Source organism: Cupressus sempervirens, chromosome 10, assembly GCF_028749045.1.
Source record: "Cupressus sempervirens isolate cs-2001-9-10 chromosome 10, ASM2874904v1, whole genome shotgun sequence".
Taxonomy (NCBI): Eukaryota; Viridiplantae; Streptophyta; class Pinopsida; order Cupressales; family Cupressaceae; genus Cupressus; species Cupressus sempervirens.
The window spans coordinates 894,847,434-894,919,522 of NC_143127.1; the positions used below are offsets into that span (position 1 = coordinate 894,847,434).

The 72,089-nt window shown below is 33.8% G+C and overlaps 1 protein-coding gene and 1 pseudogene across 2 annotated transcripts in view; both read right to left on the minus strand.

The window, feature by feature from the left end:
• Positions 1-41,231: 41,231 nt before the first annotated feature.
• On the minus strand, positions 41,232-50,651 carry LOC149536880 (cytochrome P450 CYP72A616-like; annotated as a pseudogene).
• A 19,415-nt stretch (positions 50,652-70,066) lies between these two features.
• Positions 70,067-72,089, minus strand: part of LOC149536881 (cytochrome P450 734A1-like) — a 2,979-nt gene continuing 956 nt past the window's right edge. For both annotated transcript variants that reach the window (XM_089805427.1, XM_089805426.1), the window contains exons 3-5: positions 71,401-71,642; positions 70,751-71,144; positions 70,067-70,579 (exon numbers count right to left, since the gene is read on the minus strand). In XM_089805427.1, the coding sequence (XP_089661553.1) occupies positions 70,175-70,579; positions 70,751-71,144; positions 71,401-71,642 (1,041 nt within the window). In that variant the 3' untranslated portion in view covers positions 70,067-70,174. The remainder of the gene's footprint in view (positions 70,580-70,750; positions 71,145-71,400; positions 71,643-72,089) is intronic.

A 72,089-nucleotide genomic window follows, 5' to 3' on the forward strand; every position in this document is an offset into this window, starting at 1 on the left:
AGTATCTCAACATCTCTTTCATGTGTACTAATCTTAGAATAAAAATGTGCATCTTCTTCATTCTATAATTTGGTATCTGGATTCAACTTAGTTCCTAAATGCAACTTGGTGTTCACAGGATGTGACTTGGCAGTCATTGAAACTTGATGTTGATTTATAACTTGATTTGCAACATCTTCCTCAACAAGCATTTCTTCATAAAATAATACAATTTTTTTGTATTTTTCTGGCTTTTTCATAGGTTCAGCCTCATGTATCTCTATATATTCATCAAAATTCACATTTGCACATTGCACAATTTTGTTAGTGTTAGTATTCAAACACTTGTAAGATTTGCTTCTTGTGGAGTATCCTAGGAATATACCTTCTTCATTTTTGCATCAGCTTTTCATTTCTAACATCTTTAAGAATGTAACATTTAGTTCCAAATACCTTAAAGTATTTTACATTGGATGGTTATCCATACCATAATTCAAAAGGTGTTGAATGTGTACCTTTCTTGATTTTCACACGATTCAAGGTATATCCAAAAATACTTATAGCTTCTCTCTAGTATTTTAGAGCAACATTCTTCTCCATCATGAGTGTTCTAGCATAGTCCATAATAAACTTGTTTCTCCTTTTAGTAATCCCATTTTGTGGAGGGGTCCTAGGGGTAGATGCTTGTATTTTAATTCTTCTGTCATTACAGAACATCTCAAATTCATTTGATGTGAATTCTCCTTCTCTATCAGATCTCAAGCATTTTAGACTTTTACCTATTTCTTTCTCAACTCTTGCTAAGTACCACTTAAACATTTGAAAGGTACCAAATTTCTATTTAAAAAACATAATCATCATCATCCTAGAGTAATAATCAACAAATAGCATTATGTACTTATCTCCCTTGTAGATTTGCACCTCAATTGGTCCACTCAAGTTAGTATGAACAATCTCTAATATTTCTTTAGAGGCATAAGTTTTACTCTTAAAGCTTGACTATGTCATTTTGCCTAGCTGACATTATTTGCACACTATATTATTAGGCTTCTTCAACTTAGTAAAACCTCTAACTTTCTTCATATTACTGATGCTAACCAAGTTATCAAAGTTAACATGACATAATCTCTTGTGCCAAAGCCATACATCATCAAATTTTGCAACAAGACAAGTAGAATCCTCTATATCAAGATGGAATTGATTACTTCTAGTTTGATCACCTTTTCCAATCAGCTTCCCATATGTGTCATTTATCTTAGCAGTCTTGTTTATTCCTTCAAGCCTTGCATCCCAAATTATTCAATTATGACACATTCAACAAGTCATAGTTTATTCCTTCAACATAGTAAGCATTGTCACATGAAATCTTATCTATGAGTTTGATAGAATCTTTTCCTTTTATCAAACATGGTGCATCATTACCATATATTACATTATTTCCATCATAAAAATTTAGGGTAATGAACTTACTTTTGTCTCCAGTCATTTGATGTGAGCATCCACTGTCAATGATCCATCTATCATTTTTGTTCACACAAGTCACAAATATAGTTGCCTCATCTCCATTAGATTTGTCCTTCAAAAAAAATACACCACTTCATCATCATGTTCATCAAAATCATCCCTGGTTTCTTCTTTAGCAATGTATCATGACTTCTTGCCTCTGTCTTTGTAATCTTTACTGTCATATTCTCTTTTGATCTTGTACTTGTCACCTCCTTTGTAGTTCTTCTTCTATGTACATCTTGCAGCAATATGACCAACCTCATTGCAATTGAAACAAATGATGGGTAACTTTCCTTTGAACTTGCCTTTACCTCTGTGAAATTTTTTTTCCAGTAGTGCTTCCAATTGTTCAACATCCTCCTCATCTGTATCATTATCACTAGATACATATTTTATCTTTCTCTTCTTCTTCTTCTACTTCACCTCATCAGAGTCCTTCAATAACAACTTAGCTTTGAAGGCAGATTCAAGACTCTCAGGTTTGTAATTATCAAATTTAGATACCTCACAAGCAATGAGTCTACCTACCAAACCTTCAAGGGTTACATTAGTTCCATGAATACATCTCAATTCTTGAATTGTAGAAAATCTAATAGCATAAATAGGCAGTAGTGATCTTAGGACTTTACTTAACACAATATCATCATCTATATGACCAGTAGCTCCTCTTATTGCACTAACAACTTCTTTTATTCTAACAACATATTGGGCAATATTTTCACCTTCCATTCTCATATCATCAAAATTACCTCTAAGACTTTCAGATTTGGCTCTTTGAACATTTTTTTCTCCTCCATAGATGGTGACTAGGGCAGCCCACATTTTCTTTACAATATCAAGACCTTTGATATCATCAAATTCAGCGTAGCTTAGGGCAAAGACAATCTCCAACATCACCTGATTGTGTTCTTTCTTCTTCTTCATATCTTCAGTAGTTAGGGCTCCAACTAGATCAACATGTTCCACAAAGATGAAAGATTGTGCATGATCTCCAAGTCCTCCAATGTGTAGCTTCATCAAACTTTGCCATGCAGGAAAGTTATCTCTATTGAGCTTGGGTGACTCTCTTTTAGACATCTCGATCTTTATGCTTCTAGTACCTTGAAACTAATCTTCTTAATCAGATGGCTTTGATACCAATTATTGGAATACTTTAGAATAAGTTGGGGGTGGGGGGAGAGGTGAATTAGTTATCCAAGGTCTAGATGTATAAATAAAACTTTTCATAGCTTAGTGAACCCATAAAACATTCATATACATGCCTGCATCCATTATGCAATCACTAAAACTTGTATGTTACTGTCTAATCAACTTGCAAAAATGTAAAGCATAAAACACAACAGATTCATCAACATACTTGACACAATGATTTACATAGAAACCCAATTTGGGAAAAACCACTTGTAACTTTTCACTCTTTTGAAGTGATCCTTGTGAAAGGCCAGCCCTATTAAAGGTTACAATACACATTATTAAATGTGACCCAGTCAAGGGATTTCAATCACCCTGTTAAAGGTGAGCCTTGTTAGAGGACTTTAGGCCATTCACTTGGAATTCCACCCAGTTAAAGGATTTACAAATGATTGTTAGTTCAACCTTAATCCAAAGGATTTACCCAAACTGATACAATTGTTAGAGAGTAACGGTAGAGCTTTGATCTGATACAACTGACAACTTCTCTTGCAAATTATAGATCTCTATTCAGTCCTCAATTCTTCTTGGCCTTCATACTTTGTAGCTCTGATAGTTTGTTCACCCTTCAAGCATTCATCTCCTTAAGCCTAATTGCTTAAGATGCCATTGCAAATTCTCCTCTTAGGTCACTTGATGAAGCAAAACCCTTAACTCCTTCTCTTCCTTAGGTTCTCATGCATGGAATCTTTTGCTTATGACCAGACATTCATATATAGAAAATAAGGATATTTTCTTGCTCATTTTCATTGTCAAAATTAGGGTTTGGATGGATTAGGTAGGGTACAATGTATCTACCCCATATCTTGTATCTCTTCTAGAGACTTCTCCTAGAGTCCATTTGAATTCGCTCCAAAAACAATTTACATCAAGTTCTATGCCACTAGCTCATCAACCTTATCTTCCTCCTAGTTCACAAGTTTCAAGAAAACAAACTTGTTAGCTTAGATTCGGTGAATCTTTGATCTTTAACATAATGCAATTGCTCGACATTAATAACCTTCTAATGCTCGACACATACTGTGTTGCTTGGCATCAATTGTAAAATCACTCAATACTAACTAAAGTTTATTAATACTTGGCATCAACGAAAATTTACTCAACATCAACTATCTTGCTCAGCATCCACTGGAATTTTTTCTTACTTGGCGCTAGCTGGCTTTCTGCTCGGCACCTACTATCCACTCAGTCAAGCTTGGCAGACAAACTTGTGTAACTTATTCTTTTGAAATTTCTTAGTAGAACCAATAGTTGTAACCTTAAGTAGATTATCGATACATCATGTCATCATTGTCTTAACTCATCCTTGTACTTCATTACATAATCATAACTCAACATTTCTTCTAGAAGCTTTTGTTACATCTTATTGATCAAATCCTCTTCAACAATCAACCAAGTGATAGTACCTAAATCTTATAATGATTGAAACACATAGTCTTCTTCAACAATCTCCCTCTTTCAATAATCTCTCTTAATAATGATGTTTTCAATTAGATTTCAACACAAAGATGGGCTCTCTATGAACCATCAAAATTTTTGGTGGTCTCTTTTGTTTGTTGTTCAAGGCATTCTACTAGCTAAAATTCAAGGAGATATCGTACTATGCTTATTTAGAAGGGGATTCAAGACACCTAAAGATATATTTTCCAAGGTTACTATGAACCTTCACTCATGGGAGGACCTATAGGTGCAGTTCAAGCTTATCTGTCCAAATTGACATACTATTGATCTTATAGTTTCTGTAGTGCCTCCCCATATTTTGCACAAGCTTGGTATTCATTCATCTTTCTCATGGTAAAAAGATTAGAAGTGGTATCCTGCCACTCCTTTAACCACTTATAAACCCAAGTGGGTCTATTGGTGGTTTGTTTCCCATCTTTTGATGGTTGAAACTCTTAACTAGCATTGGCATTTGCAGTCCTCTCATAGGACTTGGATTCTTAGGTTTTCCACAGTTTGGAAAACTATCATGGAGCCCAAAATTTCTCACTTTTCCTAGTGTCTCCTTTTTCCAAGGGTTCCCATTGGTTCCTTAGCTCCAACATCTAGGTGTCCTGGACCCTAGATGTCCTTTTTGTGGCCAATTAGAAAGCTTCCTACATTTTTTGGGTTTTGCAGGTGAGCCCATAATTATTTGCTCTGGATTCATGATTTTTTAAAGCCTTTCTAATTAGAGGCCTTTACTTGGCATATGGTTGTGCTAGGAGATTTGACTAGACTTCCTTTTAAGTACTCTTAGATATGGCATGCTTTCAGAATGGATATTTTATTTACTATCTGGAAAGACTGCAATGCTATTTTATTCTCTAACAACTTTCTTGATATACATGTTTCTATCACTACTACATTTAACCTCATTTTTCGACCAAAATTTTTGACCATCAACTAAATAAATTTAGGGTGGTCAAAATGTAAAGGAAAATTTATTTATTTTTACATATAAGACCCGTGTTGGTTGAAATTTTGACCAACACAGGGCTTATACATCCATAAAGGAAAAAAAAATTTGTCGTTTTAGGTCTTTCTTGTGCCCGGTTTCATTTCAGGTTTTCTCTAAATTTTTGCATGGCTTTTGTAGAGGGTAGGGTTTCTCTTCAAAGTGAATCTGCCCCCTGCTACAACTACAAGAAAACGTGGGCTCTCTTTCCTATCTACTCAATCCTCATCATGAAGTTTATGGCTTTTGAGGAGGGTCAGTACACTATTTTCCAGGTATTCCATTATCTTCATACCCATAGTTAGAATATAGAATATACAGTTGCACATTCTTTCCCTTTCTATAGAATTGCACTTAATTGGAGATTTAATTGCAGTGTTTTTCTAAGATCAAGTTTTTAAGTCAATTGTATCTTAAAAATATGAGAGCTTTTTTAAACAGTTCGTAACAATTTGTTCATATTATTTCTATAATAGTAGATCTGTTCACTGCCGGATACACATGATATTTCAATTTTATGTTCTCAAGTTTTGGCTATTTTTTAACTTTTAAGACATGATGGAAGTTTGTGAAGGATTTTCCATGAATTAATACTCTACATTTTACTCTCTTAACGTTACCAAAATTGATTGTTTTGCACTTGATTAATGTGCATTCTTTTGATTCGTGATTACCACGATACAATTTATAACAGCTTTCTGCTCATGTATCATTTTCAACCTTGTGTAGGCCAATTTTATCTTTTTCTACACAATTTTTTTTCTTGCTAGTTTGAATCCATTCATAGAGAACATAGAAAGGACAAAAACTAGATCATCATATTGAGAAAAGTAGTAGTTAAAGCTTCTTTGGATGCATAGAAAATATTTTTAATGACATTTGTTAAGGTAGATTACTAAGGTTTCAGTTCAAATATGTCGGGATGCAATCTTTCATTACATTGAAAATAATATAGTTTGAAAGACAAAGAGTTGTATTTTTCTAATTCTCATTCTTAAAATTAGTCTTAACACCTTGTTTTTTCATAAAGGGAAGTCTTTATTTAATCACAAGAAAAAGTTATAAAAATATAATAGACGTTGACAAAGAAATTACACCAAGGATGGTCTAGTAGAGCCAGTGAAGTGCCTAGGGACAATAAGGTTTGACAGCTACCAGCTTTGAAAATGTCTTATGCAGGCTGATTTCATTGGCCTTTCTATCAACAAGAGTTAATTTTTTGGAGGAATAAAATGCTAGCTAATCTGATCAAAATTCTGAATAATCTTAAAATCAGATTAAACACAAGATGAAACTGTACAAATTTGACTACATATTTGCCCAAAAGACATTGGATTACCAACTTAGAATCTCCATAAATGTTAAAGATTCTTTAACTTTTTTAATTTCAAAAGGAAGGCCAAACTTCCAAATTATAAATTCAGCAATGTTGTTGGATGCTTGCTCAAACTTTATGTTGAATTCTGATAGCTTTAAAGGAGGTTCGGACCAAAGCACACAATTAGTAGCACAAATATTAAGTTTGGCTTTCAAGGCACCACTAAAAAAAGAAAGAAGGATATTTGAAATGAATTTTTAGACAAAGGAAACCTACCGATGAGTAGCTGATGAATTTCATAAGGTTTCATTCTTTGAGAAAATGAATTTCCACATTAGATAGCTCAATCAGAGTTCATTTTTTCTTGAGATAAGCTTTGACATTTTTCATCATAGCCTGTTGAATATTTTGCATCAAGGTGTTCTTCAAGGTAGACATGTCTATAAAAATTATTTGGTTCTTGTCAGTCCAAATGGACCAAAAGACAGGTAAGGGAGAGTACAAAAGCTTAATAAGGGACTTGCTACATACAAAATTAAATTTTAATGCCGAGTGCAAAATTCTAATTTCAGTTTTGTTTGAAAATAGACACCAAAATTGAGAGAGAGAAATCTATCTGGAAAACACTTTCTTTTTGTCAAAGAGAAGGTGAGGTTGAGTTTCATAGGTGTTGTAGCATTTGAAGCAAATATTAGGTCCCAAAATGCCCATTTTTCATTGGTGAGAACTTTGTTCTGCTTGACAAGCCACTGAGACATGCAACTTTAGAGGTAATGCTGAAACATTTTAAAGTTTTTGACTTAGAGGACTATTAAGAGGTTACCCTTCTTGGAGAAGATGAAAACCACATCAACTGAATACATACTTGTAGAACTAATTTTTCTCCAAGTTAAAATGTCAACCCTATATGAATTTGTAGGAATAATGCCCCTAAATCTCTTCCTAATCAACACCCATTCATTTTGAAGTTCCTTAGAAAGCCCATTAATACCAGAACACTTTGAAAAAATCTTTTCCAATCGAATGTAGTATTCAAGCTTTTGCCACAAGTTGTTTCATGGACAAAAAAGGGCCACTCAAAGAGCTTAAGCATTCATTACTGAGAGTTGGACCATCTAAGAAGTAAGATATGATTCTATGGCTATCTTTAGGATGTTTAATTTTATCAGCAGCTCTAATAGCTAGAGTCCATATTTTAGAGGTGCCTTTCTTTTGAAGGATGGAATTTAGTGAGCACATGCATTTTTTGCCATCACCATATTTGACGGAATAAAACAAAGAATCAATGGAGTATATAAGAATGTCCAAACAAGCTTAGTCCTTGGGGTAGTACTCATTGTGAGTGAGATCTAATTCCCAAACCACCTTGCAACTTTTCTTTAGTAATTTTATCTTCAGCTAACAAAATGAAATTTCTTCTCATAGATCTAATTACACTCTTTCCATAAAATGTTATTTTTTATCTGAAAACTGAAGAATTAGAATGGCAACACAATATGACACGAGTTGATGGAGAAAGGCTAGAGATGAATGATTTTATCAAACCATTCTACCTGTGAGATTTAGCTTCCCATTGTTGAAGCTTTGAATGTGCATGCCAAATTTTTTCCAAGAGTTAAGTCAGTAGTTAGAGCTTTACAAATTGAAGTTAATAGGAACACTCAACTATTAAAAGAGATTAACATCATTTTGCATGAATTGAGGAATTTGGAAAAGCTTTGTTATTAGCAGAAGAGGCGTTTATACTGATAGTGTAAAATTTGCATTTTTCAGCATCAATGGCATCATTCAAAGTGAAAGTAGAAACTGTCAAGACAACTCTTTAGCTAGCTAACATTGAAGTTATTGACTTTCTTACAAAATGGTGTTATTAGCGAAGTGAGCATCACTAATCTTTCTGATCTCATTGATAACCTTGATTCCAATACCAATTGAAGCTCTCGTTGAAGGTAATAGGGACATACAGAAAGCTTCTTCTAAAATGATATATAGGTAGGGAATGACTAACCAACCTTGACCTAAACTTTCAGTGTCCTTAAGAAATTGAGCTGGAGATTTGTTGATAATTAGACCCACCCAAGGGCCAATGATGCGTCAAAGATTCATTTCATGATTAAAAAAGGGTGCCCAAAATCTTGCAAGACTTGCTTCAAGAAGTTAAGATCAATTCTGTCAAAGGTATTTGCCATGTCAAGTTCAATGGAAATCCTTTTCTTAGTCACCTTGTTGTTGGTATCCAATGCGACAATAACAATATCTTCATACATTTACTTACCTAGAATGAATCATCCTTGCTCCTCAAGGATGTTAAAACTTAAATCCTTTTTATTTTTTTGGCTAAGATTTTAGTTATGAATTTGTCAGATGAATTGCAAAGAGAAACGGGCATGAACCTATTGAAGGCGAGAGTGTTCTCTTCTTTAGGTACCAATGCCAAGGTGGAATTGATGGCTTCAATGAGCATACCACTTTGTGAACATCTTCAACCAGTTGGAGGTCAGCCACAATGAGTTCAAAAAAATAATGGCTGAAAGAGTTTGAGATCTCATCAAGTTCAGGTGTCTTGTCTTATAGCCATGTTCAAAACGAAATCCTTGAGCTCCTTCGTAGTGACCATTTAACAATATAATATTTTTAATTTATTTAGTGATGATATTAGGAATGTTGTTAAAGGAGAGAAGCTTGAACAACAGGGCCTCGTTTGACTTGTGATAAAGATCTTTATAGTGTTCCTAAGTGGCGAGAGTGTTCTCTTCTTTAGGTACCAATGCTAAGGTGGAATTGATGGCTTCAATGAGCATACCACTTTGTGAACATCTTCAACCAGTTGGAGGTCAGCCACAATAAGTTCAAAAAACTAATGGCTGAAAGAGTCTGAGATTTCATCAAGTTCAGGTGTCTTGTCTTATAGCCATGTTCAAAACAAAATCCCTGAGCTCCTTCATGGTGACCATTTGACAATATAATATTTTTAATTTCTTTAGTAATGATATTAGGAATGTCATTAAAGGAGAGAAGCTTGAACAATAGGGTCTTGTTTGACTTGTGATAAAGATATTTTTAATTCCTTTTCGTTAAAAATCATATTGCCATTGCCTAACACAATTTTTCTGATCGTGTTCCTTTCACACCTTTGATATGCTTTGAGGTGAAAAAAATATTTTATTAGCATCTCCTTCATAGTGTCAAGTTTATGTAGAATTTGACCCTCAAATGCTCTTCCTGCCTGACTATTTTATGCAACTGGGCAACGAAAAAAAATCTCTTTGATTTAAGAGCTTTAGTGAGGGGCAGTATTTCAGATAGTTCTTCATTTTTTCTCAAGCTGGAGCAACAAGGATTTCTTAGGCACATCAAAGATAAAATAATTTTTAATCCATTTTCTCAAATGAAATTATAATTTGGAGATATTGAACTTACAGATGTCTTGAGCATTGCTGGAAGGGCATCAAGAATTCCATCTGCACTCAACCTTTTAGGGGAAATGGATTAGGTGAATTCAGTCAGCATTGTATTTAAAGGGATTGCGGCCCCTATTTTTATTGCTACTAACTATCCAAAAGAATTGGTTTATGGTCAAAAATCATGCACTGGATAATCTTGCTAGTGAAAATGAGGAAGAGGTTAAGAATATCTTCTTGAATTAGCAACCTGTCAAATCTAGTAGCAATGATGTTGTCTCCAGCTCTCCTATTTAGCCAAAGTGTACTTCCATCTAGAGAGCTTGATATCTTGAAGTTCACCTAGGGAATTAATGTCTTGAACATGCTTTCTACAAGGATCTCTATTTTTGTGTTACCTCCTCTTTCTGATGGGAAGAGAAACACCACATAGACTTTGATCTTGCTCCTTGGCTTGCATCAAGTTGCCACTATCTTTAAAGAATTGAATAGCCTCATTATTAATTGCCTCTTTGTCCATTAATATGTTTCCTTCTAAATTTGTGTATCATCTAAATCCCGAGCTAGAGCAAGAAGCACTAGAATGAGAGTTGGAACCAGAGCTAGAATGGGAGATCGAGCAAGAGCCTGAGCCTGAGCAGAAGTAGGAAGAGGAAGAGTTGGAGCTAGAAGTGGAAGTGGAATCTGGGAACATCCTCTTCCCAGCAACTGCAAGCATTGCAGTGGAGCACAACAGGAGTAGAACTAGTTTTCCTTGATCCAACATCTTTCTCATTGTAAGCGATAACCCCTACACAACAATGAATACGAATAACTACCCCTAGCCTCTCTTTTATACTGTATGGAAGCTGGGTGTCAGCAATGGGGAGTGTGAGAATTAGCACTAGGTGAATCATAATATCGAATTTAGTGGCATTGTATTCCTTCCATAGAAAATTAGGTGTATATAAAACTACAAGTTTAATAACATATTAATTTATTAGTAATTTAACATCGTGATGATACTTAAATAATAAAATTCATAATACTTACTATCTATTTTTTATTTGAAAATGTTTTTTTATTAGAAGAGGGACATTGGTTATTGGTTTACCATTAGCATGGATTGTCTAGTTTCATCATTTTCATCCACCTTTCTTCCCTTTAGTTGCGGCTTGTTACACTATTGTCAACTATTTCTAACAATATGTTGGGGTCACATATTACCTAGGTGCTTCTATCTTGTGGGAATTTACATATCTATAAATTATATTTTGTATGATACACTAGAAACTACAAATTTTCAAGAAAAAATATAGTATAAGATGTAATTTGTGCCTAATTATTGTCATTGGTGTTGGATATCCATGCTCTTGATTCAGTTCGAACTGGAGCAGCAACATTGCGAATAGGAAGGAGTCATGGATTGAAAAATATCTCAGATCAGATCACTAGGGTTTATACCTGTACCTTACTGGCACTTCTCAAACCGCTTTTATGCAGAGTTGTTCTAGGGAGGAGATATTATTGAAAAGACAGCTAATCAATCTTGTCCTAAGCTGCATCAACGATTCTAGCTGAGAAATCTATATCTAGGCCATCTCAAATAGGTAATAAATTTCTCATTTTAATTAGGGCATCTAATAAAAAAATACTATTTGCATAAATAGATTCTGGGTCACAATACTGGATCTATATTTCTTAAAACACCCTAGATATTTTAAGTTTTGTATAGTCTATCACACCCTATAATAGTTTAAAACAAATATTAAAATAGGAGAATTTTTCTTGAAATGTGAGGATGGATTCGAAAATTCCTGCCTCAAAGGTTGATTGTGGAATCCCTGTTTTGCAGAGGCAGAGTGCACTAGCGCCATGCATGAGTGAATGTTTGTGGTTAGGCAAACATGAATGATACACAAAATGTTAGGAAGGACAATCCTTAGAACCCTATTACACATAAATGATACACATGAACATACTTTAGCAAAGCCTATTGGACAAATTTAATGTAGATCTTGTTCTTTTATTTAATCCTTGGGTTCTCTGGTCAAATTTTGTTGGCTAAAGATCAATGGATATAATAATTTCATCTTCATTCCAATACAAAGGTGTTAGTATTATTGAAGAAATTTAATAGATTTTTCTTGCCCATTTTAGCTTAGTAATGTTTCTTTTAATTTATATCGAAGTAATTGTTCTAGAAATTGTTAATAGGATTTGTAATCTCTTCATCTACTAGATTTCTTTTAGCTTTCATTTAAATAATTATGATCTTATGATCTCAATTGACTGGGATAATATTACTCTTCTTATTTTCATAGTTATGATCTTATGATCTTAACTGACTGGAATAATATTACTTTTAGTTTAGAAATCTTATGATCTTAAGTGAAATCCTCCCACCTGCTCTCAAGATTTGCCGTTTAATCTGCAATTAAATCAAAGCCCATTTTTAGATATTCACTGTGAAACCCTCCCACCTGCTCTCAAGATTTGCCGCTCAATCTGCTAGAATTCTTTTAGCTTTCATTTAAATAGTTATGATCTTATGATCTTAACTAACTGGGATAATATTACTCTTCTTATGATCTTAACTGACTGGGATAATATTACTCTGCTAGATTTCTAAACTAAAAGTATTATATAGTGTAAATTAACTCTTCTTTTTTCAAGCTCAATGTATTATTTGAAATGAACAGCATAGGAGCACAGAGAGTTAAGAACGTATGCATCATATTTGGTGCCTTCTGTCAAGAACAAAAGAGAATTGGGTACACCATTTCTTCTTCAGTCCTTCTAAATGCTTTCAATAGAAAAAAATTCTCAAGTGATTTATATCAGATATTTGATAAAATTTATCTTGTGTAAAATGTGTTGATTGTTTGCTTTAAACAAAGTAGGTGTTTGCAGAGTCTGCAACAAGTAAAGCAGGAGTATTATCTTTTCAAGGACAAGCTCGAAGATCTGCTTTAGGCAATTATGACTTTAACTCTATAAAGACTTCTCATAAACTCTAAAAAGATCCAAAATGGTAGTCAAAAGCCACATTTAATGTTGTTGTTATTTGGCAGTGAATATCTAAAAATGGGCTCTGGTTTAATTGCAGATTGAGCGGCAAATCTTGAGAGCAGGTGGGAGAATAGGTTGCAGACATTTAAATAGTTATGATCTTATGATCTTGATTTCGTTACTTGTAAGATGTTAATTTAAGATGTTAGTTTTGATCAAAATTATTATAGTTGAATAAAATATATATCTGAGATTAAAAAATGTCATTTCATGTCATACTTATGTAGACATACCCATTGCACATTCTTTTACAAGAACTAGTGTAAATGTAACAGTCAAACTACATGTCTAAGTTTGGTCTCAAGCATAGAAAATTTTTGGCCCACAAATGACCTCAATCCATATACAAATGAGATAAATGCAGTAGACTCGTGTTTAGCAGCCTTACTTATCCCATTACTGAACCTCTCAAAGGACCTGGATGCCTTTAGGATTGCAATTCCTCCTAATGTTGTATCCTAAATATAGTCCACAACACAGAATTCAATTAGAAAAATGCTAATGTAGTGGAAGTAATGTAGTTTAGGTTACAAATATCTATTTCAATTCTTACAGTTTTTAGTTAGTTTGATGTCTCAGATTTTGTATGGGAATTTCCACAGACGACTTGTATTTCTGAGTGTGCTTTCTCTTGCCATTCAGGATGCATCACCAGGAGAACAATGACAAATGTTAAGTAATTACTTGTAGTCTCTTGCTGGCCAACGAAAAATGTTTTGCATTCAGCTATGATTTCCTTTGTTGTGAGGCCTTCGTAGCTTTCAGATCTCCTCATCTCTTTAATTGTGTTCATCATGGAGCCAGCAAATCATTACCATAGTATTGAGTAGTGTTTGCACCAGCTTTTTCTCGCTTCATAATAAGATCTTTCAAAGCACTCTCAATTTCTTTGTTGAGCCTCCAACGTACTTCTCTATTTCTTTTGAAAGGCAAATATTTGAAGAAGAAACATAACTTTCAAATAACTGAATCTCACCTATGGCAAGGAACCTGCATTAATTTTGCACAATCCTGACAGGCCAAGGACATTTGCTGTGCCAGCAAGTGAAAACATTCTCCTTGGAGATAGCTGCTGCCAAATGCTGTGCAGGCAATAACGTCTGAACTTAGACCCTTGAATTCCTCAGCCACACTTACTTCTTTCTCACCATTTTTTACAACTTTCTCCCACTTCTGCAGCATATTCACAGTGCTCTCCACCATGTAAATAACTATATCCTGCTTCAGTAATCGATCTAAAACATAAATAAACAATCTTCTATAATTTCATTCAAAATTTTCTCATCATATAAAAAGTTTAACCGTTTTTATAGGATCCAATTATTTGAATAAAGAGGAATCCAGTTGAAAAAACCTTGAGCTTGTCAGTATGGAAAGATGGATTTATTGTCCACCGGTGATGTGCCCATTTGTGACCATCAATCAGTTGCAAGTCCATCCAAAAGAGTAACAATACACTTATCTCATCCAAGCACTCAGAAATCAGATATATTACGTGGAAAATTGATTGTTTTGCCTTCATCACTGGAGGAACTATTGCAAATAGCAGGTAGATTCTAGCAATTTGGCATTATATTTCGATCGCTTAGATGTGTTCGTTTAATTTTGAGAAAATTCAAAGTTCTTTTTCAAAATATTATCTCTTCAACAATATGCCTCGTGTACTTGATAGCAGGGCAAACATTCGGATGAAGAGCAGCCATTGTACTGAACCCAGATGGTGCAGAGATCGATGATATCAATGTAATTAGGGACAATGAGCCTTTATATCTTTGTTAATTAAATTTTATAAGACACGTTTCAATCAGCAGGATTAAAAAGATCAGATAATCTTCTTGTTCTGACCTTATAGAAAAGATCAGGAGTTCATCATGTATCACTGTAGGAGTACTAATGTTAAGTGCAAGAATGCCAATTTGGGAAAGTCCAGGGCACCTAGACTAGACAATCCTACAAGGCAACAGATTCTGCATACGATGTCTGATAATATTTTTAGCCGAGTAGGTATGAAATGATGTAAGCAAGTGAATCTGCACCTTTTTAACAAACTCATCGCAGATGCGTTTGATGAAAGCAATGTGAAGAGTATTGTATATTGATTGTATTTTCATTGTGTATTGATATTTGTTGAGTCACTGAATTACGAAGGCAAACTTTGAAATATCTGAATACTTTGTTAAGCAATTATGTAATATAGATGTTTATGTATGTATGTATGGAAGTATTTATGCACATGTATACACAGACAGAAGCACACACATACATATATATCAATATATATAAAGAATTTTCTTTGTTTATATCCATTTTCTTGAACCACGTATCCGTAAATGGCCTTTTACCAGAATCAACAATTTAGATCCTCAGATCACACAGTCAACTCAAATTTTTTTCGCTTGCTGCTATCAGGGCAACAAGGAAGGCTACTAAATGTCTTGCATTGTGTGCCTGCATGTATCCATATAAGTAAAAACACTTGAAATATTTATGTGGTTAAAATACTAGAGGAATTAGTTTACTAACCTTCTTTTAATGTTATTTATTCTGTTGCTATGATATCGCTTTAAGGGCTTGTCCTCTAAATATCTCTACAATGTATTAACAAAACTAAAATATCTCTAGTTGCAAGTACACAACTTACTTGAATCCTAAAATTATAGGCTATTCTGGCAGAAAAAACTAATATGTTGCACATCTGATTGCCTATCCAAACTAACAAATCCACCTTATATTTTGGGTTTCAGTAGAATTCAACCAAGACCTTCAATCTTCCTTCACATTTATACATTAACACTTGTACCCATTGTACAAAACACCATTTTTTTGATAATGAACATGCAGTTTAGAAACTGGGTCCAAAAGATTGCTAAATCACAGAGATTTTCTGTATTATACAAGTCTGAAAACACTTCAACAAAATGTTGTAACAACAATGGATGCAATGGTATCAATTTTTAATGAGGTTACATTGAACTTGCAATGCCAAACATGGTAAGGTTGGGTTCACAAAATGAATAAAACATTGGAGTCAGCTGTTAAAATAAGGGAGTCTGTGTAAAAATTAGATTACATTGCTTCAATAGCTATTACAAATTGAAAGTCAAATTCTTACAATCATGGTTATTGTGATAGTACATTAATGCAAAATCGATAAACGTAAGATCTATGACCCCAAAGTTCAAACAAAAATTACAAATGAGCTTTTCTTTTGGCCAAAGGGATTTTCTCTTCTATTTTACATGATCGAGGAAGGTTTTTACTTTGTGATTCTTAATAAACAATTGCTCAGAATTGGGTTTTCTATATAGAAGATAGCATAATAATCCTTCTATTTTAATTCTGAATTTTTGATTTCAAATGGTTGAATTTTGAAAAGATGGGGAATTTTGTTTATAAAATATTGATGGATAATTCTATTTATAAAATTTGAATGGGTATATTGAATAATTTTTTTCAATGCAATCTGAGTCAACTCTTTGATAATTGTAGTGAATTCCAGCTTATACATAAATTGTGTCTCTATGTATTATCGGCATCACAACGTCCTGAACTCATAAGGGCAACTCTAGTCACTCTTCATGCATTTTTATCATGGATTCATCTTGGTTATATATTTGAATCTCCCTTGGCTTGTTTCTCATCCAGCATATATCATCTTATCTAAATGTCATTTGCTCCTTGATTATTTTATTATCACATATTGCTTTAAATAAGAATGTTGAATGCTTTAAATTACTAAAACATAGTGATGTCTATCTTTATTTGTGTCAAAGAGTCCTAGTTTGTAGTGTTGCTAACCATTTGTTTTTCTTTGATACTTACAGCTCGATACTTTGCTAAATCTTTTTCTTGTGCCTGCTTGCAGAAATTTGGCTTTGCAATGCTTAACTGAGGTATCCATCCTTGCATTTATATAGTATATTCTCTCTACTCGTTCATTTAATTGTATTGTGAGTAACTTTACTGTAGCAGTAAGGTTCTTTTTTATTTGTTCTCCTTGCATGCCTAATTGATAGTTTGTATTCAGGTTGTAGTACTCAATTTTGGGGACTTCTACGATGCACAATTTGTGAAGCTTTATACAATCTTCATGGTGCAATTGCAGGTAGTGTGAATGAAATTTTTATAGTTTTTGATTTTAGGTGGGTTTTATTTATCTTCTTGCAAATACAAGAAAATTGCAACACATTCATGTCTGAAAGGAGTGAGTAAAATCACAGTTGTGTCAGTTAACTGGTCTTGATAAAAAAACTATTTTTTTGGTTTTTTCTTTACACATCTTTTACTTTGTACATATCTAAAAATATATTCTAATATTCATTATGTTAGGCTATTCTTCCACCTGGAACGAAAATCCCAGAGGCCTATGCAAATGCATCAACTGAAGAACAAGTATGTTTCATTAATGATAATTAATGTTGCTATGTTGTATAGCATGTCAGTTTTTAATGGCGTTCCACAGTACAATAACCATATGCATTATTTAAGAACTAAATTTGAACTGTTAGATTCAGTATGCCATAGTACTAATTATACTACCTTTAACAGGCATTCATTCAGAATTTGGCTCTTTTCTTCACTTCTTTTTACAAGGTAAAATACTTATTAATGGCTTTTGAACTATTTTGTTTACATGTTGCTTTTCTTCTAGGCTTTCCATTTGTATTCTTGATGTTTCTTAGTTCTTATTAAGTATATAATAAATATTAAATTACTAATGCTGGCACATTCCTTTGTGATAAACACTCACCTTATTACTTTGCTTCATTTATAAGCTATTTTTACCATTTTATGAATGCCTGTCTGGTTTGACCTAAATAGTTTGTGTGATTTTATTTTATTTGTGTGAGAAAAAGATTTAATTTGTCAAGGTCCCTTCTGATAGTGTGACAGGTGCTCAAATGTTTGCAAGGTGTAATTCATATGTTATAACTAGTGTACTATGTTTTATCTAGTCAAAGGTTCAAATGCTTATTGCAGTCACACATACGCATACTTGAAAGTACTCCTGAAAACTAGACTGTACTTCTAATGGGTCTTGAATATTTCATTGGTATTTCATATGTGGATGACACTGAAGTTTTCAAGGTGGGTTTTGGAATTTTGGGTTGCTTTGTCTACTTATACTTTGTTACAGTTACAAGCTTTTTATTGTAAGCTCTTTAATTCTAGTTATTCTGCTTCGGTTATAGGTTTGTCTGGATTATTGGAATGCAATAGTCATGGAACTTTTTGAGGCACACAATGCTTTCGACAATCCTTCTGCCCCTATTAATGCCATGGGACTTCAGGTAAATCAGTCATCAATGCTTCTGTTGTCCTTTATCAGTTCTTCTTTCTTTAGAGTGAGTAAGTGTATATTGTATATTGCCTTGTTTTTCCATGCGATGTCCCACACTTTATACAGCTTCAAAACTCAATTTATCAAATAATGAGGAAATGCCATTAATAACTAAAAAATCATGAAATAGCCTCATGCATCAATAATATCGAGATTTTACCACAAAGCTATAACTATAAAATTTGATGGAAGAATGAGCAACTTGATTTAGCAAAATGCTTTACATATCTGATTTAGGCATACCCAGAAAATAACTCTCTGCATGGTGTTGGAGATAGTTCTAAAAATAGTTGATTGCAAGGTCTAAACCACAAAGTGGCAGCCACAGAGGTCACTCAAAGAGCTTATCACAGAAAAAATAAATTTATTTTTACCAACTTAAAAACCTTTTCAATAGTGTAGTTTGATTTGGTTGCTTCAGAAGTGCAACTAGGGACGCTAAATCCTAGGTGACTTGACCTAGAATCAATATGCCTAAAGGGATTTCCTCTCTCTCCCTCCCTCCCTCTCTCCTTGAAAAAGTTTCCCAATTCATAGCTCCTCTTTCTCTCTTCAAACACTTCTTTCTCTTACTACACTTTTTTAAAGTATATTACGTAGGTTTAAATTCTATAAACTTGACAACTCAAAATATTTCAAAGTAATAACTGATACCTCCAATTTGTTTATCCTCTATCCATCTTGTTAGTCTACAAGGACTTAGTGATAGGCTAACCTGATTAACTGCTACATACTAAAAAGGGGACATTAGAATCCATTGAAACCTCTTCTATTAGATTTCCACAATCCAAAAGGGGACATTACAATCCATTGATATTTAAATTGAATGGTGAATACACTAAGATTGCAATTTGATTGGATAGAATGCTCATTTTCTTTCATAATTCAATGTTTTTTATTTATTAAAATATTGTTGTTAATTGATGTGGCTAGATCAATTCAATGGTGTCAATCATGGCTTGCAAAGAGACCACATTTCTTTGAGGCATTCTATAAAACAGTTCACATGCCTTGAAAAATTAACAATATCAGATTTCCACAATCCATTTGTAATGCAAGTTCATTTTAGATCAGGAGAAAATAGATTTCATTGAAGTTTATAAAATAAGCATATGTTTGCATGTTATTTGTTGCCAGTCTTTGCATCAAAGTGATGCTTGCATCATCTCTTCACTCTTGATTGTTGTTGAAATGCATCCTCAACCAGGCCTCCTTTTGAATCTCTTCTCAAACCAGCAAGTGCCACCTATAGACTTGATTCATTGTGTTGTTGATCACTCTTCTACCACATTCAAATTTGTTGAGTGATTTGTATTATTTTTAGTAGATGTATTCCTGTTTTAAGCTGTAAACAACAAATCAAAAATATGCAAGTATTATGTCAGTGCTTAACAATTCAGTTAATTGTCCTAGGACAAGTTTTCCTAGTTCGCTTGTATTATATCTGATGTATGTTCCAGCCTGTTTAAATTATTTGTTAGTGTACTGGTTATATTGTTCTCCATTTCTAAGTGCCATGATATGTTCTTTTGATGCTTATTTTGTGCAGACAATGGCTTCCTATTCAATCTCTGATGCAATTGCAACATATTACCTTTACATGACATATGTACACCCTTTTATCTTTTCTTTATCAACAATAATCCCTATGCCTCCTGATGAAGTTTTATGCAAAGGCAGTGGAACTCTTTGTGAAATGTTGCTTATGGTTCAGGTGACTAATCCAAGCTAGATCTTATTAAGTGTTATAATGCTTAAATGCTTTCTTCAAGTCCCGAATTTTCATTCCAAAAAAATCTATTTATATTCTTTAGCAATTTCATCTTTTTTGTTCATAGGTTTTTTGAAAGGTGCAGTGAATGTTGTTGCTTATCCCTTCAGATATGGTAAGTTTGAATGACACTATAATTTGATTTTTAAATTCAATTGTGTAAATATTTTCAGCATCATCATTTTGGATCAAATGAATTTGTGGTTTAGCATCAATTTTTTGGATCAAATGAATGTGTGGTTTAACATCAATGTTTTGGATCAAATGAATTTGTGGTAAGCATAATCTTGTAGCTACATCAACATTAATCTATTTGAAAAGTAAAATTTTTGTTTTTCAATTTGATTGTTTATGGTATTTTTAGGATCAATGTTTCGGATCACACTACAAGATCCATCATCAGGAGACAAGAATGCACGAGTGAAGTGTAACAGATGATTTGGTGCAGGAGGTGGAAGTGTTGGTGGTCCCATTGGGGGCATTTACCACATCAAGGTTCATGTCAACCAATTGGAGCTATGGGATCTAGTTTCAACTTTCTTGGTCTTGAAAATCCAGCAAGCTAGACTTTAGTTGGAGGTCCGCTGTCTCAAACTAGCTTATTGACTCAGGTAACCATGTATATTTGCTAGCTTTTGTTTGATAGGTAGGAAATATTGATAGTTGTAGAAAGCTGTGGGAAATTATTTTTGAACATTTGACTGAAGTTTGTATTAATGTGTTATGGTAGTTGCCTAATTAAGGATTGAGTCAAAGCCTATAGGATGGGAAATTAAATCATATTATGGGATGTGGATGTCAGTATCAAGGAAGATATTTTTTGGTTGTAGGCATCTAATGTTGTATTCATGTTTTCTTTGATTTTGATTGACTTTTCATGCTAAAGTGTCAAATGGTGGACTTTATTATGTAGTTACCAGATCTGGTTAGTTTTAAATCAAATTTAACTTGATCCAAATTTGTCCAATTCATCCTTGGCTTTTCAATTCCTATACAAATTTTAATAAATTCTTTTTTGTGTTCTGGATTTCCAATTTTTATGGATCTCCTGAACAAATCAATTTTTGAACCAGGTAATTATGGTTTTTGAACATTGAATTGATCAAACCTGGTGGTTTTGAATTGAGCCTCTACAATTTCTTTTCATCTAGAGACAATTCTAACACTTTGTGAACATTATGTTATGGCAGAAGAAAATAGCAAGGACACTCTTGGCATCATCTACAAGGAGCCATGTGGACAATTCAAAGCAATATGCTTCTCCAAGTAAAAATAAAGAAGTCAGTAAAAGAGATGAAGCTTCCTTCCAAGGGGCCAAAACCCCTTCCACTCCACGTGAATCACACAACTTCTCAACATTAAGGTCTTCCACATACCAGTCAAATAAAACTAATCTCTCTGACATTGTTGATATGGACTATGGTAAAGTGTATGATATGTAATTGTATGATGGAATAGATCAAATCTAAAGCACCACTATAACTTATAATATAGAGGGATGGTGATAGTAGTTAGTTGGAGGTCAGTTTCGACATTCCATCCATCCCTTTTTGGGTACATGATGAAAATTTTATTTGGTGGTTGTTGTTGAGCAACATAATAGTTCTATTCACATTGTATATCAAGTAAATAAATGGCTTGACATTACTTAAAATTTTCATGCTATCCATTTCTTTATATAATCAAAAGGCTTGAAATGTGGCAAAACGTTCACCATTAAATGAGGACAATCCCTATGGAGATTAACTGAACTTAGTTGAATTGTGCAATAATAAGTCATGTTATGTGTACCCCATATGTTCAAAACATGAAAATAATTATTTTTATCATATGTTTTATCTTATGGTGGGCCTTGTGAGCCATGGACTGCCTTCATACAATGTACATGATTTGTCTCAATCATATAACTAATTATATATTCTTCATATTAGTTATTGTCGATGTTTTTCAGGCATTCTATAAAACAGTTCACATGCCTTGCGTATGATATGACATTTTGCATGCATCCTGCACTCTCTCTCATCTGGTTGATGATGGATTACACAGAGTGATATGAAACCATGATGCTAAAAAACACAATCAAATCCAAAATGAACTTGCACTACAAATGGATTATGGAAATTTGATATTGGTAAAATTGCATGCATGTCTACCAGGACAATTACAACTTAAACATATATTTGTCCTGGTAGACATGCATGCAAAATTAACAATATCAGATTTCCACAATCCATTTGTAGTGCAAGTTCATTTTGGATTTGATTGTGTGTGTTTTTTAAAATCATGGTTTTAGATCACTCTGCTTAATCCATCATCAGCCGGATGAGAGAGTATAGGATGCATGTAAAATGTTATATCATAGACAAGGCATGTGAACTGTTTTATAGAATGCCTAAAAAAAAAAATTCACTTAGATGTTGGTGGAAATTTCCACCTTCATTAGTCGAAATTTCCACCAATGCCTGGGTTTTTTCTACCTTTGTTGGTCAAAATTTCCACCAACACCTAAATCTTTTTCTACCTTTGTTGGTCAAAATTTCCACCTTCATTGGTCGAAATTTCCACCAACACCTAAATTTTTTTCTACCTTTTTTGGTCGAAATTTCCACCTTCATTGCTCGAAATTTCCACCAGTGCCTAAATTTTTTTCTACCTTTGTTGGTCGAAATTTCCACCTTCATTGGTCAAAATTTCCACCAATGCCTAAATTTTTTTGTACCTTTGTTGGTCGAAATTTCCACCAATGCCTAAATTTTTTTGTACCTTTGTTGGTCAAAATTTCCACCAATGCCTAAATTTTTTTCTACCTTTGCAGGTCAAAATTTTGACCTTCATTGGTCAAAATTTTGACCAATTCCTGATTGAACTTAGGCAATGGCTTTGGAAGGTTTTCAACCAATAGGTTGGTCAAAATTTTGACCAACCAATGAGTTGGTCAAAATTTTGACCAAAACAATATCGACCAATGGGTTGGTCGAAATTGGTCAAAATTTGGTCAAAAATTGGGTCAAAAATTCGACCAATAAAGGTTGAAAATGAATCCAAATGTACTAGTGTATTTACCCTAAAGCATGTATTGCTAATAATGTCATAATGCATGTTCAAGTATAGACAAATAAGGTGGCATTAGAAGTTGTTGACCTACAAGAGCTATTAGTTGATTGGTGTAATGCCCCTTGTATAGTTTTTCTGTTACCACCAAATACTTTTACCAGTGATCGTACTCCTCCTTGTGGTTTTTGAAGAGGTTAGAGTAGGTCTCACACTGCTTACATACTCCTAGGTCATAGTTGTCTTGCCACTCTCCCAACCATGATTTTGGTGGTCACCACTGCTCAACCTCAGCCCTATGGAGGATGAGTTTGGGTCGATCCCTAGTGGCTCCTCTTGATGCCCTCGATGTGGGTTGGCCTTCTTCTCACAAAGACCCTAAATAGGCTTTCTCCTGCTTGTATTTAGTTATCTCTTCACCCAGGCCAGATGGAGAGAAAGAAATTAATGATGTTTTTGCTCCCCTGCTAATGGTTGGGCTCCCCTTGAGCCATCTGTCAACCTCAAGGATTTTTGGGGTTCTGATGATAAAGACCCTCCTTCGGATGACACTGTTCTTGCAACCTGAGGGCTTTCTTATTATTGTGTTAATGTTTTATTTTATGAATAGTTGTCTTATTTGGCTATATGTTGAGTGAACTTGTGGGGTGTTCTTGTATCCCCTGACCCCATTTTTTGAATATGTATCTTTAATATTTAGAAAAGGTTTATTCATTATAAAAAAATCCATGATATGATAAAAGGAGCATTGTGATAATATAAACAAGCACGAGCTAGAAGCTACTACTTAGTTCATATCATATACACTTGTGTCATATAATTTTGGAACATTAGTGAAGTTAGGGGAACACACGCTCTAGTGTTATTAGGGTTGCATACTAAATAATCAAGATTTCAATTTTTCTCATTTTATTGTGTTATCTTTAATCTGATATGATATTGGACTTTTATTAGGACTATCTTCCTTCTACATATTTGGGTGTCCCATTCTTTATGGGAATTAATATTTAGTTTCTTATTGGAAAATATTATTGGAAGGATTAAAGCTAGAACTATGTCTTGGAAGGTGAGATGGTTATCACTGTCAGGTCAAATTCTCTTAGTCAAGTCTATCCTAGCTGCAATTCCCAACTATTTTTTTTTAGTATTATCAACACCTAACAACATTATTAAGCAGATAGAAGCTATAATTTGAGGTTTCCTATGGACAAAGAATATGTCAAGAAAATGAAAAATCTCATTGATCTCCTTAAAAGAAATGTCTTATGAGAAATCTAAAGGTGGGATTAATTTTCCAAATCTGGCATTAAGAAATAAAGCTTTTCGTGGAAAATGGTGTAAAATCATGCAAAGGAAGCATTTAGATACCCTAGAACCATCTAGAATTTTTACTATGGAAAAGTTACCAAATGGATCTACTATTTGGAATTTTATGGTTGCTTCAAGAGATTTGGTTACTAGATATTTATCTTGCAAAATCAATAATGGAGCAAGGGCATTTTTTTGGGAGGATTCATGGAATGGATATCCCTCACTAAGTGAGTCTGAATCTTTAGGGGCTTGGAGAAAAATCTTTTGTGATCAATGGGGTAAGCATGTAGCAGATTATATAGAGTATGTAGACTTGATTGCAGGTAAAGTTAGCTAGAAATGTCCAGGTATATTACCTATTCTAGAGGAGGTTAAGAGGGTTTTTAGTAGTATGTATAGGACAAGTATTGTCTTCATGACAAATCAGCCAGATGAGGTGATATGGGTTCCACATCAGGAGGGAAGGTACTTAGTGAAGTTGGGATATATGGCTACTAGGAGCTTAGAAGAAGGAAAACGGATGCTAAGGGCTTATAAATTTTGTTGGAATCTAGTTTTCTTGCCAAAGGCTAGATTTTTTCTTGGTTGGCCTTAAAGAACCAAATTCTTACTGGTGATAAACTATAGAAATTGAATACTGTGCAAAATTTATAATGTGTGATGTGTTTGGAAGAAGTTGAGACAATTGATCATATTTTCATTCAATGTAAAGTGGCTCAAAAATATTGGTTTTTCATTCTTTAGAGATTAAAATTCATGATGCCACTACCAAACACATTATGGGATATGTTCCAAAATTGACCATGTTCAAAAAATCATTCATTCTACTCTTGCATTTGGAAATGTATTCCAACATTAGTAATTTGGGCAATATGGTGGGAAAGGAACAAGGGAATTTTTAAGGATCAAAATTCAAAAATTGAAGGTGTTTTATCTGCGTTAGAATCCTCAGTGGTATAATTATTTTTGGCCTATGTCAGAAAAACCACAAAGCATTTAGTTTTTATAGGATGGGATATATTGATGGCGAATAGATGGAATAATTTGCCTTCCCCGAGTTATAATTTTATTGCCTTAGGTCCAAAAGTGAAGGAAAATAGACACAATGTGAGATGGATTCCTCCAAGTGTGGGAGTCTTAAAGTTGAATTTTCTTAGATGTGCAATAGGTAATCATGGGGCCTCAAGGGTTGGACCATGTATAGGAGATCAAGTGGGAAATGTGGTGGCAATGTTGGCACAAAAGATTTTGACAGGTAAAAATAATAGTGCAGAGGCTTTGGCACTTTTATTTTGGGTAGAGATGGTGAGAAGGTACACATAGAGAGCTTACATATTGAGGGAGATTCTACATTGGTAATTAATGTATGCTTACAAAGAAAATTTGGGAATTGGCAGTTTGGGTGTATTCTGAAGCAAGATTGGAAAATCATAGATTCATTTAAAGTTAAAATATTTTCTCACACCCTGAGAGAAGGGAATAATGTAGCAAACATGTTGTCTAATTTGGGTTGTGACTTATAGGGTGAAAACAAAGGTATACAAAGTTTTGATTTGGGGATATTTCCTAATTTATTTAGGGAAATTGAAAAGGATAAACATAGTATCTAGTGTATAGAGGAAAATAAGGTAAGGGAATGGTGATGTTCATAAGTTAGTGGAAGATGGGGTGACATCTGTAAATATATGGGATGTCGTAGAATTGGGGTAAGCAACATTTTGGATTGTGCTAATGTGTTTTCATACACCAAGATGACTATCAATAATTGTGTTTGCTACTTCAAATAGTCAAATTCATATTACAACTTGTCAACATGTGGGTCATAGTTCTAAAATTTAGAATGTTTATTATTATGGGAAAGTACAAAAGTGGCATATTTAGTCATGATGTTCTGAATTGTTAGTGGAAGTGGATTTAATGATGATATATTATGGAGGTAGTGGGAGTACAATACAATAGATGAGGTGGAGGATTGCAGTATCTTAAGGGCAGATGAAAGGATTTCCTTAGTTGCGATATAGGTCCAAGCTAGTTAGAGTGGTAGTAAAGTGTGATGTTAATAAATTTTGCATGTGTGTTCACATCATGTATGGTCAAGGTGATGTATATTAAATAGAATTTTTAGCTGAATGTATTAGGGATTTAGAGTTTTGGGAGAGTTTTAGAGTGAAGGTGGAATATGAAGATTACGAATAGAGGTTTTAGAGTCCAAATTCAGTTGAAAGTTAAGGAAATTTTGGTACAAGGATGGTTGATGCAACAAGTTCTATAAGAGATATTTAAAGTGGAATGTGATATCTGCCAAAAAAAACATTGTGGATATTCTGGGGATAGAGGTGCTATATCCACCTGTACAATGGGTCATCTTTCCTTCTCAAGTTTTATCCATTTTTTTGTCTAACATAGTTGACTTCCTTTAGGACATGGAGAAAGTAGAGTATCATAGACAAGGTAATTTGGAGTAGCATAGCTTTGAAGGTAGAAATAAAGGTAGCCATTCAAAAATACAACCTAGCCATGGACGATGCCCCAATTGAGGGAGTGTTTGACAAAAAAAAGGAGAGGGGTGAAGAGAATTTTGTTTAAATTATGTCATTGATTAGAAAAGCAATGAGTGAGGGCAGCATAGGGTTGATCGATCAAATCATATGGAGTCACAGAGATGAAATCCTTCCACAAGTTGCAGGTCAGTTGAGAGAGAAGGGGAAAGCTATAGTTGAGTTATTAAATCATCTTCATGGGGAAATAGTGAGTAGTGGTGAGACTAATGAAGGAAGGGAAAATCTGGGCATTTCAAAGAGAAGTTGTGTAAATATTATGCAAATAGCTAACCTATTGGAGCATTTGGATCTGTCGAAAGGAGGGAGTCCTACACCAATGGATTGGGAGAAAGTTTAAAGAGTGTTTCATGTAGTATAGTTTTGTTTCATGCCAAGTTCCAATTAGTGTAATGGAAGGATGGCGGCGAATTATATTTAGTCTGACTTTTTTGAGAGGGATGCAATGTTTGGTAATTTTTGGGATTGGCTAAAGGAGGTGTTTCCATCACTGGCCATTATTGCTAAGTGAATTGTGCAAGGTGTAAAGTTTGTGAGGGTAAGGAAGTCAAATCAGTTTGAAGAAGTTGGTGAATATGGTGGCAAAATGACATTTTTGTGGTAAAAAACAAATAGGAAGCTGACATCAAATTTTTTGGGGAATTTTAGTTTTAAAATGTTTTGATTGAGAGCTTTTGATTTAATATTTGAACCTTATATAGGGTTCCAAGTGTAATAGGAGATAATAGAGGTGTTATTTTTGAGCTGATTAAAATGTAAACCCAAGTTATAAGGGTTCTTGGTGCTCTTGTGTTAGTTTATGTCCACGGTATTTCTATCAATTGACTTATTTTCTATTCTCCTTTGTATTGGGTAACAATTGAAGGGTTTCTTGCTGTGTTCTTCCCTTCATGAGCCCTTGAACCAGATTTTATTATGATAAATATATAATCAATGGCTTGCCACTTTTACCTAAAAAAAAAATTCCTTTCTTTATTCTAAGGTTTACCATCAAATCTATTTATAGGGACACGATACATGAAATGGAAGAAGATGCTATGCATTAACATATAATCAAGAACTTATTATTTGTAGGTAATGTTTTAGTACAAAATGATGATATTTAAATATCTATTTATGAAAAAATATTTTCATTGATTGGTGTGTTTGAATGATTGATATTTACATTAATTGGTTAGAGCTATACTCTGCTAGAGATACATGTAGGTGGTGAGATATAAGGGTTTCTTTGTTAAAGTAATTTACAATTTTTAGAGCAATAATGTTAATAAATTTTGTAATTGGGAATAGAGGAAAGGATCTAGTGTCTAAGTAAAAAATCCAATGGTTTTGATAATAGTTGTTGATTTCATACCCACACTTGTTGATTCAGTGTCCAATATTTCACCAAAAACTGTGACTTTAAAGTTGTTATTATTGACAAAGACTATCTATAATTTAGTTAAAATGTATCCCTTAGTTTTAAAAAAATGACCAATCATGTGATGTTGCATTAACTATACAAGTATGAGTTTCCCTTTTGCTTGATTATCAATCTCACTTTTGGGGGGGGTTGTGCCACCTTGGCCAAAAAGAATGATTTATTTGGTATTATATCCGATGAAGTGGCTCTAAATCCTTATCTTGAAGTAGGATATTATCTAGGTAAGGTACTATAAGACTTGAAATCTCCATTTTGAGAAACACATAGTTAGGGTGATCAACTACTTGGTCCTCTTCCCTAAGATCATTTTGAAATGAGTATAAATGTGTATTATCCTATACTTTTACTTAATCCCATCCATTTCACACTTGAAGACTCTTTTAGAGACAAGTGGCAAAGGGAATGGATGTTGAAGGAAATTAAGGATGGAAGCATTTTTTCTTTGTGATCCAACTTCTTAGTTAGGGATGATTCATTGCATTATAAGAACTTATATATTTGTGTACCTTAGATTTTAAGTTGGCTTGGATTTTATTGTAGTGTGCTTGATGTAGCTACAATTGGTTAATTTTCTCTGTTATAGAGGAGTATTAGGTTAATTTTGATTATTTTCATAATATGACATAATAGATATTGATTCACCTAAAGGAAATGTGCACTTGATCTAATCTCTCATTTTTGAAAGGAGGATAGACACACTTAATTTTTAATCATATTATGTTTAAAAAAATGTTTACGATCAAGACATTTATTGTTGAATCCAAGATGTTATCTTTTGGGTGACCAAAGAGAATGGGTGACAATACTTCATCAAATTCTTTGAAAGAGTTGTAATCAACTCATGTTATTGTTCTACAATTTTTTAAATTAATGTAATAAGGGAGGGGATTTGGATTATAATAAATTAATTAGATAGTTTAGATTTAGGAAACTAGTAAAATACCAATAGTGATATGTTGTGATGGTTAAGTTGTTTTTTGTTTTTTCCCCTATCCATCAAGGTTCAAATCCCATTGGGGATGAGGTCCTCAATTTATGGCCTCATTGACTCATAGCTTCAAGTTAAAGCACCTTTGAATCCAAAGAGTACTAGTAAAATAAAATAGATTAGTTAGATAGTTGGTTGCTTTATCAAAAAGAAATTTGGGAATTTTTATATAACAATCAATGATTTTATATAGACAGTTTGCGAAAATGTGAAATAATCGAATTGAAGTCAAATCCTTAAAAGAAATCCATTTTTACAATCATTTTTTAGGATTTATATCTAGTTTTAATTTTGTTTCTTTAATATAATTTAATAAGTTCTAATAATCATTTTTCTTGGATTTGATGAAAAATCAACCCCACAACTCCCAAGAATCACCTGCATGCAAACACTTATCACAGAAAGAGAGACACAAAAGCTATGGAGCTTGGAATTCCCAGATCCATAGATGAGACAATATTATTGATGAGAAAAAAAGAGATTTCTATTAATCAAAATTAAATGAATCAATAAATTACAATGAGGGATCAATCCTTATAAAAGGAGATCTAAAACTCTAAAAGGAATCTAACCTAGGTTACATGATAATAATTAATAAAAGGATTAATTATTAGATGCCTAAAGTTTAGCTTAAGTGAAATAGAGTTAATTAGATAATATCTAATTACTCTAACAATTTTGAATGAAGACAATTTAAGATCACCATGCCAATGAATTTGGTTTATAAGAGTTTTGCTACATTCCAACCTTCACAAAAGTTACAAAAATCTAAGGGCTTCATGAAGGTAAATAATTCATCAAATAATATTGATGTGAAAGCGATAATAACATCCATGGGTGTGGCTCCATTGACAACTATTTTTAGACCTTCCTATAATTTTACACCTTCTCAAAATAAACCAACAAAAGGTTTGATCCAAATCATTTTGTTAATATCATTGTCAGCTTAGTCATAATATTGAAAAGTATTTATGCTTGAAATCCATTATTCAAGAACATATTGATTTTAATGCTATAGTTGTTGATGGTGTTAATGATCAAGGAAATAAATCCATTGCCCATTCCAACCATTTCAAATTTGATTATCAACCTTAATATGGATGGAAGCTGTTAATTGTATGCATTAATAAATTTTGAAATTTGTTAATAAAATTATTACATTTCCAACCTTAATATTGATGAAAGGTGTTAATTTGACATAATTTCACTTGTTTGTCAAACCCTCTTGTGGATGAAAATTCTTCTAATGTAATGATATCAATGCTATAAATTTCAATGATATGTATGAGCTTATTGATGTTAATCATGATTTACTGACTAGATTTGTAAAACAATTAATTCTTGAACTCTTAGAGAAAAAAAAGTGACTCATGTCAACCACAGGCAAATCAGGAACATATAGATAGCATGGTCCTTGTATGGAACTTATGATACCTACATCTATTGTGCTTGACATTTCTCCTCTTGTGTGTTTACAACCTTCTCTAAATAGTATGGACTAAGATGGGGGACACATGATATGCTTGAATAAATTCTCTTGTATAGTCACTTCTTTTGTGTGTCTTTTTTTGGTGATGTGTTTCTCTAAATATAATATACTTTTTTTATATTACGATGATGACCTAATAGAAATACATTCATATATGTGTATTTTAAATTGTACAACAATTCACTAAGATACAATTCTTAAAATTTGAATAAGATTTGAGCTGATTTTCTTTTTTGATTGGTAAGAGGTTGAAGCTAAGAATAATTATTGTGTCATGGTTAATTATTATTATTATTTATTTAACACGAGAGGCTCACAATTTACCATTGTGTTGTAGGCTCTTGCCTGTAAGATTTGAGCTGATTAAGTTATATGTAACAGACCCAAAATAAATAAACCTAATATGTTACAAAGTTTACTAAACTATTTTTTTTCCAAAGTTTATACAACATCAAAGTAACAATGCAGAAGCAACATACACAAACACAACATTTACATATGCAATTGCAATATAGAATTCATTCCTCAAAGGTTCCTTCATGTTGAGTCACGTTTAAGATTTTTTAATTAATTTTTTAAGTCTTAAGTAAAATTTCCATTATCATAAAAATACAACATATTAATCTCATAAGAAAATGTATAAATGCAACTGATATAATGAAATACATAAAATGGATAACATTTGTTGCACATGTCATAGGTATGCAAGAATAGATACAAGTACATCAAAATATAAGATACATGATAACATATAAATATATCAACTAAATAGAAGACTCCAAGATAGGGATAAGAATGATAAAAGTACAACTACATAATCAAACTTCCAACATCTGTAAATCTGGGGGGGCAAATGGTAAGAAGTCACTACCTCCTGACCATGTGGTTACTTAGTTAGGCTTCCACTCCCACCATACAAGGAAGATAATGAACGATCCACATACAAAATATCAAACCATAAAACATTCCTAGGAAAGGAATCCTAATAGCCAAATCTATATCAAGGGTAACACAAACTACTCAAGAACAAAATATAACCAAAGTTGAAAGAACACACATCCAATACCAACACCATATACCAAGTCAACATACATATACCAAGTATATATGGAGTACCAAAATCATGAGATAAACTCCACAAAAGATATCCACCTCAAATCAAAAGACACATGTCAAAAGTAAAACCATCATGAATTACCAATCACCACCAATGAAAGTAAACACCAACAATAAGTACAACACCAATAAATGCACGATCAAAAGTAATATCCAACAAGTACACCACTAGAGGAAAATATTTGAAAAGTCATGAAGGAGACTTAAGCTACATACTATGGAGTGTCATCACATGAGCCAACTCTTAGGTTACCATGGAAGTCTCTTAGGACCCCGACCCCCTAGTGACTCTATGTAGAACTAGAATACCCTCTTGTGAAGATGAGGAGACTAGTCATACCTCTCAAGGTATCATCTCATTCTCATCCTTAGTCTATACAAGCACTTAAGGCATGAATGAGGAAAAATCTTTAACTTATCTTTTTAATTTATCTCAAGGAATGGGGAAGGAAACTGAAAGTATTTTAATTACTATGATATCACTTATTACACAACTTACAATGAGTTACCCTGGCAGCCACTTTGGGCCTTGGCCCCCATTACAAGCCACTCCCACATACATGCACCTAGACTAGCTTCATAAAACTCGCATAAACCACAATTGTGTCCCATATCACAACACTCGTAACGATCAAATTTGGTTCCTTAACAGGCGACATAAAAATAAGTTGGTTCTCAAAATGCAAGTCATCATATATTCTCACCAAATAAAGATCTCATAAACATAGGCCTCAATTTTGAATCATAAAGTACATCCCAACATCTAGTCAAATAAACATCATAAAAGAAATTTTAAAAGACATGCCTTTGGTGTACATCCTAGTTTGACCAGCTAAATAGTTCAAATAAAAGCCATCACAAAATAAAACATCACATTAAAATTTCCAAAACCCATCTCAAAACAAATATCACAAAACCTCAAATAAACACATATAAACAAAAAAACAAGGTTTCATCGAATGCTTTGGATTAAATTGTTTTCAAATGTTTTATTTGATTATATAATATATAAGTGTAGATAAGTTCAGTATGTTGATTATTTAATAATTTTAAAATTAATTATTATAATTTTTAAATCAATAATATTTAACAATAAAGATAAAACATTTTCAAAGTTCATAACAGTGAGTTTTTATGTATTTTCTCTATTTAAATTAGTTGGTAACTTAAATTTTATAATCTCAATGGAATGATACATATCTGCAACCTATATCGATGGAAAGATAATTTGATTTCACACTTTTTTTATTATTACCAATCCTAAAGAAAAGTTCATTGAATAGTGTAAATTATGAATCTTCCTAACAACACTGTTCAGATTTGAAGGTTACCAATTCAGATGAAAGAAAGTAACTTTTGTTAGAACTATTTGATCTTCATGAAAATTAAGAAAAGTGTTCATAATAGAATTATTTACAATCACAAAGAAGATATTTTCATAACTATATATTTTACAAAAGTTATGAGTGATTGTTTGTGTGTCTCTAATTGAGAATCAAGCTCAAATAGGCCTAGTTTTAGCATGACAATCAACATTTGATTATGTCCATACAAAAAATCATATATGATTTTCATATATGTTAAATAAAATCCAAATAGGTGTCTAAAAGTATCTTTACATTTTTGACAAAATATATTAAATGAAAATTATAGCAAAATCGCATGTTTCAAACCTTCATACTGACACACAAGGAACTACAAACACATTTATTCATAATTACAAAAACACAGATTAGACAGTCTTTCCAACAAAAATTGCAAAGAGATTTTAAAACCCCTACCTTTAAACACTAATTTGATTTGTTAAGAAGAAGAAGAAAACCCAATTGTAGACTTTACTCCCAAGCTTTGAACATGATCTTTTACTTCCAAAATCTGAATGCATAACTTGTAACTTGTATTGTAAAATCTCTGTTTGTTCTCCAAAAAAATCTTCCTTTTTAAAAATGACCAAAATGACCTCTTAATAAACAAAAATAAATAAAACTAATAAAACTAATGTTTCTAAAATGAATAAACTTACAAAAGAAGGTAACTCAACTAAAATAAAATAAAAGTTTTTCATTATTTTCTTGTATTTTTCAAAAATAAATAAAATCACTTTATTTTTTTTTAAGAAAAGAAATACATAATTTCTTTCTTTTTTTCTTTTCCTTTCTTTTAAGATTAAATAAATAATTATTCTTTATTTATTTACTTTCTTTTCACAAAATAGATTTATCATTTTATAATAAAATAAATAAATATCCTTTCTTTTAAATTAAATAACTTATTTCCCACTCAAAAATCTTATTTTAATTTTATTAATTAATGTGCAGTTGAATTGCATATTAGTTTAATCATTAATAAAAATTGAAGCCCACTAATTATGTGCAACTCTAATTTTATTAACATTGATTAAATATTCATGACAAATCAATATTTATTCTTTAATATTTTAATTTATCATTTTTCCAACTTACACATTTAGACTTTTTAAATTAAGTCTTTTAAATAAATAAATAATAAATATTTAATTTTCTAATTAATTAAATATCATGATATTATAATTCTTCATTTTATTTAAATAATATTCAAAAATTTCCAATATTATATGAACTATCTAAATATCATAGTTAAGAGTTTTACCAAATAAATAACATAATCAAATCCACATAAGCATAGTCATTTGAAACCCAAACTCAAACAACACATGCAAAGACAAACTTGCAGGTTTAAAAAGGGGTAGAGTCAAATGCGAGTCCTCCTTGCAAGACAAGTGTTTAGGTTATGGCTACGATTGGACCTGATAATTATCTTCCCATTCTTACCATTGAGTTATTGTGATAGGGCACGGTCATCCTGGCAATTCAGGGAAGTCAATACCCGATACCTGCAACCTGCATAAAAGATGAGCATGTACATATGAATATATATAACTAAACTAGATAGGAAATGGCAAGGAGTGGTACATCGTGTAGATCCTGTCTAGAATGTGATGACGGCTCCCTCCCTTAACCACATCAAACACATCAAAAAGAAAAGTAAAATAGACACACACACACACACACCATACACATGCAAGTATGAGGTAAGTACCATCATGAATCATGAGTCAACTCATCAAATGCTCAGCTATAACAATGCATTACTACGAATGTAAAACAATCATCATTAAAGGTATATCATCTGATATCATTATGATAGCAATCATATTTACTAAGAATTATTAAAGTAACATTAACACGTAAGTAATCATAATCATTAAACAACATGTGAAATATAATCAACTATGTAATCATAAATGATATTTCCAAGTAATGAAATAACATCATATCATATATCTTTGAAACTAACACATGTATGAAATAGACCTAAAAGAGTTCAACATATAATATAAAGCAAACTATGGGTGGGCATTACATTATATATAAGAATTCAATTGTTTATAATCAATCTAGATATTTATGGATTTGAATCTAATTTGTGCAATTATATTTATATGGGCACCAACCTAATTTGAGAAAATGCATCTATGATTTGTTAAAAGATTCAATTAGTGAATAAAATATCTATTACAATGTTTATACTTCTAATGAAGATTGTTGAGCATCTTGATAATGATCTTTTACAATTTCATGTACTCTAAAGATGTATTCTTTCAAGTATTTGGATTTAATGATATATAATTATAAAATAAGGTATATGATGAATGTTTTATATTAATGTTTTAATGGAGGGGTCCAAGAACTTGGGAAAAATATATAATAGGTAATTGGAATAAAATTAAGGTAATAATACAATTTGAAATTCATTAATTAAATTAACACATTTCCAACCTTAATATGGATGAAAGGTATTAATTTGATGCAATTTCACTTGTCTGTCAAACACTCTTGCAGATGAAAATGTTTCTAATGCAATGATATTCATGCTAGATATTTCAATGATATGTACGAGCTTATTGATGTTAATCATGATTTTACATACTAGATTTGTAAAACAAATAATTCTTGAACTCCTAGAGAAAAATGAGTGACTCGTCCTTTTAGCATGGTCCTTGTATGGAACTTATGATACCTACATCTATTGTGCTTGACATTGTTCCTCTTGCATGTTTACAACATTCTCTAAATAGTACGGACTAAGATGGGGGGCACTTGATATGCTTCAATAAATTCTCTTGTATAGTCGGTTCTTTCATGTTTTTTTATTGTGACATGTTTCTCTAAATATAATATAATTTTTTTCACATTATGATGATAACCTAATAGAAATACGTTCATATATGTGTATTCTTAATTGTAGAACAATTTAGTGAGATATAATACTTAAAATTTGAATAAGATTTGAGTCGATTAAGCTATTTATAAGAATTCAATTGTTTATAATCAATCTAGATATTTATGGATTTGAATTTAATTTGTGGAATCATATTTATATCGATGCCAACCTAATTTGAGAAAATACATCTATGATTTGTAAAAAGAGTTTAATAGTGAATAAAATATATATTTTGATGTTTATACTTCTAATGAAGATTGTTGGGCATCTTGATAATGATATTTGAGAGTTTATGTACTCTAGAGATGTATTATGTCTAGTCTTTGGATTTAATAATATATAATACTAAAATAAAGTATATAATGAATGTTTTAACGAAGGGGTCCAAGAACTTAGGAAAAATATATAATAGGTATTCAGAATAAAATTAAGCTATTAATAAAATTTGAAATTCATCAATAAAACTAACACATTTCCAACCTTAATATGGATGGAGGGTGTTAACTTGATGCAATTTCACTTGTTTGTCAAACACTCTTGTGGATGAAAATGTTTCTAATGCAATGATATTCATGCTAGAGATTTCAATGATATGAATGATCTTATTGATGTTAATTATGATCTACCTACTAGATTTGTAAAATAATTAATTCTTGAACTCCTGGAGAAAAAAAAAGTGACTCATCCTTAGCGCATGGTCCTTGTATGGAACTTATGATACCTACATCTATTGTGCTTGGCATTCCTCCTCTTGCATGTTTACAACATTGTCTAAATAGTATGGACTAAGATGGGGGTTACATGATATGCTTGAATAAATTCTCTCCTATAGTAAGTTCTTATGTGTCTTTTTTTGTTGTGATGTGTTTCTCTAAATATAATATAATTTTTTTATATTATGATGATGACCTAATAGAAATGTGTTCATATATGTGTATTTTTTATCATAGAACAATTTAGTAAGATATAATACTTACATTTTGAATAAGATTTGAGCTGATTAAGTTATATATAAGAATTCAATTATTTATAATCAATTTAGATATTTATGGATTTGAATCTAATCTATGGAATTATATTTATATGGATGCCAAACTAATTTGAGAAGATGCATCTATGATTTGTAAAAAGATTTTATTAGTGAACAAAATATCTATTTCGATGTTTATACTTCTAGTGAAGATTGTTGGACATCTTGATAATGATCTTTGAGAGTTTTATGTACTCTAAAGATGCATTCTTTCAAATCTTTGGATTTAATGATATAGAATATTAAAATAAGGTATATAATGAATGTTTTAATGAAGGGGTCCAAGAACTTGGGAAAATATATAATAGGTATTTGGAATAAAATTAAGGTGTTAATAAAATTTGAAATTCATTAATAATCATTTCCAACCTTAGTATGGATGGAAGGTGTTAATTTGATGCAATTTCACTTGTTTGTCAAACACTCTTATAGATGAAAATGTTTCTAATGCAATGATATTCATGCTAGAGATTTCAATGATATGTATGAGCTTATTGATGTTAATAATGATTTACCTGCTAGATTTGTGAAACAACTAATTCTTGAACTCCTAGAGAGAAAAAAGTGACTCATCCTTAGAGGATGGTCCTTGTATGGAACTTATGATACCTACATCTACTGTGCTTGACATTGCTCCTCTTGCAGGTTCACACCATTCTCTAAATAGTATGGACTAAGATGAGGGGCACATGATTTGCTTGAACAAATTCTCTTATATAGTCAATTCTTTTGTGTGTGTTTTTGTGGTGATGTGTTTCTCTAAATATAATTTTTTTAAAAAGAAAATATTATGATGATGACCTAATAGAAATAGGTTCATATATGTGTATTTTTAATTGTAGAACAATTTAGTGAGATATAATACTTAAAATTTGAAGAAGTTTTGAGCCGATTAAGTTATATATAAGAATTAAATTGTTTATAATCAATTGAGATATTTATGGATTTGAATATAATTTGTGGCATTATATTTAAATGGATGCCAACCTAATTTGAGAAAATGCATCTATGATTTGGAAAAAGATTTTATTAGTGAATAAAATATCTATTTTGATGTTTATACTTCTAATGAAGATTGTTGGACATCTTGATAAAGATCTCTAAGAATTTATGTACTCTAAAGATGTATTCTTTTAGGCCTTTGGATTTAATGATATATAATTATAAAATAAGGTATATAATTAATGTTTTAATGAATGGGTCCAAGAACTTGTGAAAATATATAATAGGTATATGAAATAAAATTAAGGTTTGGATATGTGTTTGACAAACAAGTGAAATAATTAAAGATTGTCAATGTAGTGTGATTGCATGAAAAAATAAAGTGATTATAGAAGTTTCACAATTAGATAAGAATGTATTTGGAGTGGATTATAGATACTCTTGGTTGCCAAAATGAAGTGGATCTAATCTAAAGGGGCCCATTTGGTTGCTAGCATAGGAATTGAAAATTAGAATTAACAATGGGAATGAGAATTAGAAATTGTAATTCCAGTCTCGTTTGGTTCACTAGAATTTGATTGGGAATATGTTAATTCCATATTTGGTTTTAAAAAATTCAAATTGGAATAAGAACAAAGGAAGAAGAAATAGATGAATGTAATTTGGTGCTACTTTTGAGCCCAACTAGTTGTGGGATTTTAGAATTAAACAACGGATTTTATTTTTGATGGTTGGAGAGTTTGGGGATGGAAGTGTTGGTCAACCCCCCTAGAAAGCTCCATTGTGGAAGAGGCGTACTTGTAATTCACCTCGTACTAAGCCCCAATTATGGACCATTCTGAACCGTCCCAAATAGTGGTTGGATTGCAGAAATATTAAACTAAATGGTAATGGAGTGAAAAATAAAATCAAGTGATTTTGTGTGAACTACTCTATGTTTTGTTTTGAGTAATTTCTCTAGTTCTTGTTCTTTTTGGTTTCTCATTCTAGGCTAGACCTCCTTTTCAATAAAGAATGTGGATCTCCATCTTCATCATTGCCTTCTACAATCACTCTTGTATTCCAACTATGGGTCATGGTTCTTTGTATCTGGCAACGAGGAAAAGTGAAGACTTCTTTGAAAAACAAGACTCTCTCTTTAGGGAATTAGGGCCTTCCTGACACTCCAAACCAAAATTACTACAATGAAGGACATGCATAGAAATTGTTCCACCCTTTACTTCTAATCTTCTACAGGCATTCCCCTTAGTCCCAATATTCCATGTAGGATCAACGACATATGGACTCGCCATTTCAATATATATTGTCCTCCCATTGCTTCCAATCGCATATCATCTATGAAGACTATGCACACAAACCTTAAAAAAGTATTAATTTTGGAAAAGTCTAATTGAGAATAGGAATAGCCTATTCCAATAATAGATTTTTCTAGGAATAGATAAAATATCATTTTGGGGCTAAAATGGTAGTACGTATTCATATTCCCCATTCCAATTCTGCACGACAAATAGAGAATAAAAATCATGTTCTGATTTTCAATGACTATTCAAGTTATATTCTAGCAATCAAACATGCCCTAGGTGCTTATTAGATCATGGGAAAATAATTGAAAATTTACAGTTTGCAAATAGTTCTGGTAGAGGTGAAGAGACATCTTTAGCTATATTTTAAATTTTGAATTTAGAACTTTCATAACCATGGTGTGCAAATAAAGAATGAGTTTGAATCTCATGACAAACTTAGTTCTCTTCCATGTCACAAATGTGTAATACTAATGTCATATGTTGTACCCTCAAACCATATATAAACCTTTAATTTATCACATTGAGATGCCTAATATATGAAGGTTTTCTTTCTTTTGGAAGATGAAATAATTTAATAGCCAAAAAATTATCAAGTCATGTTAGTGTCGTTTTATTCACTAGGGCAGGATTCTCTTTAAGCTTGCTTTTAATTTTGCAATGAAAGTGGTAAGTTTGTTTCCTTTCACATCATCATTTTTATTATTATGGTATAATTGCAACAATTATTACATATCATTATGTACTGAATTTTATATTAATGAACCATATAAATTATTCCTTTACTGTTCCTTTTTATTTTAATTTATTTATTATTAATTCTTGAAAATGTTACCTAAGAGATATCTTCTTATCAGTATATTGCACCTCATTATGGTGCATTTACTAGTTTAACAAATTTGTAGACACACGATTATAGTTTAACCTAGACTCTACATGCATGGACATTTGTGTGAATAATTTTCTAGATTTGGAGCATTTTATTCTTATAGACAAAGGAAAGTTACCAAGTGGCTTTCATATGTCCACTTCATTTTCAAAGGACAGCAATATATTCTTCCCAAGATTTGCAATTAGATAACCTCTTCAGGACTTCCAAAATTACACCAACTTGGATTGAATCTTAAAAATAAAATTGGGGAACATGATCAATTTCAGCCAAGACTCGAGATGCAGTAGTAGTGCAGTCCAAGCGTTCCCAAATGTCTAATTTTGATGCCTTCATAGCTGGGGTAAGCATCTGGGAGTGCTTTGTGGGATTGTGGTGAATTCTACATCACAAGTTTGTTCTTTGGGAGATCTATGGTGTTCATGGAAACATTGACAGCATATCTACTTCGTTTGAGTCAGTATGGACTGGGATGTTTGTGTTGATGGTTGGAGTTTTATTTTGGCTGTAGATTTGATGTGTTGTTTTTCTTTTAGATCAAAACTTCCTATGTAATATGTTTAACTTCTTTATATATATCAAGCTTATTGCCTTTTGCCTAAAAATAAAAAAAAAATTATAGACCTCTTCAGTCAAATCTGATGTAAGGAAACTAAAAGCAATTACAAGACTCTCTAGTTAGATTAAATTCAAATTGCAGCACAAACAAGAAACTTTATTCAATAATTTAACAAAACATAGATTGTCATTCTTCTCAATACTTATCATTTGAGATGCATTCAACATCTTTGCTGTTGAGGCTTGATGACAGAGCAATACTGAAACAAGATTTATAAAGATAGCTAAATATTTCACTGATACATCGATATTAAATACTAATCCATGTTGAAGATAAGCTAGGCTCCATATTGAGGTTTCAGAGTAATTACAAGTGAAGGAGCATGAGTATAAGATGGTGAAGTCACAAAATTAAACTTTTGCAGAATCATGGCCAACATCAATTTGTCTTGCAACAAGGCAAAATTCTGACCCACACATATAGTTGGACCTATTCCAAAGGGCACGAATGACATTGGATGCTTTGCAACTTTTGCAATTCCTTCACTAAATCTCCCTGGGTTAAAATCATTTGCATCACTCCCCCACAAAGCAGGATCTGGAATAAAAAGTTGAGTGCCTGTAGGAATTGATAACCTTCCAAGCTTTGTTGTCTCAGATGCTTCTCGCATTATGAATACTCCAGGTGGGTAAAGCCTCAAGGCCTCATTTATAATCATTCCCACCTGTAAAACATTCATACAGTATTTTAAGAGAGATCCAAAATATTCCTTTTGAATTCAATTTATTAGAGCCAGCAAAATGTCATTACTCTAATTCATCATTTTACTGGTTTTTGGTTCCACATGATTTGTGTTGTTCACATGGGAATTCGAGTTTGTGTTAGAAGGTTCTTACAATTTTGAGGCGACTTATACTGTTTGCATCTGGATGAGTGTTTTTTCCACATACTTCCAACACCTCTCTATGACCTCTTTCTTTTTAATCTTGATTTATGCTCAACAATATCATACACCATGTCAGTAGTATTGATGTGGTTTCATGACCAGCAAAGTAGAAAGTCTTGCATTCATCAATGATTTCTTCTATGCTCAAGCTTGCGTTACTTTTACCATTGTCTCTCCCCTACTACTCACTTTCAGACATCATTAAACCAAGCAGATCAGTACCATAATTACTTGTATTTCCCATTATAGCAGTCTTTTCTCTGGCATCTATAACATGTCTTAAGGATCTTCTTATCTCTTTCTCTGCATTCCAACGTTGCCTATTCTTTCTAGTGGGCAGAAACTCGATGTCAGGAGTCATTCTTAGACATTATATACCAATGTAAGAAACCAAAAGAAGCTATAGATTCTACATAATTCAGAATATGAATAAACTCTCCTAAAGTACCCAAGAATATTATCAAATCCATATCACCCTTGAAGGAAAAAAGTACTTTGGAAGGGATGATATAGTTAGAAAATTGATGGAACTTTTGACTCTGAGACAAATATTGGAAAATTTCACATTTAAAAAGGGATTAGAGAACTCAAGTTTGTTACCTGAAATGTAACAACCACTTTTCTTGGGTCTTAATTAACAACTAACATATCAAATGTAATGTTCCCAATTTTAATTAATTTGGGGCCCAAGTTATTAATGTTTTTATTGGTGGGTTTCGATTGATTTAGTATATCTTGGACCCATTTTTAATTAATTATTCCGTAGGTGTTGACCGTCGACTATTTTTGTAAACCCTCGGATGTTTATCCGAAGGGTATTTAAGCACGACAGGTAGATTGTAGTTGGTAAGCAATTTGGATTATTTTCTCTATACTATGAATTCCAGTTGGAGTTCCCTGTTGTTCACCATTTTGGAAGTGAAAGACCTTCCCTATTTGGCTCATGCGATTTTGGTGGGATTCAATCCTCACCCTATTCTATCTGTGTACTTGGCTTGAATATGGAAAATCAGAACATGTTTTGCATGTGGAATATTATTATTGTTTGGCACAAGTGTGTATCTATTTGGTATCTGGTTTCCTACAAATTATTTGTGTTAAATATATTGCATTTGCATTACATATTACTTTGTTGAATTGCTCTGCATTTCCCTTGCCGTACTACATCACCATGCACTACATCCGACACCATCCACCAATTGGACTCCCTCTATACAGACATCAAACAGTCGTATGACCATCTCCATAACATTTTGTATGGCCTTCAAACAACCATGTGGCCATCTCTTTAGCATCCCATAAGACCTCCATCATTCCGTCCCTTCTAGTATGGACATCCTACACACCTACTGTAAGGCTTCACCCATCACCATACAGACATCCTTCTTGGACCGTATGGTCACCCCTTTTGCCTCCTTGATTCCACCATACCTGATGCACTAACTACCTAAGGCATGGAGGAGAACTACCTGAGGCACTGGAAAGACTACCTGAGGCACAGAGGACAACTACCTAAGGCACTGGAAAGACTACATGAGGCATGGAGGAGAACTACCTGAGGCACTAGAAAGACTACTCGAGGCATGGAGGAGAACTACCTAAGGCACTGGAAAGACTACTCGAGGCACAGAGGAAAACTACCTGAGACACTGGAAAGACTACCTAAAGCTACCTGAAGCATTTGCTACTAGGAGCACACAACAAGGCTACCTAAGTAATTGCCTACAGATTGAGTTCACCTACAGGCCGACTTCACCTTAGGAACATTATAGTGGTACCAAAGCTAGTGATCTTGCCAGCCAGCTGGTGATCTTGCCAACCTGCTGGGATGATTGAGAGATTTTGGTATTTGGATCATACTATGGCATAGGACAGCGATGGAGAGTGGTGGTCAAAGGAACTACAAAAGATTGGCCAAGAGCTCAATGAGAGTATTGATCTTCCATTAGATATATTGGATGTTTGTTTGTGTCAGGTGAACCAATTACCTTCAAGATTTATATAGAGAATCCTCTCACTGATTAAGGAGGCCTTAAGTCAACCCAAGCTTTTGAGACACCTTGACAAGGATAAAACATTGGTAGTTGCAGCATGTCTTAGTGAGGTCTTAAGAATTTTGGCTCCTAAAGCACCGTATGATGATAACACCATGATAGATATATTGCAATTGATAATTGATAGCTTCAGAGTCTCAATGACTTTAGTAGTGACCCTTTTGGTAGGAGATTTACAATATTGGAGAATTGTGCAAATGTCAAAGTAACTTTCTCTTAGATCTTGAATTGCAAAATTTGGTCCATGACATGTTTCATCACTTCTTGGTCACCATCAAGGAAGATCATGATACTAAGATTTCAGTTGCTATGGAGAGTCTTATGATTTCGTGCATTAAAGATATGGATGAGATATCCCAACCCATCACATCTATGTTGTGGGATATTTGTAATCTAGAATGTATCCCCTCTATAGAAGCTTATAGATTGGTAAGTAATGTCTTCAAGCATGGTGAAGAAAAACTAATATCTCATTTGCACAAGTGGGAGAAAATGGATGACAATGATAAGGGTGATGCTTTACATGAGGAGAATGAAGGAATGATTATAGGGCCACTCCAGGAGGATTTGCTAAATCTTTCTACTATACCAACATAGGGAGAACACCAAAAAAATGAAGGGGCTCCTTGCATGGATCTTGTGAAGACATGGATGGATCAAGTTGTGCCCATCGCCAAAGTTTTTCCTAAGGTCATGCCTTTCACTAAGGCACTATCTATTGAGGAAGTTCCATTAGTTTCCGAAGTTGTGTCCATCATAGAAGTTGTGGTTGTTGCTGAGGCTTTGTGTCTATTATCGAAGCTATGTCCACCATCATGGTCTTGTCCATCACTGAGGTTGTATGGTCATCACCATCATTATGTCTGTCAATGTCGTGTTCATCACCATCATGTCCGTCACCAACACCAAGTCTGTGTATGTCACCGAGTTTGTGCCTGTCAACAAGTGTCCATCATTGTCATATCCATCACCAACATCAAGTTTGTGTCCATTGTCAAGTTTGTGTCTATTTTCAACACCCATTCCATCTTCAAGTTCATTTCTTTCACCATTCTCGTGTCTACCACTATCGTGTCTATCACCGACACCAAGTTCATGTCCCTCGTCAAGTCCCTATCTATCATCGTCATGTCCGTCACCGACATTGAGTCTATGTTCGTCATCGAGTTTGTGTCCATCATCGATGCTGAGTTTGTGTCCCTTGTCAAGTTCGTATCCATCACCATTGTCATGTTTTTCACTGTCATGTCTGTCACCAATGTCGAGTTCATGTGTGTTGTCTAGTTCATCGTATCTATCACCATTGTCATGTCTGCCACATCGTGTCTGTCACCAACATTGAGTTCATGTCCATTGTCTAGTTTGTGTCTATTACCATCATGTGCATCACTGATGTCAAGTTTGTGCCCCTTGTCAAGTTTGTCTTTGTCACTATCTTGTCCGTCATCGACATGAAGTCTATGTTTGTCATCAAGTTTGTCACCATCATTCTATCGGTTGTTTTCATCATCGCCATATCTATCATTGTCATTGTGTTTTTTGCCATGTCCGACACCACCGTCATGGTTATGAGTGTTATCTTCATTGTGTCCATTGTCATCACTATAGCCATGTCTATTGCCAAGTTCATCATCATGTTTGTCACTATCATTTCACCATTCAACCTTGTTATGTCTGTCACCATCATGTCTATCATCGTTGTTGTGTCCATCACCATCATCGAGTTTATGTCAATCACCGTTATGTCTGCCACCATTGTGTTTGTCTTTCTCATTTTGTTTGTCACCGTCATCAAGTTTGTATCCATCATCATCGTTCTATCCATCACCATCATTACTGTCGTATTTTTTGTCATCATTACGTTTGTCATGATCACTATGTTAGTCACTATCATTGTGTCTGTTACCGATGTCATTATATTCATCGTCATCATTGTGTTTGTCACCATTGTTGTGTTCGTTACCAATGTTGAGTCTGTGTCCATCATCAAGTTTATGTCTGTCACCGACGTTGAGTCTGTGCCCGTCACTAATGCCAAGTTTGTGTCTGTCACCAACACCAAGTCTATGCCCATTTTCGAGCTTGTGCCTTTCATCGTCGTCATGGTCATCTGTGTCACCATTGTGTGTTTTTCAATGTAGCTACAACTATTGAGACATTGCTCATTGTTGAGGCTCTATCCATTGTCGAGGTTTCAATCGAGGTTCTGTGGATTGTCAAGGTTTTATCTATAGCTAGAATTGCTAGGTTTCTACCAACATTGACATCTATGTGGAAGACCATACCCAAAGAGATTGATCAACATGATGACATTGATGTATGTTATGATTGGCATCCTTGGGATCCCAGTGACTCAGGACACAACAATGTTTATATCAGAGTGGTGCAGTGAAAGTTTGATGAATATTTACTCTCCTTTTCTAAGTGTGTGTATGTGATCATGATGCTACATGAAGACTTCAGAAGATACAACTATCGACCTCCATGCATGGTTTGGAATAGTGGAGTTGCAAATTGCTTGAGGACAAGCAATTTTTGGGCGGCAAGGATTTGTAATGTTCCCAATTTTAATTAATTTGGGGCCCAAGTATTTTAATGTCTGTATTGGTGGGTTTCGATTGATTTAGTATATCTCGGACTCATTTTTAATTAATTGTTCCGTAGGTGTTAACCATCGGCTCTTTTTTGTAAACCCTCGAGATGTTTATCCAAAGGGTATTTAAGCATGGCAGGTAGACTGTAGTTGGTATGCAATTTAAATTATTTTCTCTATACTGCGAATTCCAATTGGAGTTCCCCGTTGTTCGCCATTTCGGAAGTGAAAGACCTTCCCTATTTGGCTCATGCGGTTTCAGTGGGATTCAATCCTCACCCTATTATATCCATTTACTTGGCTTGGATCTAGAAAATCAAAACATCTTTTGTATGTGGAATATTATTGTTTGGCACAAGTGTGTGTCTATTTGGTATCTAGTTTCCTACAAGTTATTTGTGTTAAATATATTGCATTTGCATTACATATTGCATTGTCAAACTACTCTGCATTTCCCTTGTTGTACTACATTACTGTGCACCACATCAAACACCATCCACTGATTGGAATCCCTCTATACAGACATCAAACAATTGTATGACCATCTCCATAACATTTTGTACGACCTTCAAAGAACCATGCGGCCATCTCCTTAGCATCTCGTACAACCTCCAAACAGTCGTACGCCCATCATTCCCTCCCTTCTAGTATGGGCATCCTACACACCTACCATATGGCTTAACCCATCACCGTAGGGACATCCTTCTTGGACCATATGGTCACCCCTTTCACCTCCTTGATTCCACCATACCTAATGCACTAACTACTTGAGGCATGGAGAACTACTTGAGGCATTGGAAAGACTACCTGAGGCATGGAGAACTACCTGAGGCACTGGAAAGACCACCCGAAGTACAAAGGAAGAATGACCTGAGGCACTGGAAAGACTACCAGAGGCACATAGGAGAACTACTTGAGGCACTGGAAAGACTACCTGAGGCACAGAAAAGACTACCCGAGGCATGGAGGAGAACTACCTGAGGCACTGGAAAGACTACCCGAGGCATGGAGGAGAACTACCTGAGGCACTAGAAAGACTACCCGAGGCATAGAGGAGAACTGCTTGAGGCATTGGAAAGACTACTCAAAGCACGAAGGGAGAGCTACCTGAAGCATTTGCTACTGGGAGCACACGACAAGGCTACCTAAGTAATTGCCTACAAATCGAGATCACCTACAGGCTGAGTTCACCTTAGGAACATTACATCAAAGAAATATAGTGATTACTTCATTTTCATAGAAAGATAGTTATATTAGTTATGTTCATGTGAATGAGATTAACAGTTACAATTACTTAAGCAGAAAACTCATAACTAACCTCTGAAAATACCATCAACAAATTTACTATGGAAATTATAATCTTCATACAATGGAATTCAAACTAAAAATCAATGTAGGGATGCTTCTATAATCACCCAGATTAGTCCACAAATATCACTTAGGATCAACTGACGATTATCATTAAATACCACTATATTAAAATCAAATGACGATTACCATCAAATACCACTATATCAATATCAAATAACAAGTACCATCAAATACCACTATATCATTTGGGGCATCACATACCACTCTATCAATTACGACATCAATTACCATTGGATCATTTAGAGCAACAGAAACCACTATATCATTTAGGGTTTCAATTACCATTGGATCATTTAGGGCATCAGATACCACTGTATCATTTAGGGCTTCAATTACAATTGGATCATTTAGGGCATCAGATACCACTATATCATTTGGGATGTCAATACCACTGTATCATTCATTCCCTTCTGATTGTTTAACTATGGCAATAACATTAGATTATAAGATATGCTCATAATCATTATTCTTATAAATGAAAGACTGAAATAACAATCCATCAGATAAATCTCTGTCGCAAATAAATATATTTCACATTCAGTTAGAAGATCAACCGATCTAACTCTTTACTTATTATATTGACGATAAGAGTTGCTTTCATTTAAAGAAATAACTGTAATGATGATACAACCCAATTAATCTTAGCTTCTACTTGAATTTACATCATAAAAGTAAAAATACCTGTTTCCGACAAACGCTTGAATGCATAGCTTATCTTTATCTGATGCATGTTTGACATCTTGTAGAGAGAGGAAACATTGTTAGGGGCTTAACTTCCCAACCACGGACCTTAAATTTATCCCCACACTTTCTTTAACTAGAAAGGCCCTCCCTACCCAGAATAGACATGGAACACCTTGTCAACCACTGAGCATCCAAGTATCTAATCACACCACTCGACTTGACAACAGGAGGAAACAATAAACATGATCATGCATCAGCCATTAAATGATTCCTTTTAGAAATAATAAAAAATTGTTATGTCACATTCGATTCTGTTTCATGTTATCACAAATTCCTTTCTCTCACCTCTTCACCCTTTTCCTTGGCTATATAGTCGGGTGAGTCCCAGGTGTTTGAATCTCAGAGCAACCAACTCTTTCTGCTAATCCTCAAATGATATAAGAATATTATATATTTCTAGCTCATCACAATCTGTGATTCTGAGAAATGTAATCTTTAAGACTTGCAAAATAAATATCATTTGATTTTGACTTTCAATGGTAAAAATAAAATATGATATCATGTCATGGATACTACTAATTTGATAACAACTCCTTCTTAAGAAGGTCAATTATTGATACTTAAGCATGATGATTATATAATAGCTACCTAAGGAGTTCGGTATACAGTAGAAGCTGATAATAAACTTCAAAACAATACTAGAGGTTGATGGATCACATAACTTGATATAATTTTGGAAATGTTTGGAGTCTTGCTAGACGCCTATGTATCAACTCTTCTTCGATTTGCTTCCTAGGCATAACCATAGTGTGTAAAAACAATCATGATTTCAGCAAGGAAAGATTAATATAAAGCAGATTGTAACAAGAATGGCTCTGCTATAAAATGCAAAGGTTTTGAATGGAATTTGCAAAAAATTGGATGGTATTTACATAGTATCAAGTTGTAGATGATAGCCGACAATGAATAAGGAAATCGTGAATAATAAAAGGAAGTCAAAGTATGTAATTTTTTATATATATCCCCTTCTCTCCTGACCTTATGAAATATATAAAAAGGTAAAGGACTCTTTGGCTTCCAAGAAGCCATAACATAAAAGAATGTCTCGGTTCTTGGATGCCAAATAAATGTGCCAAGTGTTCAATCAGTTATAAGAAAGAAAAGAATAAAAGGATGGAAGAAGATTTGAAGGTTATAAATTGAAAATATTATGGTTTATATCTATCTACATGCACGTAAATATATTTATAAGGTGGCATCATTATATTATAAAGAAAATAATATTATGGTGCCACTTGATATTTACATCTACATGTACATACATAGGTATATATTAAAATAATATGATGAAAGATCATTCAAAATCCTTTGAGGTACGTATTATATTTTAATTAAGTTGATTAAAATTTTAAATTATTTATTTAATAGCTCATGCGGTTCCATCGATTGTATCTTGATGTTCAAGTTGCTAGGTCCTCAAACATGGTGATTCACAATTCATACCCATTTGCCTAATGATGGTGATGCTCTTGTGCCCAATTCTTTTCTGACAATGCTTCCACCCCTTTGACGTGCTTCCTACAAGGAAATTCTATGCAATTAAATCATATTACCAAAACAAAATATTTAATTATAAATAATCATAACGGTTAACCACCTTTTCAATTTCATGAATTCATGATAAATAATCAACTAGCATGTTATCTTCACATAAAATTATAACGACTAACCATCTTACCATTTTATAGGATTATAACAAATTTAATTGTCAACTAACTTCATGTGAACCACAATGGCTATATGAACATTTTAAATTAGGTCAAAAATTGGGATGTAACATGAAACCTAGAATATAAACATTGTTGAACGATTCAAATGCTAGAATAGTTTGCTTGGCCTGCAAATCAAATATGTGCTTTGGTTTTGTAAAACTACTACCAAAGGCTATTCAGGAAATTATATCTCCTATGAGATCGTTAAGCTCCTTTTCCACCTCAATTTTTGATCACCTAACGATACCAGTTTACTCCATTTGTCCAACATATTGGCACTGCTTTTACAAATTGTTGGAATCATAACCTGTAATTACAAAACTGGTATGATTAAAATAAGTGTGTAGTATGACTGAACTTCATATCAAGTTCCTTGACATACTCTACAAAAAAGAAAACAATGTTGCATGATAGGTGTTGGTCTAGCAGCCAACCCTAATGAAAATTTTAGGAAACTGATGGGAAAACTACACCTTGAAACTAATTGCTTTCTATTTCAAAATGATTTGGAACTTAAGATGTGATGAGAATCAGGGCTTGAATGCTCACAAGTGCAAAACATCACAATGGAGATCTAGACTATGGGGTACAATTTGGTGATGGATCTACATAACATGGAGATTATACTTTGTAAGAAAAAATCACTCTAGCTCTCTGCAAATGGCAGTGCTCTAAATAAAAGGTTTCTTAAAGATAGGAGATTTATATTTATATTTTTTTTTGGACAAGATTGTGTGTAAATTTTTAGTGTCAATGTTTTAGATCATATTCTATGATCCATTCTTAAAATTTTTTATCACGAAAAAATAAAAATTCACACAAAATATTATCCAAAAATATAACACAAGAAGCTCCTAAAAAAGAAAGCATTATCTTCTTGATTGAGTTTCAATCCAAAAATCTAACCCTAATGAAATTTTTAGAAGACAGTAGATCTATGTTTTCATTTCTTTCTAAAATATAATTCAATTTGTATACTATGTCATTTTGGTCCTTATTTAGGACATGAATATAGACACTCAGTGCCTTACCTTCATGAGATCCATGTGAAAAGCAGAATTGATGATTTTCCTATGCTGAGCCCATTTCTCACCTCTCAAACCCACAAGTCCCTATCCAACCAATTGTTTTGTAAGCGGATCCTCATTACAAAGCTGTCAAATTTGGTGGACAATATCTCCTTACAAAGCTCAGGGTAGAAAATAACTAAATTCAATTGAGGCCCAAACCAAAAAATAAAATCTTGACCTATTATATCACATGTAACAAGGGTATTTATACAATCAATGGTGCTAAGCTCAAGAATTCCAGTCATACGATTAAACAAAACCAGATGCTTAAAAAAGCATAGAATACTATGGTAGGTTTTGCTCCACTGATGTAAATGAGGATAAATTCAAGGGAGTATGTCATGTGAGAGTGGCATGGGTTCAAAGCTCTGCTCTTTGACCATTTTGGATATCTCTAGAGAATTCCCATGGAGTAGTTTGTACAGAGGTCCCCTGATTCCTTGGGATTCAAAGTATTTTCTCAATTGTAGAGGTTTCCACCATATTGTTTTTACAATCTTGAACAGAAAGAAAACTAAGCTAGCACAAATAGCCACCAAACTCTAAAATGCCCACTCCATATTCTACATTCCAAACTTGGCCAAGACCATGGAGTTATTTGGGTTTTTGATTGGTGTACACAAGGTTCTATGTTAATGTTGTTGTTGATAAGGCCGGCCCAACTTCATCTCCCTCAAATTCAAATGTGGCATCTAGAGGCAAGCAATTGTTTATGAATATGCCTCCCTCTACTACCAAAAATGTGTAAAGCATGAACATGTTATTGTTGACTCCAGCGCTCCTACTAAAAAAGACCCAAAATGAAGGAGAAATTCTCCTCCCCAAGTGGCCAGACTTAATCTAAGGCAAAACTAAATCAGAATGAGTCAATGGGTTCAGATGTCATGCAAGTTGAATACCATTTCATAACAGAGATTTTGGAGATTCTCAAAACTCTGATGACACCTACACCAATCATAACAGTGAGATTAGAAGCGAAAGATGGAGAAATATCCCAAGATATAGATATTTTACACACAAGGACTTTTTTTTGGCTCTAATCACTCCCATGGAGATGTTGATGGCCCCATCCTCATCTCGTGTGGATTTAAGGGTTGATTCCTACCTTTGTCATCATATTCTCCAATGGAGACTCGCATGAAGGAAATAGGTAACTTGGGAGATTTAGCATTACCCTCTCCACCCAACTTAATTGGTATGGAGCTGGCGTAACCACCCAAAGTGGTTATTCCTATTTTGGCACTAGAAACTTGCAAATTTTTCATGATGTCCCCTGTCAATAGATTTGCATTAACCTCCCCGATGGATAATGTTTAGGAAGATTGGCAGAAACCAAAAAGAAAGACGAGGGAAAAATAATGTGAATGTAAGAGTTGACACAAAACTAGGAAGATCTTTTGGAAGATTCCTCAAAACGAAGGAGAAGGCCAAGGATGCTACCTTTGGAAGGCTGCTGACTCTAGAGGCAACTCAATAAGTTAAGAATGAAGTGCCTCACTTGGAATATGAGAGGTCTAAAGTTCTAAACAACCCTAAAACACAATATGCTTTGAAACAAAGCATTCATGAATTGAAGCTTGATGTTCTACTCATATACAAAGTTAAAATGACTCAAACTCCCTTTTCTATTCATCCCAACAAAATATGGCTTGTTGTTTCTTTTGCCTATAGTGAATCTGATGAGATGTCTGGTGGAGTTTTCACCCTTTGGAATCCTTGCAAGTTGACTGTGTTGGTTCCCAAAATCGCAAATTAGAAATCTAGGAGCTTGCCACTTCTCCGATATAATTTCGCAATTAGTTCTAGCCAATGAACAGGGTTCACTTCTTGATTCCCCTGCACTTTGAGCTCCATTACACCCAAGTGGGTAAACCTTCACCTCCAATGCTGACTGTCTGGTTCAAGGTTTTCCTATAGAGAATTTAAACTTTCGAGTTCTCAAGCTGGCAAAGTCCTCAAACTCAATGAAATTGAAATTGGATGCTAGATAATGGTTGAATGTTTTGTATAATTGAATAATAATTGATTTGATGCTTGTAGAATGGAAGTTATAGATTTTCTAACTTCAATAATAAAAAGACCAGTGCCTCTGCTCATCCGGGCAATAGAGTCAACTTCAGTGAATTTTCATGTACAACATTATAATGTTTTATGCACTTTACTACCAACAATTAAATAATCAAGATGCAACAGATCAAATATTATGCAATCTGAAATTAGTCTAGATTGAATTTTAACTCCTCTAGCAGGGAGACAAACTGGTCATAGATATGGAAACAATTTAATATTTCACAATACCTGCAATGATCAAATTTAAAATGCTAAATGACCACGTGGACGATTCATCTGCAGTTTGAATCTCCATGCTTTTAATAATAAACAAAAGACTTCTTATTTTATTATTAAAATAAAATAATTGAACTCATATTACAAAGTGATATTATTGCTCCTTATCCCTCTATACAAAATAATATAAAATGCTTCTTCTTTTGAATATGAATATGAATGTTTTCAAATGTGTCTCTTTTCTCAATATTCTTCCCCTATTTCCAATTTAAAATTGTGACTACTATAATTTCTTTTAAGTAAATCGCATTTTAGTTTGTCTTTGATTGCGATAAATATACTTTGTAATAGTATATGAGTCACTTTGGTTGCATAATATATGATTGCCCATTGCATAAACCTTTATCTCTATTTCACGTTGGTCTTGATTTTATTGCCTGAACCTTAATGCTTTTGATTATTGCTAGGCATAAATTCAATCTTTTGTAAACATTATATTATATTGCTTGGTTCGACAAATTTGAAACCCACGATGACACTCTTGTTGACGGCTCCCAATATTCGGTAGGTTCTCATTTCCTTTTTGTTTGTCGATGCACATAGAGGTGTATTCTTGCCATTTTGTACATCAAGACATGACCCTTTTTTCCTATCGTGAATGAAGAAGACGTTCAAGTGTGATGGAATCAAGGCATGTCTATTATTTCTAGAATGGTTCACAAATATGAAGACTTACGCACACTTTCCTCTCCAAACGGACATCAATATGAACATATCGTTGCCATTTTGTAATTTTCTTTTGGTCTCTTTCAATACGTATTATCACTGCATAGATTTATTGTTATCGTGCCCTTACTCATGATGATGAAGATTTTCTCATGCCAGATTTCTACCTTGAGGATTTGGATTAGTCACAACATCCCTTTTTTCTATGTAAGACGTCTTTATTACCATAGCCATTAATTGCCCAGATGATGTCTGTGCATATCCTCGAATCTTTTGTTAGCCTTCATGGGATGACCCTCTTTGTGTTGTTGTGAAAGAAAATAGAGGGGAGCACCTTTTTAGTTCACTTGGCCCTAGGCATCCAAATTCTGGGCACATTGAAATCCTCAGGTTGCTTATCAGATTATCTCTACAACAGAGTGGTAAAGCAACAATCATTCTTCATGTTGGGAAAAGTCAGGTTTTGAACTCATAACAGAGTGGAGCAAGGACTTCATTCATTCCTTGGAAATTTTGAATGGTTCATCTTCAACAAATATGAAAAAAAGACACTTCAAGGTTCCTTGCTTGTAGAATTTCTAAAAAAGAAAAACCATATCTAGATGTGTGCCTTAAATATTGTTGTTATTTACCCCTGCAATCACCAAGCTTCAGGTATCTTGTATCCTAGACGTTATTAATCAGAGAAATCCAAATCACATTTAGGCTTTAAAACTTTGCATCTGGGGATAATGTCTGGACATGAATCTTTATCTAAAATGGAGAACAACTAGTTGAGAGCAAAGAAAACACTTATCTTTCAGATGATGATTTATTCAAAGTTTTTAGAAGTGACTGAAATGTTGGAGACATCTGTATGATGTTTTGCAATGTTTTGTTTTGTTATAGCATTTACAATTATAGCGTCAACCAATTGCATTTGATTTTGGTCACCTGGTCCAAGTCCTCAATGTGATGAAGATGTTTGTCAATCACTTCTCATGATCACTCTAAAATATTCTTTGGCATCCTAAACATGGTGCTTGGGACTCTAAAATTTGCCAAATTTTAGAGTTCCATTAGTGGCTCTTTCTGGGGACATATGCTCCCTGTGAGCATAGTGAGATTCCAACTATCTTTGGAGTAGTAGACCAAGCATCCATGCTTAATGATGCAAGGTGAAATTGGCTGGCCCCAAGCCCTCCAAAAATGAACATAGGTCCTTCCCTCTATCAAACACATAATTATGTTTGTGTAACACTTTGAACCTTCTAATCATGATGTCATACTGTTCCTTAGTAGAATCTGATCCATTCACAAATGTTAGAAAACAACCATCATTTGGTATATGCCTTTCTTTCATCTCCTTGGTTTGTTGTCCATCTTTCAAATCTGCATCAATTGAATCATCTTTATAGATAGTGTTGGTTATCAAAATCGATGGTTAGAAACTTACGAGCCTTGCCTACTTGATGCTAGGTATCTAACTAATTTTGGCCAACTTGACAGAATTGACTCCAATCCTTTGCGCTTTAGGCTCCATTGGACTAGGGCCTATTTACCCAATGCAAAACTCGAACACAAGATGAATTATAGTGAATTTCAACACAAAAACAACCCTCAACTGGCAAGTGTTAAGGAAAACTTCTAAATGGTAATTGATAACTTCAAACTTGGATCACTTATTAGAATTGTATTTTGCTGAAATGAAAAAGGAATTAAAATAAATTATTATTAAAAATAGATTCAATCTCTTCAAAGAAAAAATTAGAAAATTATCAACTTATGGGTTGAATATAATGAATAAATTAATGATTAGTGCCTGATTATAATGGGTAATAGAGTTGAATATATACTGCTTACATACAACTTAGTGACGTTAATGATATTTTATTTGTTAATAACTTAATTATTTCAATGCCATGAATTATCACACTACTACATATTCAGACAAGTCTGCTATAATTTAACCCTCATTTGGACACAACAGATACAAATAGAGGAAAGCTTATATGTTCTACAATATTTGTATTTATCAAGTCTGAAAAGCAATGGATAATTCTATGTACTTATAAAATTAACGAATTATAAACAAATAATCATCACAGTCATAAAGGACAATCCATACATATTCTTACTCTAAAACAAATTAAATCCTTACTGATTTTATTACTAAATGGCTTGTACTGAAGACACTCACATTCGGTGGTATTCTATTCGGTACAACTCAATCTCAGACAATTTTAATGCTTATATCCAACTATTTCCAATCTCCAACTGGTTTGCTCAATAATCCAACAATTCCTCTCAGAGAAAGTTCTGAATTATGCTTGCTTTTCAATATATATGCAAGAAAATTTGTTTTTATTAATATGGGCTCTGTCTATCTACAGAAGACCTCGTACCTCTCTTATTTATACAAGATGAGCATACATTCATGCCTTTTCCCAAACAAGGCATCTTTTCATAACAAATAACTACTCACAACTTCACTTTTAACAAACTATGAACACAAAACCTTACATAAAGCACAATTCATTTTAAACTATCAAAATATTATCTCCATCTTTATCAGATCTTTTGTGAAAAACTAAACCACAGCTCCAAAACTCCTCCCATTGTTTCATCAAACCAAAAGCAAAGATGTTCAAAATAGAATAAACTTTTGGGGATTGAAATGAGCACTTTCTCTAATTTGTAGACCTAAAAAAGAAAAGCCAAATCGCACTTCTTCTTCTTTCTGCCCGAGACATGGAACTTCCAACATTAGCCTGTTAATATTCCATTAAAATTTTCATGGTACAAGTCCATCATGAGCCTGTGGGATTTCGTCCGTCGACTGGAGATGCATCATAGATCTAGTGCTTACGGGAATCACTTCAGGACTCCTTCCGTGCCCTTATCCGCACATATTTATTGCAGCCAGTATTTTGATTGCTCTCTGAGATCGCGTCCAGTACCTGCAACCAAAAATAAAACAACATGAGACATATATCAAAAATTCTATATGCCGTGAGTTGGGCTCTTCAAAAGACTGCTACGCCTAAAATTTCACCACGCAACTCAGATTAGTGTCTTTCCGATGACAACCACTAGATACGTGCCCTTACGCAACAACCAATTCTACCATCATAATAAGATTCCTGCACACTGATGCACGATCCGATCATTTTCCATCTTGAGATCCCCCACGCTCCAACTACGCTTATCATCCTCATAACGCGATACAAATAAATCTGCCGAATTTAATAAATCTCTGCAACTCATATGGCGAAATCATCTCTTGAGAATATTCTTTGAAAAAGCTTCGCTGTGTGCTCATGGGATCGTCGTATTCATATATTTCATTGCTACTTAGTCATTGCTCTAAAACTCCTTTCGTGAGGCCCACTAAAAAATAAGATATTCAAGATCCATTTGAAGAAGCACCATTCAGCCCTCTGGTTGTGCCCACGGCTTACGCTATGGTATATTCTTGACTTTGGTGGCTTCTTGTTGAGGGTGTTTTAATATTATGTGGAGTTATACCCTATTCCTCCTCTTCAGTTTAGATAATTATACAGTATTACGATCTCCTTTTGTAGGCAAAGCCTTATACTGGGATAAATATTTGACTGCATGAGCAACTTATGCAAATGAAGAAACAGAAAGCATAGGATAATTACTAGTAGTAGATGGCTGGGGATACTCTACAATGTTAGTAAAAATATTAATACTGGAGGGGAAAAGTAGAAAATATTGCACATGATTAGGCATATATGTATGAGGAAAGAGAGAAAAGATGTACACCACCAGGCTCAAAAAATGGATCATAAATGCTTGATAAAGGATCATATGGTTGTTGCAGCACAAGGCTTGACTATGCAGGTCAAAGTAGGCTCGTAAGAAGGATACTAGCTACTGATAATTTGAGGTACAAAGAAAGATAAAATCCTTTGCTGATAGCATACACCCACTATACTAAATAACACCAGATGAACATGATATGTGTATTAGAAGGCACAACATTGTGAAGATTTCACCGCTTAATTCAATAATAAGTTACTGAAATTAGAAATATTATCCTATATGCAAAGCATCTGCCAACTACACTCTCCTTTGCAAAGGTCCACACACCTTTTAATGTGCAACAATATGTCTCTTTTTTAATTAACAGTACTCCTGCCTTCTGAGCCATACTCAACCTCATTCCTGCTAAATCCAGAATTTGAGCAATACTAACCACCTTGATAACTTGTTGTGAGAGATTTGTTGTAGTATAATGAATATTATATCTTTCAAACCCATTTGAGTCCTCTTTTGTAGCTGCTACATTTCCACTCAACATCTTGAATCCTGGGTGCCATCAGTGGCTCTTTCTGGGGATGTATGTTCTTTGTGAGCATAGCGAGATCTCAGTTATCTCTGGAGAAGAAGACCTACCATTAAAAGAAATTAGTTTGGATACTCATACATAAAAATCTAAACAATCAAGCAAATAAAAGTAAAAGAAAAAGGGAACAATGAAAATAAGGAAAAATAAAGAAAAGCACAATAACTTCCCTTTCAAGCTTATTGAAAGAATGGATTGAGGTATTGTCCATGGACCGGAAAATCCTAAATATGACCATTTGTATCATGCAAAAAATTAGATTGTTCTCCAGCTTTGTCAAAAATAATAAATGGTTTGAGCCACAAGGCCTCAAACTTACCGTGCTTCCCTTTATCCTGATCCTTAGCATTCCATTTCAAAACCCAATCACCTGCCTTAAAAGATCACTTAGAAGATTTCTTGTCGTGAAGGAACTCGACCTGTTGTTGTTTACTTATATTTTGCTCCTGTACTAATCTTCTAACCTCATCTAGCTCAATCAAAGAATTTAGCCTATTTTCCATAAAATTGACATCTCCTAATTGCTCTTTGGTAACAAATTTGTAAACAAGTAACAAGTTATTCAAGGGAAGTATGGCCTCTTAGCCGTATACTAAGTTGAAAGGAGATAAACCAGTTGATTTTTTTACCGTGATTTTGTCCGCCCATAATGCCAAATTTAGCTTTGAATCCCAGGCGTGTTTGTTATTATCTAGCATTCTTCTGATGATCTTCAGGATATTTTGTTGCTAGATTCCGCTTGTCCATTACCCTGGGGGTGATATGGAGATGAATATGAAACTACAATACCATACTTCCTGCAAAACTCAACAAATTCGTTAGACCTAAAACACATACCATTATCTGCTATGATTTTTTGTGGGACTCCGAATCTAGTCAAGATATTTTCCATAAGAAACTTAATAACCACTTTACTTGTTGACTGCCGAGTAGGTATAGCTTCCACCCATTTGGTAAAGTAATTAGTGGCTACTAAAATCCAGCTATGTCCACCACTTGATTTTTCACTGATTTCTCCTATAAAATCAATCCCCCACATTTGGAAAGGTTCTTCCGCTTGCATTGTCCTTAATGGGAGAGCGCCATCATACTTTAACTTACTTGAGAATTTCTGATAGGCTTCGCATTTTTGAATATAGGCATGGCAATCCTTGAAACGTTGAGGCCAATAGTAACCTACCCGTAATATCTTATGTGTTGTAGTCCTTACTGAGAAATGACCCCCACAAACCCCTTCATGCATTTCCTTGAGAATAAGCTCTGACTGTGAAATATCCAAACAAAATAATAGAATCCCATCCTGATTTTCCCAATACAAATCTCCCTGAATTAAAACATATTTCGCAACCTGTAACTTAATAGTCCTTTTCTGATTTTCATTCAATCCATCTCTACATTTAGTATGCTGCAAATAATATGCTATATTTGTGTACCAAGGGCATCTCTCAATACTAACATTTTGATTACCACCAACTTGATTAACTTGTGCAGCCTCCAAATTTGATTGTGCCATGAGCTTTGCTAATCCCTGCCCTCTAACTAATTTTGTAATCTGAATATCTATATTAAATTCCTGGATTTGATTTATCCAACGACATCATCTCCCAGTAGTTTCAGATTGTCTAAATATGTCCTTAATGGCAGCATTTGGCACGTAGGCAATAACTTCAGCCCCACTAAGTAAGGTCAAAATGATTTTACCGCTTTAACAAGAGTATAAGCCTGTTTTTCATTTATATCATAATTTAATTCGGTAGCTTGCAAACTCTCGCTAAAGAATGCAATTGGTTGTTCATGTCCCTCATCATTCTTTTGTAACATAACTGCAGCTATGGTATGGTAAGAAGCAAACAAAAATAATTGGAATGGCTTCTTAAAGTCAGGAGACTTCAGAACTGGGGCTTCTTTTATAGCTTGCTTTATCTTAGCGAATGCCCCTACGGCCTCACTATCCCAAGCAATTTTTGCACCTTTCTTAAGCATCTTAGCGATAGGTTTAACAATTTCAGCAAAATTAGAAACGAACCTTCTCACAAAATTGATTTTCCCAAAGAAAGACTGGATTCCCTTAGTTGTTTTAGGTATCTAAATATTATCAATGGTTGTTACCCTTTCAGGATCAATTCTTACCCCTTCCTTAGAGACGATATGACCTAACACTTTTCTTTCAGTTACCCCCAATTGACATTTTTTAGGATTCAAAGAGATTCCAAATTCAAGAGCCCTTACGAAAATCTTCTCTAAGTGCTTACAATGGTCTTCTACTTTCTTTGAATAAGCGGTAAGGTCATCTTGATAAACAACCATGATTAAGTCAATTAATCCATCGAAAGCAACATCCATAGCCCTTTGAAAAGTAGCTCCTGCATTTGTTAGCCCAAAAGGCATCCTAGCATAGACATAGGTACCCCAAGGTGTCATAAAAGCATTCTTATATTGTTCAGATTCTTTAACTTTGACTTGATTATAACCTGAGAATTTGTCCATCATAGATAGTAATTCATTACCGGTTACCTTCTGTAATAAAATCTCCATGTTAGGTAATGCATAATTGTCCTTAAGGGAAGATATATTCAAGTTTCTGAAATCTATACATAACCATATATCTCCATTCTTCTTTCTTATTGGGACTAAATTTGAAACCCATGTAGAGTACCTAATAGGTTTTATAATTCTAGCATCTCTTAATTTGATGAGTTCATCTTTCATTTTTGGTGCTAAGGTTGGATTTATAGGACGTTGTCTTTGTCTAAATGGTTTGGCATCAGGTTTCAAATGTATTTTATGCTGAAACAAATCCTCCCTATACGCTTTAAGCTCATCATAACTCCAAGCGAAGATGTGCGTATACTTTTTTAATAAAGCAATTAGGTCAGCCCTTATTTTTATGACAATTTCTTTCCTATGTAAATCTTTTTGGGAGAACTTTCACTTCCCAAATTTATCTCCTCAATTTCATTTTGGATCTTAGTAGATTTGTTGCTTTTCTGACTTTCCTTTTCATCAAAAATTTGTTCTAAAGCAACTAAACCTTTTGGTATTTTATTGGTTTTTAATTGCACTATTTCCTTCATTACATCAGCAAACATAATATTGACTACTGCACCAGAATCAATCATACAATTTTTTACCAATTTATTGTTTATCAACAATGTTAAATAGAACGAGTCTACTTGATTTGTCATTTTATTTAATGTTGTTCCTAGATATACAATAGGTGTTTCTTCATTATTTTTAACATCATTCTTATTGTTAATATCTTGCACACTAGACAATATCTTTACAGTCTTGTTCCTGTAATCAGAAATTTTCATCATATCCATTAGAGGCACAACAATTTTTAACTAAGATAAAGCATGACTCATAAAACTATGGCAATCAGATATTTTCTTACCATTAGTTTGCATGACTGGTTGCATGGTCATTCTATAAGTTTGATTACCTTCCTTTTGTTTGGTTTGGGCTTGATTTTCAAGCTTCTTAGATGCTTCAATCTATTGCTGATTCCACACAAATATACCAGCAGGAGTTCCTTGATCAGCATTATTATCTTCATTCCTTCTTTGGTATGTATGCTTAGCGTGCTCAACTGTTGTAATAGTATAGGCTCTTCTTTCTTCTGGTGTTAATCTGCGAAAGGTAAGATTATCTTCCTCATCTGAAAAGACTTGTTGAGTACATCGCTGCTGGTTAGAGCCCCTGTAATAACAATCAGCATTTTGGTCTTCATCCGCAGAGTCATCTTCATCTCTCCCCCATATTGGTTCAGATGATATTGTGTTTGACTATGGGTTTTTCTTCATTTTCCTAATTTTCTTCTTCAAAAATAGCTTGTGCAACAATAAAATGATTAGGATCGTGGGGCAGCCTGCAAGCATCACACCACGGGCCATCATCAACGATATTTACTTTCTTCAAAGGATCAGGTGTATCTTTAGTATGAGTTAGTCTTTCTGGTTTTCCATCTTTCTAGTTCGTAGTGTAAGGGATATCATGCAATCTTATTCTGTCATTTCTATTAAAGGGTGGTCTATCATTTCTGCTCTGTTTGTTTTTTATCTCCTTTAACATGTCCATTATTTCTTTAAGTTCATCCTTCTTAGGATTTTTTGGATTATACAGTTTTGGATCATCCCTCTTATTAACTCTTCCTGCTGCCTTCCTATCATTTTCAATAGTCATGGCAACTTTGAAGGCTTGGGGCAGCGAAGAAGGTCTATGAGATCTTATTTCATAGCGAGTTTTGCTGTCAAAGGCACTTAAGTAAAAATCAATCAAGAATGAATCCACCGGCCTAGTTTCCCTTGGAATTCTATTGAGGACTTTATTAAACCTTTTGTTGAACTCTAACACTAATTCATTTGAGTTCTTTCTAATACTTGTTAATTCATGTGACACGAAAGATGTATCAGTGTGATCCCCGAATTGCTCAATAAATTGATCTGCAAAATTAGACCAGCCAGAAATTGATCTATCTGGCAAACTTCTATACCATTCCATAGCGTCATCGGTTAATGATTGAACAAACAATTTCATGAACACATCTTCATGTTCTTCTTCAAAATCTTCAATCACATTTTTCAGGTTGATAACATGTCTTTCAGCTGATTCAGTTCCATTTTCTGAAAATTTTGGGATGGCATTCCTCAAATCATTTGCAATAGGATTCGGATATCCTTGAATCCCATTGAAATCAAGTTGCCTATAGTGTTCAATTTCCATAGGTTACCTCATTACTTGATTTCTATTGCCTTGATTTTGCACCACATATCCTTGAATTTTTTGATTATTGTTATTCTGATTTACCCCATAAGGCTGCCTAGTATTCCCACCATTTTGCTGAATTCCTCTATTATTTTGTCCATTGTTCCATGCTCGCTGATTATTATATCTATTAAAATTATTATCTTGATTTCTCTCTCTTCTGTTCTCATAGAGCGGATTATCATGACTAGTAGCATATTTTGCTTCCAAATTCTTTCTGTGAGGCGGGTTGTACTTAGTCAGGGTATTTTGATCTGATTTTTCTTCCCTCCATCTATCTGATCTTTGTTCATTACAGGCTTTAGGTGAAGAAGTAATAAGGTCTTTTGATATTCCTATTTTTGAAAGGATATCATCTGGCTGCATTTTTAATGTTTTTGCCAATATTGCGCTATTACCATTCGTAGTTTCAGCCATTTTCTTTATTATCATGTCCCACTGCATTATTTGTTCTTGTTCATCATCATCCTCTATATGGGTTATTTCACATTGAGGCTCTTCATCAATCCTAGGAATATGAAAGAATGGATTTTTTTCTTCCTTTTTCGGGCTATTATGACTTGACTCACCTACTTCGGGTTGTTTGTTGGCTCTTTCCTAAAAGTTTCTATGCCCTGTGTAAAACATGTTTACCTTTTGATTTTTTCCCTTCTTATTTCTTAGTTTCTTATCAAAAGTTAATTGTTCAAGTCTTTTGGGTTAGGAATTCACTGATCTCCTACCCCACATACACTTCAAAATTAAACAAATGCTGATCTAAATATATTATAGAGTCGCCACTTTCTTTTAAACAGAAAGAAATGAAAATTTGGGTTCTTTATCCAGCAGAGTTTATGCCAATAAATTGAAAACAATTTGCTGAAAAATAAGAAAAGAAATCTCTTTAGTTGCTGATTAGTGCTTATGTGAAATATATGAGATTAAGATTTCAAGCCAACACATAAGATTTTTTGAACACCACTTGAAATTTTCAGAAAAGATTTGTAAATTTTATCCAACTGCTATTTAGAAATCTGAATATTGGAATCCAAAAGTTATAAATAGCGAATGGGAATAAAAGCCAACTTTCTAGTGTATTTACATTTGAATTGAAAGAGAACAAAATTAAAAAACTCACCTCTAAGCTTATGCCTAAATGACACTCTAAACTGGTCCTGGAGTAAGTAAACCTTACTTGCGACTTCCCTAGTAGAGTCGCCAATCTGTTGGTTATCAAAATCAATGGTTAGAAACCTACGAGCCTTGCCTGCTCGATGCTAGGTATCTAATTGATTTTGGCCAACTTGACAGGATTGACTCCAATCCTCTGCGCCTTAGGTTCCGCTGGACCAGGGCCTATTTACCCAATGCAAAACTCGGACACGATGAATTATAGCGGATTTCAACACAAAAACAAATCCCTCAACTGGCAAGTGTTAAGGAAAACTTCTAGATGGTAATTGATAACTTCAAGCTTGGATCACTTATTAGAATTGTATTTTGCTGAAATGAAAAAGGAACTAAAAAAAATTATTATTAAAAATAGATTCAATCTCTTCAAAGAAAAAATTAGAAAATTATCAGCCTATGGGTTGAATATAATGAATAAATTAATGATCAGTGCCTGATTATAATAGGTAATAGAGTTGAATATATACTTCTTACATACAACTTAATGACGTTAATGATATTTTATTTGTTAATAACTTAATTATTTCAATGCCACGAATTATCACACTACTACATATTCAGACAAGTCTGCTATAATTTAACCCTCATTTGGACACAACAGATACAAATAGAGGAAAGCTTATATGTTCTGCAATATTTGTATTTATCAAGTCTGAAAAGCAATGGATAATTCTATGTACTTATAAAATTAACGAATTATAAACAACTAATCATCACAGTCATAAACGACGATCCATACATATTCTTACTCTAAAACAAATTAAATCCTTACTGATTTTATTACTGAATGGCTTGTACTGAAGACACTCACATTCGGTGGTATTCTATTCGGTACAGCTCAATCTCAGACAATTTTAATGCTTATATCCAACTATTTCCAATCTGCAACTGGTCTGCTCAATAATCCAACAATTCCTCTTAGAGAAAGTTCTGAATTATGCTTGCTTTTCAATATATATGGAAGAAAATTTGTTTTTATTAATATGGGCTCTGTCTGTCTACAGCAGACCTCGTACCTCTCTCATTTATACAAGATGAGCATACATTCATGCCTTTTCCCAAACAAGGCGTCTTTTCATAACAAATAACTACTCACAACTTTCCTTTTAACAAATTATGAACACAAAACTTTAAATAAAGCACAATACATTTTAAACTATCGAAAGATTATCTCTGTCTTTATCAAATCTTTTGTGAAAAACTAAATCACCGCTCCAAAACTCCTCCTATTGTTTCATCAAACCAAAAGCAGAGATGTTCAAAATAAAATAAACTTTTGGGGATTGAAATGAGCACTTTCTCTAATTTGTAGACCTGGAAAAGAAAAGCCAAATTGTGCTTCTTCTTCTTTCTGCCTGAGATGTGGAACTTCCAACATCAGCCTGTTAATATTCCATAAAAAATTTCATGGTGCAAGTCCATCATGAGCCTATGGGATTTCGTCCATTGGCTGGAGATGCATCATAGATCTAGTGCTTATGGGAATCGCTTCAGGACTCCTTTCGTGCCCTTATCTGCACAGATTTACTGCAGCCAGTATTTTGATTGCTCTCTGAGATCGCGTCCAGTACCTGCAACCAAAAATAAAACAACATGAGACATATATCAAACATTCTATATGCCGTGAGTTGGGCTCTTCAACAGACTGCTACGCCTAAAATTTCACCACGCGACTCAGATTAGTGTCTTTCCGATGACAACCACTAGATACGTGCCCTTACGCAGCAACCAATTCTACCATCATAATAAGATTCCTGCGCACTGATGCATGATCCAATCGTTTTCCATCCTGAGATCCCCCACGCTCCAACTACGCTTATCATCCTCATAATGCGATACAAATAAATCTGCCGAATTTAGTAAATCTCTGCAACTCGTATGACGAAATCATCTCTTGAGAATGTTCTTTGAAAAAGCTTCGCTGTGTGCTCATGGGATCGTTGTATACATATATTTCATTGCTACTTAGTCATTGCTCTAAAAATCCTTTCGTGAGGCCCACTGAAAAATAAGATATTCAAGATCCATTTGAAGAAGCACCATTCAGCCCTCTGGCTGTGCCCACGGCTTATGCTACAGTATATTCTTGACTTTGGTGGCTTCTTGTTGAGGGTGTTTTTATATTATGTGGAGTTATACCCTGTTCCTCCTCTTCAGTTTAGATAAGTATATAGTATTACGATCTCCTTTTGCAGGCAAAGCCTTATACTGGGACAAATATTTGACTGCATGAGCAACTTATGCAAATGAAGAAACAGAAAGCATAGGATAATTACTGGTAGTAGATGGCTGGGGATATTCTACAATGTTAGTAAAAATATTAGTACTGGCGGGGAAAAGTAGAAAATACTGCACATGATAAGGCATATATGTATGAGGAAAGAGAGAAAAGATGTACACCACCAGGCTCAAAAAATGGATCATAAATGCTTGATAAAGGATCATATGGTTGTTGCAGCACAAGGCTTGACTATGCAGATCAAAGCAGGCTCATAAGAAGGATACTAGCTACTGATAATCTGAGGTACGAAGAAAGATAAAATCCTTTGCTGATAGCATACACCCACTATACTGAATAACACCAGATGAACATGATGTGTATTAAAAGGCACAACATTGTGAAGATTTCACCGCTTAATTCAATAATAAGTTACTGAAATTAGAAATATTATCCTATATGCAAAGCATCTGCCAACTACACTCCTCTGCAAAGGTCCACACAACTCCTTTTAATGTGCAACAATATGTCTCTTTTTTAATTAACAGTACTCCTGCCCTCTGAGCCATACTCAACCTCATTCCTGCTAAATCCAGAATTTAAGCAATACTGAACACTTTGATAACTTGTTGCGAGAGATTTGTTGTAGTATAATGAATATTATATCTTTCAAACTCATTTGAGTCCTCTTTTGTAGCTGCTACATTTCCACTCAACATCTTGAATCCTGGGTGCCATCAGATAGTACATGTTGGCTTTGTTTCATCAATGTGGTCTTTGCTAAATGGCAGCATCTTTGAGTAACACCTTTGAACAGTTGTACAAGCATCTTCTTGGATATCCTTCTGCACACAATCTGCTCCATCTTCAAGATGTTGCTTCTTTTCATGTCTAGGAAACACTATTTCTCCTTTATGAAGAACTTGATCAAGTGGGATGCTTGAATGATTTTCAGAACCATGCATATCTGATTTAATCACACTACACAACTCCTGCTGATTGGATGGACTGAAAAATGTTTCACCTTGTGAATACACTTCATGAGTTTCATCAATTTCAAAATCAGACCTGCTATCTTCATCATGATGCTGATGGATTTGGCTGCATAGGAACTCCTCTTCAAACAATGGATTTGAGAATATAGCGAATTGAGATGTATCTTCTATCACTTCTTCTTTGAACAATGGGTTCAAGAATATAGAGAATTCAACCATACTATCAGGAGAGCTTTCATCTCGATCAGAAAATGTGTCATCAACAAGACTAATGCCTTCATCAACATTATCTAAAACTTCCTCTTGTTCATACACCATATGATGTTCTACTTCAACCTCACTATATGATTCCTCAGAATGATCATCTCTTTCTTCCAATACCTCTTGAGAATGCACTGATCCATTGCCTTGCTCTCCATGGTGATTTGAGAAAAAATTCAGACCTTTTCTTTCAATATGTTTCTGATATTCCAGATCTAACAAGGCTGAAATTTCTATTTATATTGCTCTTGATTCATCATCCATATGCTGGCAACTGTTTCACTCCTTTGAGGAATTAATATATTCATTTGTTGCATTGATCTATAATTATTCTTTATTTAAAACATTATCACAATTATAAAATCATTCACTTTTATTCTTAACTTGTAATTTGCAAATTTGAAGTTTTATGTAATTGTTGCCATTAGGAAGACTTTCAATATAATTGCATTCTAATCAATCTGCTATAAGCGTCTTGAATTTAAGGTTATTGTCTAGGTCAGGTATACCCACCTTGGTTTTGCCGAACCAGAAGTGTAGGGAACTGAGACTGCATTATTCAATTTCGTCAAGTTGGCCTTAACTGGTTGGATATCGCAGCATCAAGCGGGCAAAGCTCGTAGGATTCCAATCTGCGATTTTGGGAACCAACAGACTGCCCACAAGATTGCCTCTTCTCATAATTTTCTAATAACTTATTTCACTATGAATAATCTCTCTTAGTATTTGGTTAATGTGCATGTCCCTAACACCTAGGGTGGTAGGACTCAAGTCTAGTAGGAACTTTTCAAGTTCCTTAATGACAATGGAAATGGCCTCTTAATGGTGGTTGGGGACTTCAATTGTCCCCATACCCCTATGAAAAAATCAAGGGTCTCCTAGACTACAATGATAGCATGATTGACCTATTTGAATTCATAAAAAAGAATGACCTTGATTTGGATCTTAAAGGGAACCCATTCACTTAGTCCTACAGTTAGAAAGGCCGAATCTTATCCAAGTCAGACTGGACCGTTTCATGGTTTCTGCCCAATGGGATCTTGTCTTTTGTTTCCTACTTCATTTTAGCAAGAGAAATATCTGGCTACACGTGATTGATCTTGAATTTGTTTACAAGTTACAACACACAACAAAGATAAAACCATGCACGACTAAAACTAGGCAATCTCATAAGTATCTATATATGATGATTCAAAGGTTTTCCTCTACTATAATTTGATGAAAGATCCTCTAAACATCTTTCTTCACCCATTCGTACATAAAACTTTCATATTTAGAAACTCCAAAAACCCTTCTTTGATTGTTTTACACCAAATTTTAACCAAAACCTTACAACCTTAAAAATTCCAAAATACTTGGTATCCATCTTCCTTCTGTAAGTATTCAAAATATTGTTGTACCGCTAAAGATGATGATTGAGTTGTTGATATTGAGAACCATGCTAAATGACAGATTACTGTTGCAAAACCCTTGACGCTGTGCTTATTTATTTGAAGTTGATGCAAATGACCGCTAATATTCATAGTCGCTTAAACTTTGAGATAGTAGAATAATAGTTTATCTTTTGTTAATCATTTGCACTTTTGGTTAAACTATGTTGCCTGCAATAATATACTAAATCTAACTTATTTTCCAAGCTAATTTTGTGCAAGACCCCTAGTACATGATTTCACTTCTCCTGTATCAGTGCTTATAATAAAGGCAACTAATAAATAGTTAATAATAGTGAAAAATTGATTTACTTTTTTAAAAAACTTTCACTCCACCCTTCTCAAATGTTGTATCTTCCTATCAGAAAAACCATTGCACCTAGTTGAAGAGAAATTGCTGGTTTATTCTCAGCACTTATCATTTTAAAAACTATTTGACATCTTCATTGTTGAGGCTTGATGACAGAGCAATACTGAAACAAGATTTATAAAGATAGCTATAACTTTCGCTAATAAATCAGTTACTAGGCAGTACTGTCCTCCAAAATTAGTACATGCGGAAGATAAGCTAGGCTCCATATTGAGGTTTCAGAGTAATTACAAGCAAAGGAGCATGAGTATAAGATGGTGAAGTCATAAAAGAAAATCTTTGCAGAATCATGGCCAACACCAATTTGGCTTGCAACAAGGCAAAATTCTGACCCACACATATAGCTGGACCTATCCCAAAGGGCATGAATGACATCGGATGCTTTGCAGCTTTTGCAATTCCTTCATTGAATCTCCCTGGGTTGAAATCATTTGCATCACTCCCCCACAAAGCAGGATCATGGTGGATTGCAAGCACTGGAATAAAAAGTTGAGTGCCCGCAGGAATTGATAACCTTCCAAGCTTTGTTGTTTCAGATGCCTCTCGCGTTATAAATACTCCAGGTGGGTAAAGCCTCAAGGCCTCATTTATAATCATTCCCACCTGGAAAACATTCATACAATATTTTAAGAGACAGATCCAAAATATTTCTTTTGAATTCAGCTTATCAGAGCCAGCAAAATGCCCTTACTCTACTAATTTATCATTTTATTGGTTTCCACATGATTTTTTTTGGTCACATGCAAATTTGGATTTGTGCTAGAAGGTTCTTACAATTTTGAGGCGACTTAAACTGTCTGCATCTGGATGATTGTTTTTTCCACATACTTCCAACACCTCTCTGCGACCTCTCTCTTGCCAATCTTGATTTATGCCCAACAATATCATACACCATGTCAACAATATTGATGTGGTTTCGTGACCAGCAAAGTAGAAAGTCTTGCATTCATCAATGATTTCCTCTGTACTCAAGCTTGCATTACTCTTACCATTGTCTCTCCCCTGCTTCTTGCTTTCAGACATCATTAAACCAAGCAGATCGGTACCATAACTACTTGCATTTTCCATTATAGCAGTCTTTTCTCTGGCATCTATAACATGTCTTAAGGATCTTCTTATCTCTTTCTCCACATTCCAACGTTGCCTATTCTTTCTAGTGGGCAGAAACCTGATGACAGGAGTCATTCTCAGACATTACATACCAATGTAAGAAACTAAAAGAAGCTATAGATTCTACATACTTCAGAATATGAATAGACTATCCTAAAGTACCCAAGAATACTATCAAATGCATACAACCCTTGAAGGGCAAAGGTATTTGGGATGGGATGATATAGTTGGAAAATCAATGGAACTTTCAACTGTGAGACAAATAGTGGGAAATTTCTTATTTAAAAAGGGATTAGAGAACTCAAGTTTGTTACCTGAAACCTGGAATATAAACACTGTTGAACGATTCAAATGCTAGAATAGTTTGCTTGGCCTGCAAATCAAATATATGCTTTGCTTCTGTAAAACTGCTACTAAAGGCTGTTCGTGAAATTATATCTCCTGTGAGATCGTTGAACTCCTTTTCCACATCAATTTCCGATGCACCTGACAATACCAATTTACTCCATTTGTCCAACATATTGGCACTGCTTTTAACAATTGTCGGAATCATACCCTGTAATTACAAAACTGGTATAATCAAATAAGTTTGTAGTATGGCAGAACATAATTTCTCATCAAATCCCTTGACATACTCTGCGAAAAAGAAAATGGCATTGCATGATGGTCGTTGGTCCAGCAGCTAACCCTAATGAAAATTTTAGAATACGGATGGGCAAACTACATCTTGAAACTAAATTGCGTGCTATTTCAAAATGATTTGGAACTTGAGCTGTGACGAGAATCAGGGCTCAGATGCTCACAAGTGCAAAATATCACAATGGAGATCTAGAATATGGGGTAATATTTGGTGATGGGATGCTTGGAGATCTACATAACATGGAGATTATACTTAATCAGAGGAAATCACTCTGGCTCTCTACAAATGGTGGTGGTTTAATAAAACGTTTCTTAAACATAGAAGATTTTGACAATCTATGTAATGTGTTGTTACGTTTTTGGA